General features: G+C 38.3%; 1 long non-coding RNA gene across 1 annotated transcript; it reads right to left on the bottom strand.

Annotated features, from left to right (window-relative positions):
- Positions 1-27,033: 27,033 nt before the first annotated feature.
- On the bottom strand, positions 27,034-49,023 carry LOC135414712 (uncharacterized). The gene is made up of 3 exons (XR_010430792.1): positions 47,046-49,023; positions 33,850-35,613; positions 27,034-28,863 (listed from the first exon to the last, which is right to left on the bottom strand). It is a non-coding gene; the product is annotated as an uncharacterized LOC135414712 (long non-coding RNA).
- Positions 49,024-72,089: the final 23,066 nt, after the last annotated feature.

Raw genomic sequence — 72,089 nt, 5'->3', positions numbered from 1 at the left:
TGCTCTGCACAGAATTCTAGCAGAAGTCGACCATTATCATTGCAGTTTCCAACACCATGCTTGCCTAATACACCTTTCCAAGCTTCAAAATTCTTGCCTACTCTGGCGTTGAAATCACCAAGGATAATGATCTTATCGTCTGCAGGGACCTTTTGGGTAAGGAGGCGCAGGTCAGTGTAAAATTTATCTTTTTCAGCAGGGTCAGCTTGGAGAGTTGGGGCGTATATACTAAAGATGACAACATGTTGCTTGTTGTTTAGTGGAAGGCGTAGGGAGATAATGCGGTCAGAGTGACCTGTCGGCAGATTTTCGAGTTTAGGAACAATAGAGTTTTTGATCATGAAGCCGACTCCTGAGATACGCTTATCAGTTCTGGGCTTGCCTGACCAAAAGAGTGTGTAACCGGCACCATGCTAGCAGGCAAACATAGGCTCTTCACATTATTGCTTGTTAGAGCTTTCTCGTCCTCTATTTCATTCTTTTTTTTGGGCTTGCCCCGTTAAGAAATCCCTCCCACAATGCCAAATCCCTTCCCTTTTAAGCCCTCCTTTATTCTTGAGAGCTCAACCTCATAAGCTCCAAACCTCAGTCTGACTCTTCACAAGCCTTGCCCAAAGCTCCATGCCCAAATCTTTCTGATTTGACTTGCCCAGCCACACAAGAGTTCCAAGTTCTCCACATTTCTGCAGTCCTTCAGTTCCCACCCTCATTCCTCCCACTGTGGCCCTTCTTTGACACAGTTCCTATAGGCTGTTCTTGTTCATTCTCTCCAAAAATCCCTGCTGCCAACCTCCTCCATTCTCCCAGGTTTACTACATCTCCTTTGTTTGGCTGCTGCAGCCCACTGACACTCTCCATCACTCTAATTTCCCATAGGCTCTAACAATGGATCTGAGTGCTATTTTAAAACCTAAATATAGGAAGGCACCATATAATCCAAGTCTATCCACATCTACTCTATTGTCTGGAAAAGATGACTTTGCCAAAGGAGAGGAAATAAAAACCAAAAAATCGCAAAGGGAAAAGTAAGTCAAACAACATACACAGTAGGCCTATATTTTCACAGCAGCAATTGAAGTATTGCTTTGTCTTCTGGCTTTAGAAGAAACACAGTGCTTAAAAAATTACTATGGTATGCCTGTTCTGGAGGAAAAGAGGACAAGAAAAAGGCTGTGGCCTCCACGAAACTGTGGCCAGTAGAAATAAAGTTTGCATTTTAATAGATAGCACTGAGGAATAGTATGAGTTCCTTTTTGTTCCCTGTGAATGATTCAAGTTTAAGGTTGCAGTTCATATGTGCTCAAACAGGGGTAAGAAAAATCACTAACAGAGTTTCTCTGGGCTCCTTTCCCTCAAAGAACAAAGGGGAAAAAAGTGAATTGTATGAAAAGCTGGTCTTTGAAAGAGCTGTGTTGCTTTCAGAAGAACTAGAAACTTTTGACCTGCATGTTACCCTGAACTATTAGTGATAGGTGCTCAGGAACAGGGATAATTGATTTTTTAACTCAAAGTCTTTTTAAACAGGGGACTTGAAAACCGGGAATGGTAATTAAGTCCCTATAGAACTGCTTTTATTAACTATAACTAATAATTTTGATTGAGACTTTGGCAGGAAATGCCTGCTTTAAGAATGAATATCACTTACTCAATAACACTCAGAAGTACAAGTAGATTTGTCAAAGAAGTATTTTATTCCAGGACAATTGAGTCATCCACCACATAGCCAATATATTTTCTAAGAGTTACGCAAGTGGCCTTGAAAAAAATGGAATATCTAGGTCTTATGTATCTCAATGAAGGAAGCAGATTGTCATAACAACTTTGAAAATGCCATTCTTTTAGTCACAATTAATTTTAGCCCAGCCCAGGCACTTCTCAGAACTGAAAATCAGAAATTCAACAATAAAACTGAAGGTGATTGCTGAAAGGTGCAGGTTATGAACTCTTCCTACCTCTAGCTTATGAACGCATGCTGCAGCAGTCCTCACTCAGCTCATGAAAGAACAAAAGCCAGAGAAGACAGAAAAGTGAAGCCCATGAAAAAATCTTATTCTTTGTACATTGTGTGGAATTTGAATAGTGCGTCTTCAAAGGTAATCTATTAGTTTTACAAGGAGGGCCTCAACTAGTTAACAACAATAATTAGATTGAAAGCACATACTCAAGTGTGTTGCTGAACTGAAGCCTAAATAATGGTAATAAAATAATCCTGTGTATGAAATCTTTTTGAGTGAGCAATTTCTTCTGTATCACTCAGAGACTTAATTTTCATCACAGCTAGTGCTTGGGATGCATGTGGCTCTCCCTAAGCATCTAGGGCAGAGAGACCAGTCTGCAGCCTAAAGACCTGACACACTAACACTTCCTCCACTTTTAAAAATGGACAACCACAGGGAAGACCTTTTCTGATGAAGTGCAGATCAGTATTGATTTCTTTACATGGAAAGTTTATTTAATGTACATGTGTTATGTACAAAGCAGGCAACTTGCATGATTACAAACATATCAGTAATACTGAAATGCCACTGGATTTTTTTATTTTTGTTTCTCCTTTTCCCTCTTTATCATCTACTCTTTGATTGTCTTTCTCTCACCCATATTATCTTAGCCTAGAGCTAAGGGGAAATAGGAGATTGTGCCAAGAATTTCTTAATGTAAAATCCTCTTTCCATATTGGCAAGACTCTAAGCAAATCAGTTTTTCTCAGTTGGAGTGTTATCTGCTTTGGCTGAAAAGTGAGTTTTGAAAAAAAATCACGGTGTGAAAAAATGCCACTCTTTGTTTCATCCAGGCTGGTATCATATGTCATATGTATTGCTAGTATATATTTAGCTGGACTGAACAGCAGTTTGTTTCTATTTGATCTCTTTGACTTTTCGCTTTGCTTCTCCGGGAGTCCTTTTTTCTCTCCTCTTCATCATGCTTCATCCTGTGTGAAAGGCCTTTGAGCATTTGTGGTTATCATGATCTACCCTGTTTTTGTTTTGGTTCTTACAGGCTCAAAAAGGCAAGATGAAACATGGGAAAGGAGAAATACTCTTTGTACCTGACTTGCAGGAAAGCACATCCTGAATGTTTTTTTTTAATTTTCAAGAATATCGCTAGATTGAAAGTATATTATTCTTTCTGAGTAATAAACTCTATGCTTATTACAGAATAGATTTCATCAGAAGATCACAAAATACTTTTCAAACCAAATTAACATCATTACCTTATTTTCATGAAACGCTGATTTTTGAAGGGATTTATCTGCAGTGACTCAGCAGGTCTGAAGAACTGAGACCAAGATATTTTTGAAAGAGGAGTCTGACCATTATAGCTAAGAATATTAATTCTTTAAAAGATGTTTCAGATGTTTTTCTTTTTGGAAAATTACTCTCAGTTTCCTATCATCACTGAAAGATCTTCACAGTTCAAGTGAAATATAAGGCAGACTTATTTTAACATGGTCAAGCCCACCACAGATTAGAGTAAATACAAATTCTGCAGAAAGATGATGAGGGCTATAGTAAAGGGAGTGTGGAGAAGATTCCTATTGCTAAATACGCTCTAGTCATGCTTATCTTCAAGCAGATATTCTGTCTCTGTGAGGTTCTCTAACAATGATGCTTAATTCTTCCATTTGGCTGTATCACAAATGGACCTCAAGTAGTGTTTGCCACCACTCTTCAGTGTGTTTTGTGCACTTATATCACATCTGCAGTTCTAGTTGAATTGTTCCTTCAAGATAAAAGTTAACATTTATGTTAAAGTACATGTTCTATTACAAAAATACATTATTTTGTAGCAACTCATTGCTCATAATTACTGCTCAAGTAGTAATGTAATGTAATTTATGTGTTTTAGGATAGTTATAGAACCAACTGTTGAGTAAGAGAAGAGAAAATAAGTAACAAACAAGGATAGCCGATCAGGTAATAATTTGCTGTCATTTGTAGATATATTGAGTAATTCAATGTATTAACTATTGATTTCACAGGTAAACAGTGTCTTTCATAGGTAAACAGTAATGTCCGTCACATCATCTTCCTGCAGCAGGGCAATTAATAGTTGTACAAGGCAGGTATTTTTGCATTGATGGGTATTAATATCTTTACATCTGCAACAAGAAATGTAGAAGCTTACGTCCTGATTTAGGAAGTGGACCTTAAAAGACTTAGACCCGTTGATCATGAAACCCTGTGACATAGGGCAAGCGAAAGATGACAGACCTTCACACAGTTTTATTCACTTAAAACACATGCTTAATTCAATGTATAAATATGGGATTTTCTGTTAATAAGCAGTTGAAGACAATCAGGTTACAGACTGTGTTGAGGATGCCCTAGACTCCTAAGGTTTTTCCTTGAAACTGAAATATAAAGTACCTCTCCAAGGAATGACTTTGCAATACAACACTTTATTCCATATGCCAAATAAAATTATTTTATTTTAATGCTGAATGTCTATGGAAACTATTCTTCCAGCTGTGACACATTGAAATGTCTATGTCTTAGAGACCTCTGTCAGCAACATTTTGTGCAAATACATGCGTTCAGGAAAATAGGACAAAATATTGGAATGAATCTACTAGACTGTCTTTGATAACAATCAGCTGATTGTTATAGTCACACAAGTTTTCAAATAGCAGCCTATCGGTGCATGCACTATACATACATATGTGTGTAAATTCAATTGCATATGTATACATATATACTAAAAAATACAGCCTGCAGTTTCTGGAGACTTGTCTCCTGGCTTGTAGATAATAATAAACATGATTGACTCCTGCAAAATGTAACTCTAAACAAATTGGATTGAAGTCTCCTGTCTATTTATACTTAATATCAGAGTTTTGGGGGTTGGTTTTCTTGAAATAAAGCCCTTCAAACCTTTAGGGTATAAAAAATCAGAACAATACATGGTTGCTATATAACTTATGTTCCCTAAAGATAATCACAATGGGATTATTAAAAATGTATTTAATATTGGTTCCTTCCTAGTAGTTTAAAAAGCATTTTAAGCATAAAATATGCAGAGAAAGTATTACTGAATTTCAAGTACATCTTTATGTATGGAGTAGAAGTACAGCAGTCTGTCTTTCTTAACTAGGATTTGTCAAATCTAATGAAATATTTCTTTGTCATTCTGTCTATTCTAAAATGACAAGAAAACAGTGATCCATTCAAACTGCACAGGTAAAACATGAGGAAAATTCTAGAAATCTTAATGCAGAAAGTGTGCTCCCATATGTCACTGGCTGTCTTACATTAGTGAAGTCAAGTAGAGGGAAAGACTGCACTTTCTTCCTAATTCCATAGCAACAGAAGACCAGACATGTTAAGATTTACCATCAACAATATATTCAATTTCGTGAGACACTTAAAAACTCTTAAGTTAACTTCTTTAAGAAACTTTTAAGCTAATTTCCTTGGGAAAGATTATGTTGGAAGGTCTCAAAGGCTTAAAAATTCTTTCCATGAAGAAGAAATTATTTCTGTTCCCTGTTGAAATTTGTGGCTATAAAATAAATGAGATTTCATCTCATAGCTATAACAGTCTGAAAAATGTTGCTGGAATGGCATGAGATCCAATCTCTTCTGGCTACATGTGGGTAACTGATATTGACAGGAAGGACTTTTTTGAATGCAGATGGAGGGGAAAATAAACACAGGACATGTAACCGGCATCACACTGCAAGCAAAATATGTATTGATACCAAGCTGGAAGTTCAAAGGGGGATTTCTATACAGATATAGGCAATTTACATTCCCATAGAGCTGAAATGAGAAATACCCCTTACCCGACTCTTATACACACCTTGGAAGGAGGAATAGATCTTTTCTTGCAGTAATGTAGTTGAAGTTCAAGGTTATTTCCCTATATTAAGAATGAATTCATGTATCTTAGCTGATATGCTTAGAAATACTTCAGAAATGCTTGGAACACATCAAACACATCAAAACATTTGTTACTGTGAGACTGTGTTTCTATACAGACCCATGAACAATTCTGCATTTTGTACTACTGTGCAAAGAAGAAATCACCAAGAGTCTCTTCTCTGAACAAAATTACACTGTGGTCACTCTGATTCCTTTTACTTTGATAAAAACTCTAGTGTGTGTGGATATGAAACACAATAACAAAAGCACACAGGGTTGAAAAGCTATTAGAAAGAGAGCATGAATTCAGTCAAGTGCCAACCTTGAAATGATGGGGTTATTATGAATCATGTCCTTGAAATACCGAGGAGAGGGGAGAAACCTCACTTGTCCTTACAACTGCACTCCCTTTACATCATTAGTCAGTATTATTCACATGCAGAAGAGGGCTAGTTGGGAACAGTTGTTCTCATCTACTATCCTATTCCGCAGAATTTGAATACACACACAGACATAGACACACACACACGTGAAAGAGCAAATGTAAAGAACGAGACTTTAGGAGTTAGTAGCATTAAAGCATTTCAGGGGCATGAGATAGCTTATGGAATCTCTGTGGCATCTCATCATCTGTAATGATATCCTAGAGTTTTAGATTTATTTCATACATGCTAGAGGCATGTTTGTCATATAAAATATGCAAGATTTTATTTTCCTATTGCCTTTTATTCCCACTCTTTTCCATATACAAATTTCTTTTTTGATTGCAAAGTCTTGAGACTTCTTAGGTTGTGCCCTTGATGGTCTAGACTGAAATTTTTTGGAGCTCAGAAATTACATTACTGTGTGGAATGGCAAAATTAGCCGATGATCCGTGCTGGTGCACCCTACAGAATGACGCTGCCACAAGAGCCTTTCCAAAACTCAGCATCAGTATTCACCACTTGCCTCTCATTTCTCTTTTTCTTAAATAAAAAAGTGATTACAGTATTATTCTGACCTTGGCCAAGACAAAAATTCTTTGGGGAGTGAGATAAGAAGGAGAATAAACAAATTAGTCTAATTCTATTATAACAAGATCAACTAATTTTTTCCTAAAAAAAAAATAAAATTAAAAAAACCCATTCTTACAGGGGTCTTTTTCTGTCTTCTCTTTAAGTTGTATGGTTGGAGGACCTTATACCCTCTTCCTATAAGACTTCCCAATATTCAAATGCATTAAAAAGTTCTCTGCTTTTGCACAAAATTTCTCATGTTGCAGTCTTTAGATCACAAAGATAGAGATAAAATATATTAGGTGTCTCTTTAAATCCTTTTTAAGGTTAGTTGAGCTCAGAACCTCTTATCTGAGGTATTCTCCTCAGGGTTTAGTACTGCACATACTTTCTTACAATCAGCATCTTGAATCATGGTAACAAATCTTATTTTAAGTCTGGTTTCTTCTAGACAGAGCCCAGATATGTTCCAAAATTTCTATTCATAAAAGTTGGTAATTTACAAAAAAGGTGAGTTTAACTGTTTAAAAGGATGTACATTTCAACAGATAGCTCTCCCATTGTCTTTCAGTTTAGATTTATATTGTTTTATCAAAATAGCGAGATTACAGAAATAGTTCAACTTCAAACCAGAATGGTGAGAAAAAAAAAGTAATTGATTAGAAAATTCACAGTTTTGGAGGAGAGGATTATCTCACAAGAAAGTACTATTCCTAAGAAAGAGACTGTAACTACAAACTGTCACGATAATGTGTTTTTTTAATTATAGCAGTAACGTTGATAGATTAACAGATAATGCAAAGAGATATCAAAGACATCAATACTGCTTGAAATGCAGCCTAATATTTAATGTATATGTTGAAAAATCAATGTAAAATTCCCTAAGATAAGCAAAGTCTGTTAAATAGATCTGAATGACGGAGATTGGTTAACTCCCGAACTGGAAGAACACACAAGTGAAACTAACCACATAAGTCACAGAATAAATGAAGGAGAGGCTGTTACAGAGATTAAAGGTTTATACAGCTGTTTCATCCATCTGGTGTTTAACCAAGCAAAGGCTGGTGGAGAGCATATGACTCGGATGCCTATATTGCAGGAGAACTGACTGATTGGATGAATTTGTACATCCGTTAAAGACCAGAAGACTTAAAATTAGACTTAAAACTAGACTTACCAAAAAAAGCCACACCAAACATTTTGAGTGCAGAGAGAGTTTGTAGAAGAGTAGTCACTGATTTTCAAAGCAGTTTTGGAAGATCATGGAACAAGATACCAGGACAGGTTTTGATGCTGCAGCAGGTTGTAAGTGCCTAATTGTTGGAAGCTATAAGCTCTAATACATTGCCCAAAATATTATGTGACTTTTCAAATGTAAAATTAAAGCATGCAGTGGTGAGTTATACTTACAAATATGAAGCCAAAGAGAAAATTTCCTATGAATTTTGTTAAACTGAAGAAAAAAATGAACTGATATTAATTACCGTTACTTGTGAAATCAGCTCTGCAATCTGCCATACTGTGCACCCTAAATCTCAAGAAAAGCTGTTGACTTAATTGAGATGCTTTTCATATGCCCAAAACATTGAGAAGAAAATAAGCTTTTCACTTCTAAACTTTTCACTGAAAGCCCTGGTGACATGTACGGCGTAGATCAGCAACTAATAGTTCTCCGTTTCAAAGTGGGAATTTTTACTTTAGGCCTGTCTCACCCCCAGCAGATCATAAAAAATACTGGAAACAGAAACATTCAGTCTAACTTTACACAGTAGTAAAAATGTTTTCATTTAGCTAAAACATCACACACATAAATGTACCTGAGATGTTTATTACTTGCATTTCTCTCCCATACCTTTACTAACAAGGAACTTTGCACACCAAAATATCATCATGACGCAGTGACCGAAACAATAGGCAGAACCATCTTGATGAGCATGGTGAGGGGCAGAGCCTTGGGAGGATCAAGTATGTTGGATATCCTCCTAACAGATCTGTCTAGATTTGTGTAGTGGTTTGGACCTTGATTTTCCCCAGAGGCTGAAAAGTGGTAGACCCCAAGGGGTGGAAACCTCTGGAAGTTTTGAAATTCTACCCAGTGGGCGCTCCTGCAGAAATGTCAACATCTCACGAACTGACTGGAAGAGATGAGTTGTAGTTTTTTGGTTGCTGGAGGAGAAGTGGCCATGTTGTGAGCCACGAGGTAGGGGCTCTAAGCCCCTTGGGCCCTCTGAGCCCTCCCAGCCCCTGGCTGGGTGGCTGCAGGGACCTGGAACAGCATAAAGCTGGGCTAGGTGCCTGTAGTTATGCCGGGAGAATGTTTTCTCCATGGGCACAGAGCAGCAGCCAGGTCTGACCAGAGAAACGGTGGCAGAGAGCCAAGAGATAAGGACCTGAACTGAAGGAGCAGCAGAAGCAACAGCAACATGCAGCACCGCAGAGAAAGGACTCCTGGAAAAAAAGCCAGCAGCCTGAGAGACAGACTTTGGGGTAAGACTGATACCAGATTCCCCAAAACTCCCTTGAGACCCCTCTTGGAGAAGAGGGACATGGACTCCTATTTTAGAGGAGCCTTGGAGTACAGCAGCACCGGAGAGAGGAGCTGAGAAGCCCAAGAGACGTCCCGGAGCTGGACCGGGATGGCCAGATGGAATGTGGGGGGAGTTGACCTTGGCTCCCCCCCCCTCGCACTGCTGCTACGGTGGCAGCCTGAGAGGCAGGGCACAGAGGCCCTGCAAGCAAGGAGCTGAGTCTCCTGAAGATACCAGACCGTCACGAAGACCCCCCTGTGTCTTCGTGATATGACGTGGTGATACGACCTTGTCTGGGGTTACGAAGCCCACGGAAGACCCCTCGGTTGAGGCGATGGGGCCGAGAGAGAGACTTGAATATCTCCCTCCTTGAGTGCTGGCAGAAAGCCAGCAATCCGCTGCTGCATGTGGAGAAGACAGACAGAACCTGCTGCCTTAGAAGATGCTGCTGCATAAAGACTGGAAGGGATCTGTCCTTCTTTCCCTCCTGGACTTTTATTTGGAGGGGAGAGGAGACCTGATCCACTGTAAATACTATATGTCATGGTAGAGATAGTTATGATCGTGTGTATAATGTGATATGGTATTTGTTTGTACAGTCATTGTAATATATTCCCTTTCCCCCACTTTGAGTCTGGTGTGTTTTGTCTGGAAAAACCCATCTCACATTAGGTTGAGATGTGGGAGGGGGGATGGAGCTAGGGAATTGGATTTTGGAGCTATCTCAAACCATGACAATTTGTCATGAGAGAAGATGCAGTAGAAGATTGTACTTAAGTATCAAAAAAAAGATATATAAATTACTTTGGTTTTCTGTCAAATATTTGTAAATGTTCCCCCTATCTGTCACCCACAGATATACTGCATCAAAGAACACTCCAAACAATATCCAAACAAGATATTTGATAGAACACCGTGACTTCGGTTTTTCCTAGGTGCTTTCTCTTTGCCTTTTCTTAATAACCATTTTGCTGGATTTGTCACAATTTTAACATTACAATTACAACTTTTAACATTTACAATACAATGAGGCACAAGATTTTAAATGTGTTACACATGATATGAAGTGCAGTGTTCACTAAATTAACCATGGACCTTGCTATGTTGGGCTATATAAAACACTGATTGTGTAAAGCATGTCACCCTGTAGAAGTTCTACAGCTCAGCTTATGCACAGGCCACTTGCAATAGTTGAATTATGCTTGCTTTTACAAGACTCCCAGAGTGCACATCCTGAAGAATTTAGGGCAAAAGCCCTCCTTTTACTGCAGGCAAGTTCACTTTGTAAAATATACAGGGCATATAGGTGCAGCTACCTCCAGGCTGTGTGAACTAGGGTCATCTTCCTTCACTTGGACACTGACAGATTGGCCATATAAGCCCATCAATCACATTATGGTCAATAAGAAGACACAGGGAACTCAACAAGGTGGCCTGTCTTGCAGGTACCCAGTCTAGTCTGAGATAAATAGTACTTTAGAAATAGTTATTTCTTTCTGGTGATGTGGAAAGAAGTGTTGGAAGGGTGGCTGGCTCTGACTTACATCTAAGACTTTTATATATCTCCTTTAGGTTCCTTTGCCTTTTCCATGGTTGTACTCACCTGCTGCCTCACACAAAAGATGTTGGACTGCTTCTTTTACCATCATTTCTTTGTGTACAGTCAGCACAAAGTCAGTATACCTTAAAATTGCACCTCAGTCCTCAAAAAGGTCTTGAAAGGAACTGGCTTTGGCTGGCCCCTGCCAAGAGGTATTTCACCTGTGGGACATGATGTACAGAGTATTCTCACTCAGGTTTCTGTCCACCTGACATTAAACTTTCACACAGGTCATTGCATGATGATGAAGAGCAGCAGAGAAAGCTGTGTACAGCCACTCACAAAACAGGTTCCTGGCTGTCAGACATGGTGAGTGTTGAAAATGCCCCATGGACTTCTGAAGAGTACGGCTGATAAGAAGGCAGTAAGTCACACTTCAAATGACCTGGATTTTAGAATTCCTGAAGTGGATGTGTTGACAAAATTACGGTAAAAATGATCACTTCGAGGAAAGTGCAAACTGTAGTTGGAGAGAATGTGGAGGATATTGCAGGCTTGGTTTTGAGCAGATATGTCTTTCTTTCCTGAAGAAACTTTGGGACACAACACTTTTTACAGTAGTCTTTACGTATTTTCAAGGATGTAGGAATATTAGCAAAACTCTCAGCAGGATCAAGAGCTATCAAGATAATGATTTCATGGCACTGATGATCAGTCCCACCAGAAACCAATATCTCACGCACAACACCTGCGTTTTGCATTCTAAAAAATTTGCCCAGCTGTTATCAGTGTATCTTTTCTCCCAGGGAAAGAGTGCAAAATAAGGACACCGGGGAAAACTGGCTCATTCTTTCTATCCATTAAAGTTAGAATTAATCAAGGATGGAAAGTTTCAAAGGTGTTCTTTCTCTTTCCCACTGGATTCAGACAGTCAGAGGAAAATTAAACAAAAGGAGGAAGATGACGAATCAGCCTCAGAATATGAATAATTTGGGGACCAAGGAGCTCTAGACAAAAGAAAACACAATTCTCATTTTCACAGTTCATCTTTCATTTTTGAATGCTCATCATCATCTACTGCCAAGATGCCAAGATTAAAATCTGTTTCTCCATTTGCCATCTCTTATTTCAAGTGAGTTCAAAGGGATCACTGGTCCCAGACTGAAACTATGTTACTCTCAGAGCATGCAAAACAACATGAGAGTTTGCAGAGAAGATCAGCATGAAGGCATTTATGAAATCATGTATTTCCGACAGTAAAGAGCAAGGAAGGAGAGAAAAAGGTATCCTTTTGTCATGGTCTTTTAAAGTGTCTTCTTGCTGTTTTATTTGTTCTGGAATCCTTTCTTTCTCAGTTTCATCTCTTTCTCCATCATAAATACAAAAATATATTTTGACTGCAAAGTGTAAGCTAGGAGTGTTGATCTGGCATCAGCCAGCCTGGGGTAGTCAGAATCTGGATCCTATTTCTATCACATTTCATATATGATTTTCAAGGTCCCACAGGCCATCTTTTCCTTGGCCACCCGCTCATTCTATGTTGTTACCAACAGATCCAGCCTCCCACAGCACCTCAGTTCTCTGGACATTCTGTATTCTGTGCTGTGGCAATCATAGAATCACAGAATCATAGAATCAACTGGGTTGGAAAAGACCTCCAAGATCATCAAGTCCAACCCTTGATCCAGCACAGCCGTGGTTACTAGACCATGGCACTAAATGCTACTTGCAGTGTCATCTTAAGAACTTCCAGGGACAGTGAATCCATCACCTCCCTGGGCAGCCCATTCCAATGGCTGATTACTCTCTCTGTGAAAAATTTCTCCCTAATATTCAAACTAAACCTCCCCTGGAAAAGTTAAAGACTATGCCCTGTTGTCCTACTGCTGGTTGCCTGGGGGAAGAGACCAACCCCCACCTGCCTACAACCTCCTTTCAGGGAGTTGTAGAGAGCAAAGAGGTCTCCTCTGAGCCTCCTCTTCTCCAGGCTAAACAACTTCACCTCCCTCAGCCTCTCCTCATAGGACTTGTGCTCAAGTCCCTTCACCAGCCTCGTTGCTCTTCTCTGGACCTGCTCCAGCACCTCAATATTCTTCCTGAACTGAGGGGCCCAGAACTGAACGCAGTACTCCAGGTGTGGCCTCACCTGGGCTGAGTACAGGAGAAGAATCACTTACTTCCCTGGTCCTGCTGGCCACACTGTTCCTGATCCAGGCCAGGATGCCATTATCCTTCTTGGCCACATGGGCACACTGCTGGCTCATGTTCAGTTTCCTGTCAATCCAAACTCCCAGGTCCCTTTCTGCCTGGCTGCTCTCCAGCCACTCTGTCCCCAGCCTGTAGCGCTGCAGGGGGTTGTTGTGATCAAAGTGCAGGACCCGGCACTTGGTCTTGTTGAACCTCATCCTATTGGAATCAGACCATCTCTCCAGCTTGTCCAGGTCCCTCTGAAGAGCCCTCCTGCCTTCCAGTAGATCCACATGCCCCCCCAACTTGGTGTCATCTGCAAATTTGGTAATGGTACACTCGATCCCCTCATCCAGATCATCAATAAAGATATTAAACAGGACTGGGCCCAACACTGATCTCTGGGGGACACCACTAGTGACCGGCTGCCAACTGGATGCAGCACAGTTCACCACCACTCTCTGGGCCTGGCCATCAGCCAGTTCCTAACCCAACACAGAGTGTTTCTGTCCAAGCTGTGGGCTGCCTACATATTTAATATCTACATAGAGAAACTTCTTATATGATGGGTTTGTTGACCTAAATATCAATTACTTGACAGCATGAGGAGCAGAACTTTTGCACCCAACTGGCATAGAAAAGCCCAGCACCAAAAACTGTTGCAATGGGTTTACCAATGGCATGGGAGGAGAAGGAGGAAGGTGAATAGAGCACTGATGCCTGGCAGCATTCGTTCAATCCCAGTGTGAGTAAACAGAGGAATCAGGAAAATAAAATAAGAGGTATCCCCAGTTTCTTTGGCCAGCTCTACTACCTCAACTCCATTGTCTCTTTCCTAAGTGGCTAGCTGGTTCTAAAACCCCTCAGTCCTTGTGGTAAACCATTTTGGACAGATGAATTCAGGTTCCGTAATTGGAGCTCCAGCAGGTCCCTGGAGTTTGTCCATCTGGTTGTAAACTACGAGATCTCCTCATTCAGATCCCCCTTACCCTGGAACTGGCATGGCACTGAAGGCATGGATCTGAGAGCATGATGCCCCATAAACACAACTAGGACTGTCAGCGTGAAGTCACATTTAACACTACCAAAACATTGCTGTCAATGTACACACTTTCACAGAATCACAGAATCATAGAATGGGTTGGGTTGGAGGGGACCTTAAAGATCATCTCATTTCAACCCCCTCTCCAAGGGCAGGGACACCTTCCACTAGACCAGATTGCTCACAACCCCATCTAACCTGACCTTGAACACTTTCAAGGATGAGGCATCCACGGCTTCTCTGGACAACCTGTTCCAGTGTCTCATCACCCTCACAGTAAGTAATTTCATTCTAATATCTAATCTAAACCCACTCTTTTTCAGCTTAAAGCCATTCCCCATTGTCCTATCACTACATGTCCTTTTTAAATGTCCCTCTCCAGCTCCCCTGTAGGCCCCCATTTTGTACTGAAAATCTCCTTGAAGCTGTCTCTCCTCAAAGCTGAACGACCCCAACTCTCTCATTCTGTCTCCATAGAAGAGGAGCTCCATCCCTTTCATCTTCATCATACCAGAGTCTGTTTAATATTGAATTTGTGTCCTGAAATTCTTCCTGAGCACTGAGGCTTTATAGGAAAGGGTATGTGTGTCTTAAATGATATTAATAGCTACATCTTCCTTATTGTCTTTTTCATCATCATTAAAGAAAAATATGGCTTTTTGGTTTTGCATCTTGGTTGGAAGTATAATCACATAAGCATACCCATGTATTCAGGGCAGATTCTGAGTATAAATATATATTCTAAATGTGTAAGTATAAATGTAGGAGGGCACATATACTAATATTATCTTAAACATGGTAGATGTATACAAGTGTTCACATACTCATATTTATATGCACAATACAAAGTAGACTAATGCTTCCTATCTACTCAAAGGATATCTATTGATATATATAATCACAACAGAAATACTTACAACAAAGTAAAAATCTTTCAGATTAATGGAATTGTTGCTAGAAATGTTTATAGTTTTGTAACAATATTTTTGACTTATTGTACTCCTGTACCTGTAAAAACAAAAGGAAAAGAGTAAATTTTATTATATGTAATGAATTCCAGCCTATATACCAAGTTATACTGCAACTTTACTGTAATTCTCTGTGGCTGAAAAAAGCCACAATTTTATTTTTATTTCAAAAGATGCCGACAAATATTATGTAAAATGCATTAAAAAAAAGAGCAACCATTTCCCCTTATTTATTTTGTTTTTCTTTAAAAAGATGCTTTCCAGACTAGAAAGTATTCTAACAATAAAAATATGAATAAAATACAAGTAATTTCAAAATGGGCTGGGACTCTGGGGAACAGAAAAAAAATGTTTATAATTAAAGACTACACCATAATGCCTCTGAAAAGAACTGATTGAAATATTTTTCATGTGATCTTACTGTGCTGAGGCCAAAAGAGTTACAGAAGTAAAAGAGTTGAAACCTTATGTTTTTAGCAGGAAAATTTTTTGGTCCAGCTTCTCAACTCAGAAATAACCAGAGCAAGAGACTAGCTCACATTTTTAGTGCCGCAGTCATTATAAGTTGAGGCTTTAGCTTCACTATGTTCATTTCAGAGAGAACTACAAGGAGATGCTTAGCCCTAAAGGAAGGAGGAAAGGGCTCCCAGGCAGGATCATTAAGAATTTACTTGACACCCTAATCACTTTGAAAACTCACAAGACAAAAGGGTTTCAAGGTTCATGAGTATTTTCCAATGTTTTTAAAGTACAGGGTTGGATTTTGGGATAGTCCAGCAAAGTCCTGCCTCCATAAAAGTGCTAAAGAAGTTCAACACTGCAATGAAAAGAGGACTTGGAAAACCAAGTGTTGTCATGGAACTGAACTATTACCTTCTTTCAGCTTTGAAGCTAGACTGAAGTTGTTTTCATCTCTTAACTTTTTAAGATAATTTGAAATCTCAACTTTCTTGTAATGAAGCATATTCTTTCACTCCCTCCATATGTTTACTTATAAATAAGTGTTATGCTGATCTCTGTATCTTTGTTCTTGAGTTTCAACAGGATTGCTGACTTTCTGTGAAATTCAATGTCCTTATTTTTTAGAATTTTTTCTGGATTTTTTATATGGAAGGAACAAATCAGGAATTCCTGATTCAGATAAGGAATAAGTGCTTAATTATCGTTGTCTAGGAAATACTGCAACACTGCTCTTTGAAACTGTCACAGGTACATTCTTAATAAGAGGATCAAACCTATCCGCCCACGCTTGAGGACCTTCCTGAATCCCTCCTGGTAGGCCAGCCTGGCTAACTCTGTGGTGTAGCACCGTGCTGAGTTGCTACTGGAAACCCATGCAGTGTCTACCCTTGGTTATGTGGCAATGGTGTCTGTGGATTACTGGGTCTTAGTAGAAATTGGGCTAAGTGCTGCAGTGACAGAGTTCTTTTGCCTTCTGAACTAGAGGTATAAGTACACTAGAAATAGGTATACATATGGTCAGTGTTCATTCATTGCCTCGTAGTATCTCATGGAAGAGCAGCAGCTCCAAATGTGCATGGTTGGATTGTTCATATTAGAATGCAGTCAAGAAAAAAAAGCACTTGACTCATAGCCCAGAATCCCAGCGGGATTCCTCAAGGCAGGCAGGGCATCTCAAAGCAATGTGGAGACCTCTAAGTGCAAATATCCGGGACAGCTACTGTACCATGATATAAGAATTTCTTATACTTGTGAGCAATCTCAGCTAGAGACAGAGACTGCTAAAAAAATAAATGAATAAATGGCTTACAAAAGTGACAATATAAATTAATAGCGGGAGGAAAAACCTTTCTTTTTGTTATCTGTTCATAGGTAACAAACAAAATAAAAGAACTAAATACAAAAGACTAGCTTCAAGCTCCTGACATAGACCTAAGAACAAAATACATCTCCTATTTATCTCAGTCAAGAACTCTAAAGACAGTAACAGCTGTTGTGGAGAAATTCTCCCACATTTAAAAAATTGTATTTACATGAGGAAAACATACATTTTCTCTTTGGGTTATAACCAGCTGTTCCATACAGGGCTTTGTGACAAAAGAGAAGACCATCCCACACAGTGAAGAGGTAGGAACACATTTTGTGGTCTCATTTACCAAAGCATTTCAGACAGCATCTTTACCTACAGGAGAAATTTTGTAAATGCATATACCCAGGGAAAGACAACTAAATCACAGGATGACAGGAAGAATACCTAGCAACGTACCGAGGGCAAGGGACTTTTTCTGCACAGTATGAGAGTGGCACACCATGGACTCATTGGAAAGACTAAGAACAAGTTATTGAAGGTAGGATTGCCTGTGTGCCCATGTTCCACAGCTTCAATCCAGCATGCAGTTTAGGAAGCAAGTCAGTAATAACACCTCCCTTGAACAACTTGTTGCTGCTTTGTGTTCAGCGGAAGCATTAGAAAAAGATGGAATATCTTGAGCACAGCAAGTGGACAAGCTAATGCCCCTAGAGATCACAAAGTCAAATCACATTTCAGCTGATATTGATCTGGGGGAGATGACCTTGTTAGAAGAGGACCATCAGTGGAAATTAAAGAAATTGGTTTGCAGAAAAACTTGACAGGTAGCCCAATTTTTAGGATTAAATGTTGGGTTATTACTAGTGATTCATCAAAGACTGTTCCAAGATAGAAGCACTACTTTTCGTATTAACTGTCATAATATTGAAGAAAGAGGAGGTAGAGGTCAGAAGTGCATGCATCAGACATTTTTCTGCATGTGGAATACCAAGAAGCTTCCAGAGAGCTAAAGCAAAACAGATGAGATATGGAAGTCAGACTGAGACATGCATGAAGACGAAAGCAAAGTCAGCAAGCAGGAAAGCAAAAATGTAATTACCTATACTTTCCAAAGCTCTCAAGTGGGAAAAGTGGATCCTATTTGGGACTGCTGGCTTTTAATGGCAGAAGCAGAGACAGAAGGGAGAATGCTTTGCCTTTACACCATACTATGTTCAAAGAAGACGTTGGCTCCAAATCAAGCAGTATCAGTGCAGGGGTGAAGGCAGGCCAGGTGCAGAATCAAATCTGGTTATTTAGAAGAGCACAGTTGAACAGGACATCAACCAATTTGTTTGTCAGGAGACAGAATAGCAAGTCTTCACGTCCAGAGCTCCTTTGTGCTTTGCACTTCTCTGGACGTTGCCTAGCACAATTAAATAGCGGTAAATATGTGCTGTTTTGTGGCTCAGACAGACTTTTATCTCTTCTTGTCTAATGTATTTAGGAATGTCTGAACACCTTGGTAGGGAATTTATGCTTGGTAGGGAATTTATGCTTGGTAGGGAATTTACACTAAGGGTAGTATAATACTGTACAAAGAGACTCCACACTCCCTCATTTATTTCTCTCTCTGTCTCCTCTCTTTCTCTCTCTCTCTTTTCCTCTGCTGTCATCTTCCACCTTCTTTCTTCAGTTCTCATTCATTAAAGTGCCATTTTATTGCTGCAAAGGCATTTTAAGACACTAAATAGTGACCTGAAAACAGCAATATTAGAAAAGTCCTGCACGAGCAGGGGAACCTTCAGTCACAAAAGGGTGCTCTCTCTGGGTTTTGGCTTGGTCTCCCAAGACCTCTCCTCTTGGCTCTGTCATGTCATTATCTCTTCAGAGCAGTTTCTCTCTGACAGATCTTTTAGGCAAGAGCCAGGATTTTAATTGCATTCTGAAATGAAGGATGCAGACCCATAATGTTATCTGTCTCTTTGTTCAATAGGAAGGCAGCTATAATCTAGATTTTCTGTTCAGCTTTCATGCCCTTGCAGACCTTCCTTGCATAAAAACTTAACAGCAGACTTTGCTTGATCATGAGGGCTCATAGGCACTGCTGTTGCAGATTTTATACTATTTGTAGTTGCCTTATTTGGCTGGGAAAGTATGTATTAAATGCCTATACTAATTACTGTAAGACAGTTGCAGCAGCTGATTTGTCAAACCTATGCAAATACTGTAGCCTGATAAAAATTAAATGTGTCTGAAAGTCATTTAATTTTGGGAAACAAAGTAATATAAAATTTTAATTTTTTACCTTTTAACCGTTAATGTCAATCATAATGGTAATAGATTCTTCCAAATCACTTTTTAGAGGAGTTGAAGGGTATTTTTAATGTATTTCTTTAGCTTCCTGACAAATTGAAAGGCTTCCTGCAAGATTTTGCCACACAGTATGCTGGTTGCACTACTAATTAAAAGCTTGTAGTTTTTAAATTAACTTGTGAGTACCTACAGTGATGGAAATTGCCTCCTTAACAGTATTATTTACTGACAACACAGGTGACGACCTGCTTGTATCTCCAGAACAAGTTCATTAGCTTGTCCTAATGGCTACTGCACATAAACACTCTGATATTTCATTATCATACTGCCTACAGAAGAATAAGCTGCTAAAACAAAAATAAGGAAAAAAAATAAAGAAAAGAAGAAAAAAAGGCCAGAGATTTCCAGCTAACCAGGCTTTTAGTACGGCCAGTGTGACTCATTCTTGGTCAATAGATGCCTACCTGACAGCTGCCATTAATAACTATTAAAGTGCTGTTTGAGCTCCAGGGCAAGACATGCTTCAATGTTCTAAAAATAAGTTATTATCATTCTGCAAGAGTAATAGTTTAGGCAGCAGTGGTTTCAACCCTCTTGGTCTGACTCTTCAAACTGACATCATTTAATCTAAATGTTCTGTCCTGCCAGGTCTCCTTTTGGGTACGCAGTATGATGAAAGAGCTCAATAATACAAATGTCTCTATAGAAAGTATTGGTCAGGTCCATCTACAAGTGACTGTCTCATACATTACCTGCTGAGAAGACAAACATAAATCCTAGGCCAGCAAACTCATCAACACATCTCATGCTACCAAAAGACTGGATGACAACACTGGTACACTGGAAAACTAAGCTTCACCACTAAATTGAAAGGCCATGAATTTGCCTTTTTCTGAATGCTGCTGCATCCTCTGGTAAACAGAAATTATTTTAGAGAAATTTCAAAACAATGTTTGAGAATCTTCTTCAAGTTTGCTTTTGATTTCACTGGAATTTACAAATATAGATAATGACTAAAACTCTAAAAGACCTTCCCACATTGTGTTCTTCATTTGGTTTATGGATACTATTTCTTTATACCTGATTTAATTTTAGGGACAGCCAAACTTCCACTCTCCAATCAACTTCAATGGTCATTTCTATGTACAGAGAATTTGGCTTGGGATCTTTTTGGATGCATTTAGGACACATTTATTTGCCAAATGATATTGACTCTTTCCATGACTCTGTTTAAAGTAAGATTTTGTATTAGATGGGAAGAAGATTAGAAGTTTTCACAATGTTCTTTTCTGTCTTTAATATGAACATCTTTCTCAGACATTGAGGTCTATTTCTAGAGAGGGATTTTTTTTTGTGTCAATCCCCATGTTAAAATATTCGAACAATGAGCAGTGGATAGTGCAGGAAATTAACCCAGTTCACATAGCTTCTAGTCATGATCAAAGCATTTCTTCCTGAGTTGAAAACAAAGGGAGATATTGGGAAGTATTTTGTATAAACTTTCTTCATCAGCAACCACTCTGGTGAGATTTTGAAGGCTTGACTAGCAGAACTATTTTCAAAACAATTAACTTAAGTAACATAATTTGCTACTGATTATGTAACTGGAAGAATCTTATGACTTCTTGGCATAATGCTACCTCAGACACCAAATTATCCCTCTTTATTTAGCTTGCTTCCTCATTCTGTTATCTGTTTTGGTGCTTAAGATTTGCCTACACAGCACTCTGTAATGCTGTGTCATCACACCTGAAGGAGGTCAGCTCTGCAAGCACAAGATTCTCCAGATCTTGTGAATTGCTTCTAAACCACTGGAAAGAGGATCTGTTTGTGGAATTTTAACAACCCCTCATTGCTTCTGCTCAGTGTCTTGCATTTGTTGAATTATCACGGTCTTTCTGTGAGTCTCCAGATCACAGCTTAAGAAATTCTGGGGCTTCAAGTCTTAGGATACATCTGAAACAAAATACAGGTAGCTGTACTTTGAGGTGCTGCATAGAGGTTCAGCCACACAGCTGTCTAGATCAGAGAATCAGAGTGTTGAAGCTTCTTCCTAAATTGTTTGCTGGGCTCTTATTCTCATGACAGAGAAAAGACAGGAAGGGTGCATGCCATTAACTGGGATCTGATTTCAGCCTAGTCACACCTGATGCATGTATCTGAATTTAGGGGGTTAAAATAACTCTTCAGACAGCTCACTAATGTCCAGAGGTGTCCTGTTGTCTCTTATGGTGGTACCTCCATGTAGTAAGATGAAGAAAAAAGTTTACGTACACACTGTGCAGTAAATGACCACAGTGAAAATGTCAGAGTGCCAGTCTGCCACTTGTTCATCCAAGGTTCAGAAATCTATGTCTTTAACAATTTTCAGCAAATTGGGTTGGATTTTTTTGTTATTTTGTTTATTTGGATTTTGCTTGTTTGTTTTGTCTGTTTCCTGGGTTTTATTGTTGTCGGGTTGGATTTGGTTTGGATTTTTAATTTTTTTTTTTTAGTTTTAGCCCTGCATTATTTCTTCTTTCTGAAATATGCATGACTTCTTTTCAAGACAAGCTATTTCAAATTGCTGATCAGAGATCTCTGTTTTGCTGCTGAGGTCAGCTTTTCAGCTGGGTCTGTGCCACTCTCTGTAGTAAAGCATTCGCCCTCCATAGCAAGAGAGTCCTGTGGAGAAGCCATGGGGAATGAGAATCATCAGCATATCTCTATATACAGTACTGCTCACAAGGGAAGTTTCTAAGTTATGGTTTTATTATTTTCTGTGGTCTAACATGACATGAGAACAAAGGTGGACTGTTCTTCTTGTCTCATGTGTGCAGGATGATATTGCCGTCTTTATTACTTTGGAACTTCAGGGAATAAAGCTATTTGGAATATAAGAAGAAGCAACAAGTGATCTTTAATTAATCCCTGGTTATCACAACAGCTGATAGAAATGGAAGGAACATTATGTTCTCACACATAGGAAGAAAACAAAAAAATCTTTTAGCTCCTGCATACCTTGGAGACTAAGGAAGAGTTAAAACCATTGTGAAATGACTGCAATGAAAGAAAGCTCTGATTGTCTCCAGTGCTGATTTACAGCCTTTGCAAGACTCTAATCGAGAATGAAATTAACAGTGCAACAATAAGACAATGTTCTTTGTATTTTTTGAACACATGTGCTCACTAGGGTGTATGTTATCTGCAAGCAAAAAATGGACAGAAAACACTGCTCAGCTATTTAGGCCCCACATGCGGCAAACAGCAGTTCAACTAGCTCTCATTAGAGATACTCTTGCCATTTCCACCTTTGCCTTTTCAAGATCAGAACTACTAAGAAAGTACACTGGAGAAATAGCTTTGATTCTGGATATGGGTTTATAAAGCATCATGTTAAAATTTTGAGATAAAATGAGTTACTTACATGTTTGAGGTTAAAGTATGTATGGTCTGAATTAGTGTGGGTGTATTCCTTTGAATTTTATTTATTTCTAATTAGGTTGCTCATTTGTACGCTTTTTCTTATACATATGAGTCCACCTAAGGCTTACGTTTAATGAGAAGAAACATCAACCTCATTGTATGGAAGGAAATGAAGCAAGGACTGTAAAACACAGTTCTCATTGTATCCTCGTTTGGCCCTCTGTCTCACTAAATAACTCACCAACAGCAAAATGTATTATACCACACTTCCAAGAGCTGTTTGTGAGAGAAGGTGACAGTGACAATGGCAGAGCACAGAGGGTTGGCAAGGAGCAGAAGGAAAGAAGAATTTCTTTGCAGGATAGTGCTCTAGGGTTGTGCACATAAGGAGACAAGAGAATCCTAAGCTTTTGAAATTTTAACAGGCTCAGCTTTCAGTTTTGTCCAGGAGAAGCATATGCAAGGATTTTTCTCCAGGTAAAAACCAAAGGTGGCATTCTGAAATGAGAAACATTGTATTGGGAAATATTAATACAAAAATTACTTTTTTTTGAGTCTCAGTCCTGTTACATTAATGATGCAATGATTGTTAGCTTCTCCATTAAAAAAAAAAAAAGAAAAAAGAAAAAGAAAAGAAACCTCTGTTCCTACAGAGTTGAAGAGAAAATTTTAAAGTTAAAATGATCGGAAATACAGTGGATCTGTCGATGGGCAACTATTAAGAATAGATAAATAAAGTGGGGTATAACAGTATTTCCATTGATGCCAACTTTATGAGCTTCATTTAATAATAGAAACCTTAGAGAGGCTTGAAGAGAAATATTTAGAGTACCAGCTGTAATTGACTATATCATGTTCTATTGCAGGACAGTGTTGGGTAAGTAGTATAAAGAAAACAGAAGCCATTTAAAATTGATTTTTTTAATTGACTGAAAACCCAGGCTTGTGAGGACACTATCTCTAATTCTATCATCAGTAAAGGTAGTTTAGCAGATCATTGCTTCCAGAACAAGACAGTGTCCCACCAGGGAACAGAGTAGTGATAAGCAGTTCCTTTCTTGTATTTTTTAAAGTGTCCATTTTGATATATCTGGAAATTTGGATCTCTTCTAAGCATATTCCGCATGAAATCCTATAATTTCACTACACAGGGTACAGAATAAAATTAACCAAAATTCAGATGTGAAAAAATTTCATGGAGAAATATTCAAATAAAAAAAAAATCTTCTTAATTTGAAAATATTTACTTTATGAAGTTAAAACCCCTTTCAACTTAAAAATTATATCACTGCAAAATGAATAAACACTCCATTTTATGAAAAGTACTTTCACAGTATTTTTAAATAAATCACATTTCACCACAACCTAACTTTTCCCCTTTCAAACAGACAAAGAATTAGTTAGGGTTTTATGCTGCCTTAGCCCACTTCTACTTACATTGCTCTGTTTTTACTTCAATAATTTTATAAATTGTCTCTTATAGATACATGCCTTCTAAAAAAAAGTTATTTCTGTGTAACCATGTCAGTCTGTCTCACTCTTGACTCTGCCCTGTCTGTTTCCAGCCCTTTGGTTGCCTTCAGCCACACTTGGCAGGATGAAAGAAGTAAAGAAGACAGTCACCTCTCTGGAAGCAAGCTGAGGCCTTGGTGAGGACTCTCCCAGGCAGAAAGTTCACTTTGTTAGGCATCAACAGTTCAAAAGTATTTATAGAAGTTCTGCATACTGAAAAAGGGTTTATGTCAGGCTTGGGAACTTCCCAGTAAGGCTGTGAAGACAGGCTTGTCTCTACACTGTAGGATAAGGCGTACAGGTGACTTACAAGGTTCTGAGCTATATCCTGGCTGCCTGATGGTGTGAGAAATGGAAGGTATGCCAATGTCAGCTGGAGATGATTAGAGATGAGGCACAGATTTTTAATTGCTCTGCCTAAGAAAGATTTGTATCTCCAAGACTTGTGGGCAGTGTAAACTGCTTCTTGAGGCACATCTTTTGCATTTTCCTTTTCAATATTTTAATACAGTATCTTCTCTGTAGACCAAAATGGAGTGAATAGCTTCCAGAGACAACAGTAATATCCTTCTCTTTAATTAACTGCTTAGAAGGTACATCATGCTCAACAAAGATCAAGTAATATTTGAGTCACATTTATATTAACCCTTCATCATAATAGGAATTAGATTGCTTATTGCCTTGATGTCCATATATTCATGGTTCTTCAGTCCTGGTGTCTTATGGAAGTCAGGCAGGTCTGCACACTTAGTAGAATATTGACCACTTTTCCTAGCAGGAAAGGGCACGGCTTTTCAGCCTCTATACAGTCCACCCAGCCAAACCACTCAGGTCCTGTTAATGAAGTGGGAAATAACTTACTTGAACAGTGACAGAGGGATGCCCCAAGTGCGTTCAACAGCAGCAGCAGTGACTGGTTTGGCACTTGTTTGTTTTGTGCTAACTCAAAAATAAAGGAAGTATTGTTGCATATAAAGGATATGCAGCCTTTTCTGAAGAGCAGTCTTAATATTGAACTTTCCAAATTAAGTAGAAAGGCTTCAAGTTGGCATGAAGACTGAGTCATACTGCATGCATACAGAAAACAACAGGATGCTGGTCCCTAAGAAATTGTCTCAAAATATCAGTTCAAATAAACAGACAGACTAGGCAGTAGTGTCTAAAATTTCATTATGTAATCTTATTTTTTAACAATTTTAAGCAACAAACATATGGACTAAGCAGTAGGTCATTACCTTAGTGAAAATTTAACTTCTGATATTTGCAAAATCCACAGTCTGAAAAATGTTCGCTTTTCTTTTCTGGTCCCAGAATGTTCTAGAAAAGTTCTAAAGATAACTTGACATTTACTTTTGTATTTAAATCTGACAGGGTTTGGATTTTGAAATCAATTGCAGTAAGAACTATATAAAGAAGTAAACTATCTATCAAAAAAATCTTGCTTCCTCTCTCCCCCCCAGATCCTGTATAGATGACAATACAATATAAAAAAAAAACCAAACAGGAAGATTTTATTTTCAGCTATGTAACTAAAAACTAGTTACATTAATATATTTCAGCCAGGTGAACTCTGGCAGGAATATCATTAACTGAGTGCCATTCCAAGACAAAGAAGTACTTGCTCATAGTACTCATTCATAAAATACCTCCTTTCACTTCTCACTAAGGAAGAGGCATACTCCATCAGAGAGTACCTAACGTTGGAATAAAGTCATAATGGAGACCACACAACACCTAGAAAATGTATGCTAGAGTACACAGAACATTTCTCTGATACAAAAATAAAGTGCATGAAAATCTGCAAGTGAACAATTAAGGAAGAGATTAGTTTCATTCATGTCATATTTTTCTTCTCCCATGGCAAGAAAATTACCATGAGATTATTGGCAAAGTATCCTTTGAATAAGAAATTGATTTTATAGCTTTGTAATTTGTTAGCTTGACCTTTACATGTATTTTTGCAATTTTTATTGGAGGCAGCATTAAGTTTTGGCAGTTTATGTAAATCATATTGGGGTTAATGATGCATGAAGGATTATATGGCAGGGAAGAGTTGGCTGGATCCTTTAATGGTTCATCTCTAGGCTTTCTATTTTTTGCAGTAACAAAATGGCACATTTCAGGGGAGGCTGAAAGAAATTTCATCAGGTTTCTGTTATGTTAACTGCATATCTTTTAACACATGTTCAGTGGTTTTTGAAAATATATCCTTTAAATGAAGAGTAAATGATATTTGTAATAAGGATAAGATAATCAGTTGATGTAAATAAGTATTTCTTAGTTGATCTGAGATCAGAGAGGGTTTTTTTCTCTCTGAAATCCTGTCTTCAATATGTTATGAATTTTCTGTACTACTAATTAAGTTACCAAATTCTTACATGAATGCAGTGGTTCAAGTCATAGCACTATGTTAACCCAGTCTTCTGTCCCCAGTATGTGGCCATATGTGCTCCTGTTTCAATTGTTCTGTAATTTTCATTTATTTCCCCTTTTCCAAGCTGTCTTTCTCCAACCTCACCTCACCTCCCCTCTGGAAAAAAAAAAAAAAAAAGCTTTCTGAGATCCAATGCTAAATCTAAGATCACCTGGATTTTGAAGAAAATTAATGTATAATTAATGTAAAATTAATGTATAAGAGTAAAGATTTTTCTGGGCCAGACACTAGACTAAGTTCTTCACTGGGAGCTAGGCTGAACTATCCCAGCGACTGAGTCATTCTTATTTTGAATCTCCTAACCCCCCAAGAAAATTTCAACACTGGCAGGAGCTGAGACAGACATTCTGGAAAATTGTCTCCCTATGAGTGTGAGAATCAGACATTCAATGACAGGCAAACTTCATTCTTAACCATAAATTAATTATCACAACCACATAAGAAAAACAGAAAACCAGATAATTAAGAAATTAAACCAGTTTTTATTATGCCAACTTCAATACAACATCAAAGTAACTAAGAACAATAAATACATGTGCTGTTTCATTAAAAACAAATGCAAAAAGAAGCCTCTACTTTTGATGCAATAATTTGTCTTTTTTGAATTAGCCATCGCTACATTGCTATATGGTTTATTATTGTTACACATGCTTTATTTTCACTGTGAAAGCTGGCTTTTGCCAAAACCAGACATGAGCCTGTACTCAAGACCATCTTCTCCTAATATCTCCATCATTTGCACCCCATCGCATGTGCAGATGCAACCTGCTGCTGAGCTCTCTGAAGCATCCTCCTAGGAAAAGGATAAACATGCCTGGCAAATCAGCACAGGACTAAGACCTTTCTGCCATCCAGGCAGAGATCTGGGCCCATACTTCAACTAGCACAAAAGACTTTGACATTGGGATGAGCACAGGTGTTTTGCCATAATGACCATACAAGTGTTCACTAGTAACAAATTTAATGCACTGAGAAACTTGGGGGAAGAATTAGAGCAGTTGGCTTAATACAATGAGTTCCATTCAAAAGGCACTACTTAAACTGACCACCAAGATTCACTGCTATTGTTAACACAGATCAAATCAAACTATTCTTTTAAAGAATGTTAGGTCACAACTTTGAAAGTGTATGTGATCCCTGCGTAAAAAAGTGAGTATAGCAAGTTAAGACAGATGAAAGTTAGTTGAAAAAGAATGCCTGGACTTTACTGCAGTTTTGATGATGTGGCTCACTAGGGGCTATTGGGGAAATGAAGTACTCATGTGGTGGCAGGCAAAGTTCTGTCCAAAGAGGAAACTGGGAAGATGGTAAGTAAGCAAAGATACCTTGCTTTCCTGTATCAGTGAGTGACCCTGAGACGGTGTTAGTCAAAAGGATGTGGCATTGACTAGGAAAAACTGCTAGCTTTCTTGGTGAAGAAAAGTTATTTCCAGCCAAAATCATTAGGACATTGAAGAAGCATGAAGTGATACAACAAAGCTAGAGAATCTGGCAAACATGACAGCAGATTACATTGACAATGGTAAAAGCATGGTAACGGACACGAGGACTAGTAATTCACAGTACTCGTATTTGTTCGTGGTGTAGAGTAACTGGTGACTACACAGGACAAACACTTAGGCATGACTATGGACAGCTTAGTGAATCATCTTCTACAAATTAAAGGACTTCTTGGTTTCCATCAGGGAAAGGCACAAGATTGCAGGAGCTGTTTATGAAATGGTTACTTAGGTCTACTTTGTGCATTGGGGCATTGCTGGTTTAATCACCTCAGAGTCTCATCTGACATATGGTGTAGGCATGTGAGGAAACGTGTGGAGGGAGAAGGTGCTCAGGGTATAGCTGTCTGCAGTAAGATTTACAGTCAGTCGGAGCTTTTACCAGTTTGTTTCTTCCCACCGGCAGTTCCAGATCCCACAGCTCGACTGAGTCTTTCACAGTGTCATTGTGGTGCTAACGTCTGTGAGAATTTGTGACTGTATTGAAACAATCATGCTAGCTTCCCATCACAGTAGATCTTGACATCAGGAGGAAATATTGGTAGCTAAAGTCAGAAGCAAAGCTACATCAACATCTGTAACAAACAATGAGTCACAGTTCTCTTGTAATATTTCTAGCATAACATGAAATAATACAAAAAAATAGTGTTCATGCTGTCACTCAAAAGTACCTTCTGGATACTTTTCCAGTACGAAGAGATATTTGTATGAAGGCCTAAGAAGCAGAGGTGCAGATCTGTTGTTCACTGACACCCTCTTTCTCAAATTGCCTCTTCACACCACAAATCTGTTATAATTCTGGGAACTCACTGTCTGTCATGCATTCCTAAGAAAGGAAGACAAGGATACATTTTTCAGAAGGTTTGCTTGGACACAGCAGACAAAGACCTAACAGCAGTCCCTGATTCTACTCTGATCTGGGCAAGTAAAAATCCATTGTGGTAGCCTTTAACTATGTTAAGAATAGGGCTGTAAGAACAGCCTCACTCCCTGGCAAATCAAATTTGGTGTCTTTTATCAGCACCTTCACAACCAGTGACTCTTTCAGAGAGGGTGAGAACAGAGGAGGCACAACCCCTCTTCTACCAACTTTATGCTGAGCTTCTGTCTTTATGGGAGCAATTCTCTGTGTGTGCACAAAAGTTTGATCAAAGTTCAATAATTCAGAAAAAACACTTGCTTTGACTATGGAATCTGGCTCTGAAAAGTCCCAGCGGTGTAAAGCAAAGCACAACATTTCAGTAACTGCTATGTTTCTTCCTACCTTCATAACTCTTAGTTATTCCACACAGGTAACCTTTTACTTAGAATAGCTATAAATTTTTGTAATTACAAGGATGTGGTTGAATTACTTCTAATTTCTGAAAACTGGAAAACAAGAAGATCCAAATATAATAGCAACTTAGTAAAATAATTATATTTTATCATGTTGCAGTAACTTACCAAATTACATGTGTTTGTACATTTGTTAAAGTATGAATAAAATCAAACCTGACTCAGGTATTCCCTATAGATTGTTCATTGGGAGACTATAAGAAAGAAAAATTCCCAAGCAATTCATACAAGTGGAATGGAAATAAATAGCTTTGCAATCTCTCTCTCCTTCTTCCACTTCTCTGGTTTTGCAAAAGGGGATACTGAAATGTTCTAAATTATCTAACCTCATTTAAATTGACCTTCCAGATAGCTAAAATATTTGGATTTTTTAAATAAAAATATATCTACCACCACAAAGGTTAATTTTATTTAATGAAATTTCAGTTGTGTGTTAGATAATTTACAATATAGATAATATTAGAATTCCTAGAACTTGAATTTGAGAGACGTTGATGTGGCTTGGACCTTGTCAGAAACAAGTGTGGGAGATTACCTGCAAAGGTGTGCACAGGTTCACCATCTGTTTTGTCAGGTGGCCGAGTTGCAGGAAACAGTTGAAAGACCACGTGGTATTAGAGGGGTTGAGATGGAGACAGATAAGTGGTATCAAAACTATGCTTATGTGGCAGAAATCAGAGAAACGGAGGCACCTTAGACCCTAGTGACTTACAAGAGCAGGGCAGTGTCAGGGTGTGCAGAGATGTAGTTAGAAAAGCAAAAGCTCAGTTTGAACTGAAATTGGTCAGAGGGGTCAAAAACCACGAGAAATGGTTCTTCAAGTACATAAACATCAGATAGAAACTGAAGGAAAATATTGGCCCACTTCTAAACAGGAGAGGTGAATTAGTCACCAATAATGCTGAAATGACAGAGGTTCTCAACATTTTCCTTGCCTTTATCTTTACCAACACTGTTGGGTCTCCAACCTTGGGAAAAAAATCCAGGTGGATACAAACACTGACCCACTATTCATGAAGGAAGAGTTGGTGTGGGAGCAGCTACAGAAGCTTGACCACCACAAATCAGTGGGCCCTGACAATGTCCACCTGAGGGTGTTTGGAGAGCTGGCTGATATTTCTGCAAGGTCACACTCCATAATCTTTGAGAAGTTGCAGAGATTGCTGGACATCCCAGAAGATTAGAAAAAAGGCTGATGTCACCTCCATCTGCTAGAAGGGCTTAAATGACGATCCAGGCAATTACAGACCCATCAGTCTTCACTTCCTGGGAAAGGTGTGGAACAAAGTCAGATAAAGTACATGAGTGTGAAAAACCAGCACGGATTCACCAAGGGCAAATTGCGCTTGACAAACCTGATTGTCTTCTATGACAAAGCAACCTGCTCGGCTGATGTGGGGCACACAGTGGATATTGTCTACTTGCCTTTCTCCAAGGCTTTTGATACACTTTCCCACAGCTTCCTCCTGGAGTAACTGATGTGTAGTGGTCCAGACATGGTGGGGACCTGGCTGACAGATGGCACTCAGAGGGGAGTGGTAAACAGCTCCTTATAAAACTTGTCGCAAGTGTGGTCCCCCAAGGATTGATATTGGGCCTAATTCTGTTTAATATCTTCATAATTAATCTTGGTGATGGGTGCTGGGCCATCTTGTCTAGATTGTACTTTTGCCTGGAAAGGTTGGAGCAGATGATCCTTGAGGTCCCTTTTCAACATGGTACTTAATTTTTCCTTCCCACAACTATCAGTTCTCTGGTACTAGCCAAAGGAAAGGTCCCTGTTTGCTTGTGTGACATTGACTATTCCCTCCGAAGCCCAAGTGCCAAAGTACCAGAAAATTCTAATTTTCCTTCCTATTGTGGGGAAAAAAAAAGGGGGGGAATAAAGACAATGTAGTAGATCAGAATGGTTGTGTCAGAGTGGTTTTCTTCCATTCACTTGTTTAGAATTTCACATAATGCCTAAGATTTTTGAAAGGTATCCAGAAGGATGGGGAAGGCAAGAATCATTCTGTAGATTTTTTTTAAGTTATAAAAATGTTCCTTCTCAAAATAAAGATGAAGCATACTATTCTGAAGAAAATTATATAAACCAGGAAGATATAACAGGGTTCTTTTACATTGGGGAATATTTCAACATTTTCAAAACAAGTTATTTTATCTGATGTAAAATGTTGTTAAAATATCTTTACATAACTTATAAATAAAAAATAGTCCTAACACAGAAAAAGAATAAAGCTGCTATTTAAAAATGTAATTGAACAGGATGAATAGCAACTGCAAAAGATATTTCAAAATGGAGTAGTCATACAGGAGCCACCTGTATCACTTACAGAAAGCTTTTATAGGGTTCCTGTGCATTCTGAGGTTAAAACAAGTACTTGCTAGAATTTCTCAAATAATTGTAGAAAGAAGATGCTGGCAAGTTGTAGCTTCAGGCATTCAAGTTTACAAGATCACATAAAACCCGAGATCCTCTGCTCAAAAGATGATGTTCTCAACTTCATCTTTCACTAGCCAGCTCCAGAAATATTATCTCTTTCCCTTGACCCGAATGTTCAGCCATATTCCTTGTGATGGTCCCATGAGCACAGTGCTGAGTGCTGGAGATTTTGGTGGTGAAAATATTTCAGGGATCCGTAATGACTTCCCTGTTGGATGAGGTTAACAGGCAAGAGTAGATAGCCTCTGGAAGCGTGCATTTGGGTTTGCTGGATGAGCAGAGAGTAGGGGATCAGACTTGTGAGTTTTGAAGCATTAAAGCCTTAGCTCAAACCTATGCAAGACTTGTTTCAGTCATCACACACCAGTAACTATGCTAAGGGAAGGTCTGATACATCACATCACTGCCAACCCCACAAGAAAGGTCTCCCCTTCTTAACCAGGCTGGATGAAATACAAGCATCCTTACCATGGAGATGTGCACAGAATACGTTCATTTACTTCAACCTGAGAAAATGAAATATTATTAAATCTAATAAATATTGGGTGTAGGCTACATATGAAAATACAGATTGTTCTGGATGTTGTTCCGACTCATAACTCTTGGGCAGCTAAATAGAGATTGTTTCCCTTGATAATAATGCTACACTGATCTGCTGCTATATATATGCTAAATGTCTGAGACACTTTTCCATCACTGTGCTGATGCCAGATTTTTTTGGTTTTAATTAGTGGCACATTCAGAAAACAGGAAGATCTAAAAAAAGAGAAACTCATGGAACTCTGCCAAAGTTATGTTACTGGATTTGATTCCTCCTGATTATGATTAAGAATTGAAATTAATATTCATACTGTATTTGCTTCTCCAACTTTTCACATCTAATGCATTTTAAATCACCCATGCTGGCATCCTCTGTGTGATATAGTTGCATAAATGGCCAGGATTCTCCAGCTGCCTTAGTCATGCAAAGCATAGTCTCTTTGGAGAGACAATGTTTTTCTCTTCCATTGGCAGAGCAAAGTTGTCCATCTCTTCTGGGATACAGATGTGACTGGTAATGGAAAGTGGTAGTTAATTTTAAACCCTCATTCAGAAAGCCCAAGATGTTAAGAGATCCTCAGATTTTTTGCTTTGCTCAGGTGGCTTACAAGCACCACATTCTAAATGAGACAACTTGTTGGAACTTTTAATGCAAGTTCAAAGTAAGACATAAATTAATGTAAAACATTTTCTGATATCACAGGATCATTATTATTGGAAGGAAAATCTTGAGATCATCTGGTGCAACCTTCTGCTCAAGCAGAGTTAGACTAGGTTGCCCAGGACCGTGTCCAGGCAGCTTTAGAGTATCTCCAAATTGGAAACTCCACAACATGTCTGGGCTAACTCTTCTAGTGTTTGACCACTTCAACAATAAAAAAAGTGCCTTCTTGTGTTCAGATGCAATTTTTCTTTCTAAATTATTATTTTTTCATACTTTGTACCAGTTTTGGTTTTATCAACAATGTGTGCCAGGAGGCAGAACCTCCAATGCAAATAGAAACCCCTCCCTCTAAATTACAAAATTTTGAAATTACGAGGTATTCAACTGAAGTATGAAAATGAATAACAGTTTTACTAAAGACAGAGAACAAAACAGAACAAACCAACAACCAAAAAATAACAGAGAAAATGTCACCTAAGACTGCTCCTTCAGTTCTGTGTCGCTGAGATGGCATGGGTCCAGCTGGTGCCTCAGGGCAGTGAGATGGCAGTGGTCAAAAAACTGGGGGGGGGGGGGGGGAGAGGGTGCAGCAACTGGCAAGCCCCTCTCAGCTGCAGTCCCAGGAACCAAAAAAAAAGTGTTCCAATCCCACCAGCCATTTTTTATTCCCCCTAAATTCTCATGGCATCTCCCATGAGAACCTCCACATTCCCTCCCTGCTCCCCACCCAGCCCTTCGCGAGGGGAAAGAAGGAAGGTGTCCTCTGTGATCTCCAGGCCCATGTGATGACATGGAAAAATTTAACAAGAAAATCTAAACCACAACAGTACCCATTGCCTCTTGTCCTGTCACTGGGCACAAGTGAGAAAAGCTTGGTTCCCTCAACTTCATTCCCTCCCATCAGGTATTTAGATATGTTGATGAGATGGTTGAGACTTCTCCAGGCTGAATAGTCCCAGCTCCCTCAGCGTCATAAAAAAGATGTTCCAGTCCCTTAAATACCTTCCTAGAAAACAGAAACATCTTCACAGGACAAGAGGAAATACCCTTAAGCTGCAGCAGGAACAGTTTAGATTAGATATTAGGAACAATTTCTTCACAAAAAGGCTTGTAAAGTATTGGAACAGACTGCCCAGGGAAGTGGTGAAGTCACCATCCTTGGAAGCATTCAAAAAACATGTGGCTATGGCACTTGAGGACATGGTTTAACAGTAAACATGGTGAGGCAAATAGGTTGATGGTCAGACTTGATCTTAAAGGTCTTTTCCAAACTTAACGATTCTATGATTCTGTCAAATGTGAAGCTAAACACAAACCCAACTCATTAGAACTTTTCCACATGTATATACTTGAAGGTTAGTCTGGTATCAACGTGAGACCGGGAAAAATGCTCAAATGTCATAGTTGCAAACCTTCAAAAACAAATATTTCCGGTCAGTCATATTTTCCTCTGCTTCTGAGGTTTTGATAGTAAGGGTCCAAAAAGTAACATGAATTCCTTTCTTTTCATGAACCACCATCAAAATAAGACAATTCTTTTTCTCTGTTCAGTGTTCACCTCCCTATCTTTGTCTGTGTGTAGCTGAATGAAAGAATCTAGGCTTTCAATTTATACACAGGACATACTTCCTTGAGAGAAAGAAAAGGAAGTGAAAAGAATAGAAGAAGAGAGAAAGAAATTATAAATAAAGACCTTTTGGGGCCCAATCTAGATTTTAGTGAAGGAGAGAGTACATTGGCTGCACGTTATCTGAAGTACTCTCTGACACCTTAATGTAACAGATGCTACAGGTGCTTCAGCCATGGAGTAAACCTACCAGTCCTATCTACTAATCCACTTTAGAAAAATTCTCTACTGGCTGGGAAACATTAGCATAAGTTGATTACTTTCACATGGTGTCTTATTGAAGTTCACTGGTCAGTTTGCTTCCAATTCAGCAATGAGGTTTCTTGAGGAGGGACTATGAAAACATATACAATATTCCCCAAAGTGGCTTTGCTCAGATGTCAGGAGTCTTCAATATGAATCAGAAAAATGCAATCAAGTCTCCATAGCCATAAGACGTAAACCTGAAGACACTAAAATACTTTGTACTGTGATATCTGACTCCAGCATCAACAGATTAATTGTTCCCAGAGTACTCTCTCATTCCCTAGTTAGTAAGTAATTGAGAACATTCAGCAGACAGTATTTCTTGTTATGATGTCTCCCACTAAATATTCTATTATGACAGCAGACTTTTTCAGAAAACAAATCAACGAAGCAAATAAATTTCATGACACTGAAAAGGAAAAAAGTCCTTTTTTACCTGTGTTCTTTGACTTCCTAGTGACAATTGTATAAAATTATGTATAAAGGTGATCAGGCATAGGACTAATCTTACATATAACTACAGATTCACAGTGAACATCTTGATTTAGTATGTATTTTCATCTTATTTTCTTTCTTCTTTTGTTCCTTCCATTCCTTGTTCTGATTCCTGCAGAACTGTGTCCTGTCACATGAAGTCCTAGATCCTCTCATTTGGATTGACTCATCTGTAGAATCTTCAGTTTAGTAAAACCTAGGATCTTGACTTCCCTCCTCTCTGCCTCTGTGGAGAGACAAAGATAGATAAAATCAGAAGACACCTTTCCATGACTCAGTTCATGGGTTTTGATTCATTGCTTAGTTTTCATCATCACTCATGAGAAGGGGTGATGGTCCCTGACTCCTTTCCTTCTGTTAGCAGAAAAACAGGCTCCAGCATTTATTTCTTCCAGATTGGACTGAGATAGCACAGGAGACCAACAACAGCCATTGCAATGGATAACCATTCCCTTCAGCATTCAGCCACAGGTATAACCCATGTTCATAGATTCCTAGGTTCGGTAAACTGAAACTTTTGATGCTGTAGGATTCAGTGTCTTTCTTGCTGGGCTGGAGGATGGTGATACTCTGAGTGGTTAGTGCATTGAGCAGGCTATAATCCAGAAAGCATGGAGGAGTAGGGTGTGAAGCTTGTACTAATGTATAGTAAAGTTTGAAAAGCTGATGCAAAGAATGGCTTTTAATTTGCTACAAAGAAACTTGCATCAAGAGCAAGGACATTATTCTTTTTTAAATAAACCAGTTCACAGCAAATGGTCCTGCCAGAAGTGCCTACCATAGTGTGACAGGAATCCCTAAACTAGCTCTGAACAAACTGGTGAAGCCCCAAGAACAAAGTAGAGCTGAACAGATATATTAGTTTGGAGCTAAAGTAGAAGAATTGCAGTAGTGTGGCATAGACTCCAGGTGTAGAAACAGTCCTGTTTCTACATCTCTCTCACCTAATGTTAGCTTAGGCATTTCGGTACACAATGTGTGTTTATCCTTCATGGAATTTCTGCCCTGCTGGGGGTATGTATATGAGTCATTCTTTTCTATTCAGCACAACTGGGCTGGCAAGAAGCTGAACTACAAGTACGAGTTTTGTTAGCTGGTTCAATGATATTATTTTCAAATCATTTTCCCTAAGGCACATATTTCTGTATTGCCTGCTGAAGCCTTATCCTTGGTACCTGAGTAGTCTCCTGAAGTGCCATGGGTTCAGCCTAATGTCATCTTGCAAGACAAGCATTAATAAGACTATAATGAGCACTTGGAGATGCCCTTAGATCAAAGCCCTACTAATGAAAGGGGGAGTTTTTCTTTTCAAGCCTTTAGCATTGTCAAAAGCTTTGAGACATTTCACTTGAAAAAATGTTTTGAAAATATGTTAGACATCATCAATAAACATACAGATAATGTAATAAATCAAAATTGGTTGTTGTAAACCAACACTGGGATTCAAACAGCTAAATTTTATGAAAACAGTATAATGGTGAATAAATCTTCACTGACAAGTGTAATTTGAGGCAATAAAAATGCTTGTAGCTTTTCTTTCATCTCAAGGGAATGGCTGTTACCAGAGTTCTCCATTAAAGCTACTATATTTTATTCAATAAATTACCTTTAAATTGTTATAGTATCATATAGATCATATCTTAAAAATTCTGAAAGTCAACAGATTATTCATAAAATAAGATATCATTCCCTGGGAATATATGTGGTAGAAGCTGTCTGTCCTGAGTTCTTACTTGTGCTATCTCTTTATCAGCTGAATAATTAATTTGTTTCCTATCATAGGAAGAAATAATTATATTGAAAAAAAAAGAAAAAGCCTCAAAAACACTTGTGACAAAAAAAGAGCCAAAGATTGCCATATATTTCTGGCTGCTATTACACTGAGCATATATTATCTGTGGACTGTGACTTGGACAGAGTGTGCATTCACAATGCTAAAGGGAATCAGAAAATCTCACACCTCCTTTGTGACCATCTGGATATGAACAGGGTGCTAAAGGGGAAGCAGATTTTATGGATCTTTGAAATACATCTCCTACATCCCAAAATCCACAAACCAGAAGCTGGAGGGATGCTGGTGGAGAGTGGATGAGGAGACTGGGGTAGTCATGGGCTTTGCCCCTCACAAATGCACTGTTGTCTAAGACAGCTAGGCTAGTTGAAGGGTTTTATAATTTACTTTTGGGATAGACTAGTCAAACAGTTACATGCTTCTTACATACAAGGAAAGACATCTGCTGCAAAGGTTTCTGGCTGAAGTACGTTGCACTTCATCCCATGATCAGGACTAAGCCTGTATAAACACCTACATAAAAATTATTAGAGTTACTATCACCTAATTTGTATCACCGTGACACCATTGATTTTCACTAGAAGTATACTGGCTATACATCAACTGAAGAACTGGCTTGAAAATCAAATTTCTTTGCTGAGGCAGTAACTATTTAGGGACAGACTTAAGTGAACAAATGTGCAGAAGTATGTGGAAGTTGATAAAGGCTTCATCAGCTCCTGAGACTGAAAGACGTCACTGTAGGACAATGCTGTGTGCGAGGTGTACTGTTCTTATGAACACCAGGTAATAAATTCTTTCTTTTTCTTTTTTAAATCTGAAAACTGGTAACTCCTTAGAAATGGTGTGATTCTTATGAAGGACATGTTTAGCTTTTAAAATAGTACAAAGCTTTGGGGAAAAAAAGCTTCATACCTCAGGCTGCCCCATATGATTCTGTTTGACTATAGTAATTACTTTGCTTAATACATTTTCTCAGAGAAGTTGCATGTCCTTACAGGGGCATCTAGGAACTACTTTTGCTCTACAATAAAACAACTGCCACCAAAAAATCCCTCTATTAAAACACATTCCTATTTTTTTTTTATTGCTACTTGCACTGGGACATAGTCAAATTTTATCAAGATAAAAGGGAAGGATCCCACTGATCTTCATGCCCTTTGAATCAGATCTATTAGGACTGGCTCCATTCCACTTGACAATTTTTTCTCCATTATCCTTGTGAAGTTCTACTCCAGCAAACCTAGTCTATCCTTGAGCACTTTGGTCCTTGCCTTCTGACTATTCTGTTCACCCTCTCCAGCAGCGTGTGTTTTTAATACGAGCTTTTTTCAGGTTCAGTTTTCTCTTGAGTATTGCAGATGGAACAGGGTACCACAGCTTGATGACGTATGGAGTCCCTGTTGATTCCAGATTGCTTACAGATTTCTGCTAGGTCCTGCAGTTTGCTTCATGAATCATGCCAGTCTCATCTTCAGTACTATGAAAGATCTCTGTGCCCTGGTGGTGGCTTATGAATAAAAGCAAAACCAAGACCTAGAGAACGGGTTGGATATGGCAGAAGGATATGGCCTGCAGAAAAGATAAAATTTAGATGTAATCCAGAATCAATTCACTGTAAGAAAGGATTTTCATTTGTTTTAATGAATGCTGAATCATATCCCTATGTAATTTTAAGATACTCTAGCTTCTTGTAGGCATGCTGAAACCTATTTTAAAAGTGAACTTTTTTCAAAGATCTATGAAACTTCAGCTGGAACTGACAAAGCAACAGACAGGTCAAGAATATAATTCTTGGGTTTTCTCCTCACAGCAGTATGTTGTGGGGTGACATCATCCTGGTTTGCTAAGGTGGATTTTTCTGAAGCAAAGGCAAAATAGAAAAAGATAGAGAAGTAACAGGAAAGCATGCCTAAATGTAAGAGTGGCTATCTTAGGTCAGCCTTAGACTAGTGTAGACTAGAGATTCGTAGGGGTGGAATACCAGAATACCCAACATATTCTTTCTATAACCCTTTCAGCTTCAGGTATTTACTGGGTGAGTCGCTTCCTGATCCAGAGTTTGGTTTTATACCTTTGCAATCAACTGAAAAGAAAAAAAAGAAGAAAGGTGACAGGGAGAGTGACATAATAGCAAAGGAATGCCAGAATAATAGTCTGACAATTCAGATGATGCTCAGGAAACAAAGCTATGATGACCTTATTTCCCTATTCTCACTTGACCAAATCAGAACACTTTTAGGGCTAAAAAATTAAAGTCACAGAAGTGATGCTGGTAAGTCCTTGCAGACTAGTCTTGTTGAAGAGGCATGATGCTTTGAATATGCAGAAACCTCTTCTTATGTTATAACTGATGTCCCTCTCTACTTCAGTGTTGATTTTGGCTGGGGTATAGTTAATTTTCTTTACAGTGGCTAGTATGGTGGCAAAGTTTTGGATTTGTGATGAGCAGTGTTGACAATATAGAGATATTTTTGTTAATTCCAAGCAGAGCTTTCACAGCATCTAAGCTTTTTCTGCTTCTTGTACCGCCCCACAGTGAGGATGCTGTGGGTGACAAGAAGTTGGGAGAGGGCTACAGCCAGGACAGTTCACCCCACTCGACCACAGGGATATTACATATTCCTGGAAGCATCACCAGCCTGGCTTAGTGGCTCAGCTGTGTCCTTCACTTGCAGACCTCACCTCTGCAGTCCTTTGCTGCCAACACCTTGTTGTGTGATGTCCAGTCCTCCATGTGACATCCCAATACTATTAAATAATATTGTTTATAGTTTTGGTTTAACGTATGTCTAAATATAACACTCTTGTGAAGAGAAGTTGAAGGCAAACAGCAAGGAAGTCTTCATAGTTATGCTGTCTTAGCTTCTCCTAAACTTACATCTCCACCACAGAGGGATGCAGGAGGACCTCCGCTGTGGGAATTCACATTGCTTCTCCAGCAGTTGGTGGTAGTTCTTCTCTGGGGGGTGCTCTGACTAGACAGTGCACCTCCAGGAAGTGAAACATAGTGCAATATGCAAACCTTATAGCTGGATATGGGGAAATAACAACCCTACAGTCTGCACTATGGCATAGCTTGGGCCAGAATTTTTCCCCCTTTGGGGTTCTTGAAGCTAATTCATATCATAACTTAGCCTTAGCATATAGTGTGGATTTGTGACAGCTGCCAGCACAAGCAGAAATGATGGCTTGCATGTGCCCAGGTGCAGCATAGAGGAGGTGCACAGAGGGACTGAATGCATGAGTGTGGCTACAAGCTTTTGCAAGGGGGTGGTTTTTAACTTGTGTGTCTATTACATCATTGTCTTGGTTTAATGACAATAGGTTCAGCAGGTGAGACCTCTAATGAGATGAACTCTCCCTTTTCTTTTATTTCCCTTCTCCCAGTATAGACATCGTAAAAAATTATGAGGAGTCTGAATGAAGAAGGAAAAATAACATTTTTACTAAAACCAGAAAGAAACAAAAAAACCCCAACAATAGCAGAAAATATTACCTAGCAACCCCCCCTGGTTATAACAAAACTTGGAAGGATATTTTGTCCAGGGGAGAGTCCTATGCCTCTGAGATGGTAACATGGGTTCTGGTGTAGCAAACCATGTGGAGTGATAATGGTGGGGCCAGGATGACGGGGTTCAGTGCTGGGACCAGGCCGTCACAGACCATGCAGTGGCAACATTTTATGTAGCTCTAGAAAAGAGGAATGTCCAGTCTGTTGGTGGTGGCTGGTCATGGTGGGATGGCTTATTTGGGGCTGGGGCGCTTTGTCTAGTGTGAAAAAACAGCTGCAGCTAAGATGGAAAATGCTGCAGGTGAGGCAGGGCGATCTCTAGGAAGACGGTCCAAGAGTCCATGGTGCTCCAGCGAGCAAAAACCTGGTACCAAAGAGAGTTCTAGAGCATGCCTGTTTTATCTCCTGTCTCCTGAGTTTCCGGGATGCTTCACTTTAGGGACCCAGCTTTTCGGCAGGTCCTGAGATGCTGGGGATCAGTCTTCCCCTGATCCGGCTCAGACGGGGTTGGGGGGCGGTCCCCTTGCTCCAAATTAGATGGTGGTATGAAAAAAGTCACTAAAAATCTTTACCATTTTACTAAAACTACAGCAAGCATAAAGTCTTTTCACTTATGTTCTAAATAAAGACTGAATTTTATCTTGATTGTGCTAAAATTATACTTTACTTATGAAGCTGCATACTGTAAAGTTTCATAAAAATGCATGAATATATACATTCACTAGATGAATGGTACAGTTTTCTCTGAAACATTAAGTAGGATTTCCCCTTAGTCAGATTTACACAAAGAAACTGATTTTTTTCTGCCATCTTTTTTTCTCCTTAAAAATTTTCCTTTTGCTAAGAAAAGTACTTGTGAAACCCTCATTCCTGTCAAAAAGATAGTCAATTCTCTTATTTCCAGGAAACCAACACTATCTGTGAAACATCAGGTAATTAGCAGCTTACTTTGGAATTTAACACAAATGAGAAAATCCCAAAATTTAAAAAAAAAAAAAAAGACAGAAAAAATAGCTCTTTATAACTGCATATTATTAGGAACAGAACTTTAGTTTTCTTCTATGGCATTTGTATATTAACAAAAAACCACAACAGAAAAAACAGTGAATTTTTGTGTATTTATATGATACTTTTGCAGGAAGCAGATCAAGCTATGAAAGCCGTGATATCAGTGTGGATTGAAAGGAAGTAGCACAGAAGGGTGACATTCATTAATTTACAGATGGTATTACTGTAGCTGCCTGAAACCATAGTGATCTGGTAACAGACATGGAACTCCAAATGCCTGAAGCAACCCCAGATGTCACAGCATACACTCCAGGGAATATAATTTAATAATAATTTATACGGCAAGTATAACACTTGTGAAATATGTCATTCAGCACCATCACTGTGCACATTCCCTGGTGAGTAATTTAAGAACATATAATATTTCAGAACTTTGAATCAGGAGAGAGATGATAATTAGATTCGTACTTTAAATCAGGTATATGAAGGGGAAAGTTAATCAACTCAAAAAGATAATTTAGCAGATTTGGATTCTCCAATGACACTTCTAATTAGAATTAGGGCATAATTTGGGACACATATAAAGTTGCTAATTATTATGAAAATATTTCCAAACATGGTGCAGGCTCAAAGGCGAAAAAAGTTTATGCAAATCTTGACAATAAAACCTGTCAGATGCTCCGTGGCTTGGTATAAATATCTTTTCTGAGCAGCTATGGGCTTCCTGTTAAAAATTATGATTGGAAAATTTTCATGTGGGGCACCTGGCTCCTAAACTGAGTGATTATGTTTACTGAAGAAGTTTATGGGATTTTCTGAGAAGGGATCCATTATCTTGTTAATTGTGGGGTCCTGGTTGTGATGCCTATAGTTTGTTAATCATCAGGATTCACAGGTCTTTTCTTAGCAATAAGGGGGAGGCAGAAATGTCTTCTATTCCCAATGCCATTTGGTGTACTCCAAGTTAGTGGAGTAACACTCAGACTCCACAGGAAAGAACTGTATGACTCCAGCATTTAAGTATTATCTTTATACATTTAAGACAACTCTTAAAAGGAGGCAAATATTTTCAAAGTGAATATTCTAACCACTAGATTAAAGCATGCACCCTATAGTGCATGTCTCAACTTCTCCAGAGGAAGTAGGTTTGTTTGGTGAGTTAAATAATAAACTGAGGAAAACACCTCAAAAAATGCTGAAAAAAGGGCTTGATCTAGACTTGTGACAAAGAAGGCTGTGCTGTGCCCATGTCAATCTCAAATGCTGCCTCACACTGTACTAACAGGAGTGGTTTTGCATTGTGCTTCTGTCTCTCAAGGGCTTTCAGACTCCCAGACCTTCATTTAGACAGTATAGCATTAAAAACTCATGTACTTGTTCAAGCACGTGAAGGATCTGCTGCTTCAGACTTTAAAATGCTTTGGATGTCCCTCTCCTCAGATCTATCCCACTTTACTTTAGTCATCTAAAAGCTAGATTAACTAAGCCATCTCCTAGGCTTCCTCTGAAGTCAATGGAGAGAGCTGAGGATCTTCAGGGGACAATTTATCCTTCTGTTGTAGACACCAAGAACAACATGAGTCAATATTAAAGGTGCTTGCCTTTCACCATTGACTACAGAGAAAGTCAAGATGTTTAACTTTTCATCAGTTAGTGAGATTACTTCCACCCACAGTGTCCGCATTAGGCATTTTGATTTGAAGAAAACTTATACAATGTGTGACATTGCTTAAGTTAGAGAGAATGAAAGGTTTTTACTGTACATCATTAAATCTCATCTGTAGATTCTTCTTTTGTATCTAAGAAAAAAAGGAAGGTATTTAACAAAACAGTAAGCCAAAATGTGCATTTTTGCCAAACGCACAGCAATAGTTTTTCAAGGGCATTGTTATGAAATTGAATGTTTGCACCATTATTCAGTGATGTACTGGTGGAAAAGCTCAATACCATTCCTTGTGCCGTGAGTTTTATATTCATGAATCAGTGTTCAAGCTGAGGGTCAAGGTAGTGTCCTTGGTTTTTGAAAAGTTACATTACTGACAAGTACCAGAAGAGTGTCCCATTGTATAGAAGGTGAATTACAGAGAGAAGCTAGGATTGTATTCATTCCAATGTTATTTGAACAGACTCTCTTGAAAAATCTCCAGTACACATCAAATGCCACTGGACTGAATAACAATCAGTAACCATAAACTTCCAGAAAAACAGAAAATCCAGCTAGACAAAAGACTAAGTCCAGATCTAAAGAAACATGAAACTGTCTCATGAACTAAAAATCTGTTGTCTTAACCTTGATCATGTAGAAATACCAGCGCACCATCCTCATGCTTATGCAAAGTTTCAAAATCATTTCTTGCAGAATGAGAGTTTTATAGTTTGCTTCAAATACACTTGGCCTTCAGACTAGGTATGTCCTTTAATAAACACACTGTTTTCCAAGCTCTTATTCCTTGTGCTACTTTAACTCAGCTTTGCTCTTTTACCCAGCTTGTAGATCCAGGGGCAGTTCCTTCCACACCAAAAGCTGTTTTTGAGAAACAGGAAAACTTCTGGTACAGTATTTCAAAAGACTGACCCTCACATACAAAATTGCTGTTATAAAATAAAGGCACGGCCATGGCTCTTGCTATCCCAATGTGCCCTTCTGCAGACAAAAGAAATGGACAAATAACTCAGGGATATTCTGTACACCGGGAAAATCTCTACCAGACATGTAAACTAATTTGGTGTCTGCTAAGTAAAATATTGTTCATCTGAGCAGTGAATGAAAAACTAAACCTAAAATTTTGTCATGCCATTGTTTTAATGATTAGATTAGGCAGGGGAGATGCGAGCAGTAAAACATAGCTTGCATCAGTGTCATTAGGGAAATAGATTGATGCATAGGGAAAGAGAACTATCTCTGTGAGGTTTTTGAGATAGATCCCTTACAGAGGAGTAGAGCAGTCTAGACTGAGAAATTTAGTCTTTTAATTTGGATATTGAAAGAACATTTTATGCTTATTGTGATTTGCCTTATAATGGATAAACCACTTTGCCATTAGGGTTATGTTTTCTGTAAGAAAAACTCTTTGATACTCTCCTAACTACTAAAGACGGAAGCCCATTTGTTATTGTCATAATGTAGTTCTGTTCTTTCTTTCCAAGTGCTGAAGATAATGATGGTTTGTCTGGTGGGAGAAACCACAAGGTTAATTACATAAGAGTGGAAAATATTCAAAATAAAAGTATTTAGAGTTTAATTTGACAATTTTAGACTTTTAGAACTATTTACTTCTAATTTCAAGGTAATGACAATTTAGTAGAACAATCTATATTGTTAGAATAATTTGCTTCCTTCACATCTTTTTAAACTTTTTTGTGCTAAGTTTAAAATCCTAGTAGGATATGTAGATTTTATCAGAGTAAGTTAACTACTCAATAGCAGAAAGCTTTAGAGATAATTTCTTCAAGATTATTTATAGGCTCATTATAAAAATGAACATAAAGCTGGTTTCAAATGTCAATTTTGTAAATAAAAGTCATAAAGAAGAATTTTTTTGAGACGAAAAATACCTAATATCTCCTTTTATGAAATCTAATCACCATTAGACTCCTCGAGATTACTTGCTCATGTTTCCTTACAATATCAAGTCTCTGTTATAAAAAATAATTTGTTTCTCAAATGCCTGATGTTTTTAGCTGAAATGCATGCTTGTTTTGTTTTCATGCATAAGCATTTATTTTGAAGAATCAAACTCAGAACCACATTAACATAATAACTCACAATATGTATCTAGTATATATTCACACATACAGTGTGCTATTAAACGATGCCTTCCAGGAAACTGCACTATCTAAAGCATCAATTTTTATCATGGCTTTAAATCAAGTCTAACTCAAAAGCCAATTTTCCCCATGAACAAGATCTAAAACCAAGCTGTTATTCTGGAGTCTTCAATCAAAACTCCCAACTTTGGTTGTTTCCTGTACAAGACAATGGTTCAACTACAGCATTTCTGGAAGTTATTTCAAACCAGCTCCATTTGATCCTATTAAATGTACTCCCAATGCATGTTTAGTTTACTTGCATCCAAAAGGTATTCCATGTGTATGCTACAAGAATGCTCAGCAATCTGAAGAAAAACCATTGATGGAACAGAGATTTATTCCTAGAATTGCACTTCTGACTGAACGCAGGTCCCAGCTGCAGATGGCAATGTGGGTAGCCTCTACATGCCTAATACAAACTCCTTCAGCTTCAACATATGTTTGATTTTAGGCTGGAATTTAAAGGTTTGAGGAAACCAAGGGCACTCTTCAGTCTCATTTAATTTATCCCTCTTCCCTTCTTCCCAGGCAGAGCATTGGTACCTTTAATATTTAAGGACAAATGCAAAGCTACAGCCTTTCTCCCATTCTTCTGCTACAGATACTAGCATCTGGGACTGGTACTGGACTGGGAAAACCACTAGGATTTCAGCATTGGACTAGAAAATGATTTAAATATCCTTTGCAGAAGGTCTCCACTCTGCACTTCTGACATATTTTATTTATCTCAGTCACAAGATTTATCTGAACAAAAAATTAAAACAAAGCTAGTTCTTTGTTTAGCTCTTACTGTAATATGTGTCTTTTAATCCACAGATCTTGTTTACATTTTATTGTCTGGATGTTATTTAATTAAATTATACATAACATTATTGTCTCCTGACTCTTTTATAGATGGTTGATTTACTTTGTGTGACAAAGAGATTTGCCTCAGTACTGATTTCTCATCTTTTCTCTACTGAAGAATCTCTTTATAGTCTAAAAGGGAGAATCATAAATCCCTGAGATATGAGTGCAGTTAGTCTTGTTAACTGCTGTTTTAGCCAGTGATCTTTATTAGGAGCATATCTCCTGCTGGATACTTCCTGAACTCAAGAACTCTGATAGCTGAACACTGATCTGCTGCTTTCATTACAAAGATTTTGTGCTCAGTTTGTACGTCCTGTTTTGTTTGGTTTATGTCTAAATGGTCACCCTCAGGGGGAGCATAAAAATCCCCCAAACACTCAAGAATAAGCCTGCAAAATGTTCTCACGAATTGCACTCACAAATTCTCAGTTTGCAAGATAAAAAGTTTTCATTCATCCAACAATATTTACTTCCAGAAAATGTTCAGTGTAGGTGGATTTTCTTAAACTCTGGACAGCCACAATCTGCAGTACAAGTTTCATGCTTTTGATCTTTCTGAAATATAAATACAATTTATCATTATTTATTCCTGTACTCAAGGAAAAATTCTGCATCATATATCTACAATGAAAAATACACTAGTAAAGAGGACTAAATACACTCCCAATGTTTAGAAAAATCATACCTTAGGTACAATGACATTCCAGGGAGGTGAAGTCACAAAGAAACGAGCAATAAATATTAGATGAGAAGACACTGGTTTGTTTCCTACTGTTAAGTCAGTTTGGTTCCAGCATTTAGTTCCCAGTAAGCTTTCACTGGCTGTTTTCTTCTTTCACCTGTGAGAAAAGATAACACTAAGGTAATTGTGCAGAGGGATTGAAAAAAAAATTTGGAATGGCTTTCTAATTTTCCCTAAAGGCATTTGCATTGCTTTGCCTTCACAAAACTAAGATCAGTGGCAAAATTAAGAGAAGGAAAGACATATACAATTTTTCTGTATGTTCCTTGCTTAGGCTTTGAACCAGATCTATAAATGAAAACTGAAACTGAATTTCCACCAAAAATAGACTAATAAAAGAGGAAATTGCAGGTTCTTCAGTAACCAGTTGTTACCAAAGCTGTAAATCTGACTGGTGAGTACCATTAACTGCAAGTCTACTTTCTAAAACAGGCAATAGAGTCCGTAGCAGCAGAAAAAGCAACCTTAGAAAGAAGTCCTTACACATGTATAGGTCATCCTCTAATGCTGAACTCCAAGGCATGTTGCAGCACACTTATTTGTAAAGTAGGAGGTTGCCAAGTTCGAAGCTAACCTTCCAAAACTTTGCTCATTTAAATGTGTGTAAAAATAGAATCCTATTACGGTGGTATTAAATGTTTACAGAAACTTTCAAAGATTCAGAATTTTTAGTTGAGGCGAACACACAACTCACCCCTTTGCCTGAGTTTTCTTTAATATTTTTCTGCTGCTTTGGAATTATCACATAGTACAGCATTTTACACAAAATCTCTGTGCACTCCTGGGAAAAAATATACATAATATTCACAGGAAGCATTCATAATATGAAAATATTTGTGTCTTGATCTAGTTTACTTCAGTTCATTGAAAGATGTTGCTGATGTTTCTGGAAAATGTTAGCAACATTTCCCTCTTTGCATCTTTATGACAACAGCTGAGTCAATGGTCATACACTTTGATAAGACACAAATTAAGCATTATGATTTCTGCATGACATTTATTTTAGCTTTAAAACAACATTTCTTCAAAAAGTTAAAGTTGCCCCTCCTGACTTGGCAGTATAGCCAAAAAGGCTTCTACACAGAGCTAAGAAATCTAAGTATTTCTGAAATACTGAGGGAGTCTTGCCAGTTTTTACCCTCTGACTCGTTCATAGACAGATTCAACTTCCACTTAACATAAATCCATTGCTTGTAATACTGAAAAAAACCCAAACCAAAACAAAACAAAAACCAAAACCAGAAACTTTTCCTTTCTTGTTGGAATCATTCATTCATGTCTAGTTTAACAGTTCACAGTGCAAAAAATTTTGGGCAAAACAGAGTAACACACACATATACATATATATATATATAAAAATATAAAATTCTGACTGGCTATGTATGGCTTTTAAATATACATTTAATCGTTTTTCATAAAAATATACAGTCAGCGACAAGAAGCATCCTTCTAAAATAGTGAAGAGTGAATTGTAATGCTTCAGATACAGTAAAATTCATCCAGAGGGACTATCTACTATCTAACAAATAGCTGGTACAGAAAATCCCTCCTATATGGAACACTTGCCTAAATTTGTTCCAGGCCTTAACTGTCATTTAAATTAGAATGTATCTTTTACATAAGCCCCTTGCTTCTTTTCTATTCCCCATGGATAATGAAGAATGGGTTGTTTCCCTTCTTGCAGCAGCCTTTTATAGATATGAAGACTACTGTATGTTCTACCTTAGTCTTATTCTGAACTGTATTAGATTTTTGAGTCTTTTGCTTTAGAAACTCATAATATTTTAGCTCATTCTCTTTTGGAGTATCTACACAACATCATGATTATCTTGAATGACAGTGCTGAAAATCAGACAAGGATAAAATTGAACCATGATGTTTATGTAAGGATTCAAATATCCAATATGTCTCACTTCCGTTTACACATATATTGTATTTATGATTTTATTTCAATCATCCTTTGGGTTCCCTTTCTCCTATTCTGCTACTCTCCTTTCCCTGAGGTTCTGGCTAAGGTCCCTGGAGCTGCTCCAGACTGTTGCAGTAGACCCAGAATGGGAGTTATGAGAAAGTAGAAACTGCCCAAACAAACTGCCTGGCTATCTTTTTTGCTTCTTACCCGGCAACTAGTATCTGGGGAAGAGGCCTTGAAGGTCATTGCTACACACTAACAATAAAGTTTCTCCTTCCAGGGGTGCAATCATTAAATATTTAACTGAGCTTTTTTTTCAATCTTGGTTTGTGTTACCAAGCTGAATTAAACTGAAAAATTAAACCACCCTTCTCTATCTACTAACACATACTTATCCATGAATATGAATGAAATGTCATCCTAAAAAATTGTTCATATATCATGAAGAAAATAATTCTATTAACTCGTTTGCATTTCTCAGAAAATAGTCAAAACCAACATCATTGTGAGTATCCAGTTTTTGGAATGTCTCTTAACTTTTCTTCTTGAGTCTCTGAGTCACTTTCTTTGTTAAGCACCTGCAGATATTTCATCATGTGTTAAACTACAAACTATTTTCTGCAGTTCAACAGGGAGCTTCTTTAGTTTCTTCATTTGCTTCTATAATTAGGCTAAATTTGGATGATTCATGATGCTAAATAATCCTCAAGGCCATGCTTCCAAATTCTTCAATAGTACCTCATTAAGTGAAAACCAAAAAAATGCAACAGCTATTATGCCTAAACTATCTCAAGGTCTTCTGATGCTTCCTGCACATCTCAGCTCAACACTGGCCTGGCAAGACAGCTCAATCCTCTCAGTTTATATGTGACACACCAAAAGAGACTTTTTACCTACAAACAAAAACTTAAGAGCACACAGGAGACAGCAGAGGAGTCAAAAAGGAATTACAGAAAGCTAGTTTTGCATCCTCCACTTTTGGATAAGCTGCTGGGTTGGGATCCTGTTTATATTACCTGTCTTTGTGTAAGATCCTATCAAAAATAAAAGTAATACTGAAAATCTTTGATGAAGTGCAACATATCAGAAGACACAATGGCCAGCTGTGCTGTTGCAGAGGAGTCCAAACTGCCTTTAAGGGTATGTGACCAGAGGGACCAAAAAAGTTTCCAGAATGCCCCTGTAGTATTGCTACCTCCTCTGTTTTTGTTGAGGTGGTTGAGGGCTCAGTTTAACACAGGTGAAAAACTCTAGAAAGAGTCTGCAGCATTTCTTCCCCCAGGATCTCTTCATCTGGCAGTGACAAGCCAAAGTGGGAGAGGGAGCAGAGACTCTTTGACCACATCTCTGCAAACCAACCTCCCACTGCTGCACGTACCCATATCACTCTTCTTCTTTTCACAGCTTGAAAGAAAAAATGTTGTCAACCCTCATGGCCATGCCCCACTTTCCTGCAAACTTAGCTTTATCTCCCTTCAAAATGTGGTCTGCATACTTTCCAGGGCTTGTTATTGTGTTTGTAATATAATGGTAGTGATTATAAACATACATTTTTTACTCACCATTTCAGAACTGGAGCAATGTTGATTTCTCCTGAGGGATGGACTTATTTTAAAACAGCCCATTAATATATACATTAATACCTATACAGCCACCTATCTGTGCTCTCTCCTGAGAATGAAGAAGAATCATGAACCCAACAGCCTGTAAATTTTTTTTTTCCTTCCCAATGACTTGCTTCCAAAGATGTTGAATTGCTGTAGGGAAGTCCCTGTACTTGTGAAGACTTTCAGGACACTGTTACAGAGACTCACCAAAAGAATACCATTACTCTCCATGTTGTCCCACAGACACAAACTATGTCCATTGGAACACAAAAAAACTTTTTCATTTATTTATGTGTTACAGGACTTGAAAGGAAAAAATGAAAACGTTTTTCTTCAAGATACTCAGTAGTTCTTTCACTTACCTTTTAATTTGTTAAGCAGGTGGTTTGAAATAAAGATGCAGTAGAATCCTCCCTCTTGGTATTGCAAAAGGAAAGAAATTTGGAAAGTACCAGTAGCAGAATGTCATCCTAATTTTAAATTTGCTCTCTTAGCCCAATATGAAGACCCAAATTTTCCTCTCATGGTAGTTGAGTACAATTGCAATGTGTCATATAAAGCAAATAAAAGTAAATACTTGGTGAGTCCACACGTACTGATCACTGTGCTGACATGGGAGGCTGTCACTTGCATTTCATTGTACTTTCCAATAAACCAAATTACACTGCCCTACTAGTGTCCTCAAATGCACTTTTTTCTAACTATCCACACAACTGAAATTTGTGTGCACTCTGCCAGCTTACTTTTCAATTACGGAAATGTACTTTTCTTGCCTTGACAAATGTAAACTGATCTTGTTGTTATCCATTCAGAACATGACTGGAAATGGCACCTTCACAACCCACTCCACTGGCCGTGCTTTCTCCTACTTTTTTCCATTCTCCTACTTGTCAGAGATATTTCCTTCTGGTCCTGCTGCCATGTGGAGTTTGTCACCTAAAAGCACCTGATGCAGAAAAGGAAATATAGGGTCTTTTAAGTCAGTTAGCAACAGATGCTTGTCAGCATTCTTCTTGCTTTTTTAACATCTCATTACAACTGCTTTGCAAGTAGGACCTTCTTGCTCTGTGTTTGCACAGATACCAAATCTGTGATGGGTCTCCTATATGTTCTGGGGCGCTCTGCTCCCCACATGACAGCTGTCACTACCAGCTAACAGTGAAGTGGAAGGAAGCAAAGGCCACACCAGAGAATTGTAGCTCCACTCACCTAGATTTTGTGTACTTGATTCACTAGGGATGTATGAGCATTTCCATGATTACTTTTAAAAGGTTATAAAATTAACTCAGAAACTTTTTAATGGGGACAGGTGGTTCTAGCCGGGAAACAATTTTTTTCCCCCAATGAAATTATTCTTTTAGTGTATATTTTAAATTACATAAAAGCAAGATCAATTACTATGTTATATTGGCTTTGGACACATTTTTCAGTTTTCTAATGGCTTTAATTTAAAAATCATTTGTCTTTGGTGAGTAATTAATCAATTATATTTGAAAATTAAATCTGTCAAGATAATGAAGTTCAAAATTTAGTGCTGAATATAAAGAATTCTACTGTATTCAATTTTCATAATTTTAAAAAGTCTGAATAGTAGTATAATTACAGAGTTCAATCTATGTTCCAAGGGAGCTATTTTCCTTAAATAAAAGAGAAATATTTAGAAATTTTGTACACAGTCAAACCACAGTCCAAAATGGTCTGATTAATAACACTGTTGTGGGTTAATTTTTGGAAGGCAGATAGGTCACACACACCAGTTAATTCACTTGTCTGCAGTGAGATGGGCGAGAGAATCTGAAGGGTAAAAGTGAGAAAATTCATGGGTTGAGATAAGGACAGCTTAGTAGGTAAAGCAAAAGCCATGCGCAAGCAAAGCAAAACAAGGAATTCCTTCACTGCTCCCCATGGGCAACCAGATATTCAGTCCTTTTCAGGAAAACCAGTCACTATCTCACATTAACAGTGCCTTGGGAAGACAAACATCATCAATCTGAATTTCCCCCTTTCCTCCCTCTTTCTCCCAACTTCTATTGCTGAGTAGGGCGTCATATGGCGCAGTATACCCTTCTGGTCTGTCAGAGTCAGCTGTCCCAGCTGTGTCCTCTCACGATCTCTCGTGCACCAGCCTGCTCATGGTGGCATGGAGTGAGAAAGAGAGAAAACCTTGATCTGTTTAGGCACTGCTCAGCAACACCTGAAACATCAACACTGTTTTGGTCACAAATCCAAACCATAACACCATACCTGAGCTACTATAAATAAAATTGTCCTAACCAAAAGTAGTAATAACACTAAAAAGTTTTGGTAAAAACTGAATAAAAATAAAAGGAGAATGTGGGAAAAGGAAGTCCGATGACTAAGAAGTTTCCTTTCTTCTTCTTGTTAGGGATATTTCCTAGTGTACTCCACTGCTATGTGGAGTCAATCACCTAAAAGCACTTGGATGTATGAAAGTCTCTTTCATGTCTAGCGATAGAAAGCAAATCAGTCATGATTTGAATGTGCATATCTCTCCCCTCAGAGTAAAGCAGAGTAAGGGAGGTAATTAACAAAAAACTTCTAGAAAACTTGCTAAGGCTGTCTTACACCTAAGACTGTGGTGAATGACTAGTCTAACCGAATCACAGAATCACAGAATCAACTAGGTTGGAAAGACCTCTGAGATGATTGAGACAAACCTTTGACCTAATACCTAATACCACCTCATCTACTAGACCATGGCACTGAGTGCCACATCCAGTCTCTACTTGAATACTTCCAGGGACAGTGACTCTACCACCTCCCTGGGCAGCCCGTTCCAATGCCCAATCACTCTCTCTGTAAAGAACTTCTTCTTAATGTCTAACCTAAACCTCCCCTAAACCTCCCATGTCCTACTGCTGGTTGCCTGGGAGAAGAGACCGATACCCACCTCACTATAATCTCCTTTCAGGTAGTTGTAGAGAGTGATGAGGTCTCCTCTGAGCCTCCTCTTCTCCAGACCAAACAACCCCCGCTCTCTCAGCCTCTCCTCACAGGACTTGTGCTCCAGTCCCTTCACCAGCCTCTTCGCTTTGCCCTTCTTTGGACACGCCCTAGCATCTCAATTTCCTTCCGAAACTGAGGGGGCCACAGTTGGACACAGTACTCAAGGTGTGGCCTCACCAGTGCCGAGTAAAGGGGAAGAATCACTGCTCTGGTCTTGCTGGTCACTCTATTTTTTGATACAGGCCAGGATGCCATTGGCCTTCTTGGCCACCTGGGCACACTGCTGGCTCATGTTCAGTTTGCTGTCAATCAGAACTCCCAGGTCCCTTTCTGCCTGGCTGCTCTCCAGCCACTCTGTCCCCAGCCTGTAGTGCTGCATGGGGTTGTTGTGCAGGACCTGGTAGTATTTTTATGAAAGTGCTTTAGTTCTTGGATTAATTTCAACTTGTTATCTTTTTTATATAACTTAAAAAATAGAAATACATATTTCCTAGTGTATTTTTCTGTCTCTGTTTAATGTGCCAGAGTTTTATTGATTTGCTGCCTGATCTTTGCTATTATCAGTCTTACCCAATCTTACCCAAAGCGACAGAACCCAGTGAAGAGTAGTACTGTTGGATGTCTATGTGTATTAAAAGAAGATAGATCTAGAGCTAACAGCTCTCATTTCCCCATTATTTACTAAGTTGAGATGAACATCTCAGATACAGACACCTCCATTTCAGAGATTAAAACTGGGTCAGGAGCATTAGCAGATTTTAATAAAGCCCAGTGTGTTTCTGATTTGAATCTTTCCCATCCAGACAGAAAGAGAAACCAAGGGACAATTATCTCAGAATGTCTTTAAAGTTACTGGTTTGATGTGGAACAAGAGAATCTGGCAATCTTTTTCTTACATTCAGCCTTAGGAAACCACAAACAGAGGAACATATTTACTTACCTTGTTTTGAGTGAAAAGGGGAAGCCATTTATTTCTAAACAGTTGCTATGGAAATCAAGGGTAGACTCATTAACTTTAGCTTAATCTACAAATCACACTGACAGTCAGTATCCCACAGACAAACACTTCCCCACTACAGTGGCAAATTGGTAAATGATCACCTCTCCACACTCCTTTTGTGCGCTGCTCTCTTCTGTATTTTGGGTAGGGATAAAGATAAATTGGCTACTTTCCAGCAGAAAAGGGTTATGTCAGTCAGAACTAATCAGAAGGACCACAGTTTTTGATACTTAAGGAAGAAATTTGAAGAGAGACGACTTGTTTGTCTGGATAGTTACTGCGACTCAGGATGTAATAAACACTATCAGCATAAGGGTGACTAACTGGTGATGGTTTTCAATGTAAGTTACAGAACAATGCAGTATTGCTTCTGTAATTTTAAAATGAAATCCTTCTCTTGTTGAAGTCAGCGGAAGTCATACACTTATCATTTTGCTCAGAAATCTTGTTCCTCTGAGTCATCCAGTAGATTGCTAAGCATTTCATATCATGAATTCTTTTTTCAAAGGCAAAACATATACTTCACAAGTATATATTTCAATATATTTCATTGATAAATATTTATAGATATTTATAAAAATTGTACTTTATCTGCCATATTTTTCAACATATTCAAGAATATGTATCTCACTATCTTACAAATACATTACCATATGTTTTATTTCTGCAAGTATCCAGATGCTCTTCCTGCAGAATAACAAGTAGATTCATCAGAGAATTATTCTTTTTAATAACTCTGATAGATTTTCTTTCAGTTATCTAATTATATATGTCATCCTCCCCTATTACCTGTTGACTTGATAAGGCAATTAAAGCTTTGGAAAATGCTTAAACTTGGAAGTGCATGCATTTTTTCGAATATAAAAATATATTTATCTTTGTGGAACTTAGGTGCCTAACACCCTATATGACCCAAATATATAGTGAAATATGAAACAGGGCCATTATTATGATAGTAGATATGTCTGCAATAACTGATGCAGAAAAAATTACAAACCAGTTTCCATTTTAAATTTCAGGCTTTCACTCACTCAGAACTATCTGAAAAATATTTTTATTTGGATGGAGAGCAAAGGTTACTTATTCATAAAACTTTGTTTTAACAAGATTTTATTCAAGAGGATTCTAGATAGGTCTTTGGCACTCAAGATACATCCTAATGAACTATTCTCCTCTCACTGGACTAGAAGTTACAAAGATTATGTCAAACATCCTTTGGCAACTGTCAGAAAAATCCAAGGAGAGTTTCAGTTTTGTAGTACTCCAAGTACTCCCTGTAATACTTTGTATTATATGAAGTTTATGTGATCATCTAGTAGCCAAGGTAGTACAGGTATTCAGAGTAGTCTGGACACAATACAATTGTCATTTTATCTGTGCACCCCAGAGTTTCAGAAGACCCCATCATGTTTGTCCTAAATCAAAATAACTTTTGGTCCACAATATTTCAAGAAGAATTTGGTTATATTCTGAAGTATTTCTTTTTCTTCCAGTTAGTTTTCCATGCTCAGTCACTTCAGAACAGAATATTATTAATGTAGCCTATATTCTGAAGACTTGTCTGTAGTACAGAATCGAGGATGGTAACATGTAGGAAAACAAGAAAAAGATTACAGAAATCCATTCCAAAAGGTGGATCGTGACTTTTATTGGTGTGAATGTTATGAAGAGAAATCTCCCTGAAATATTTAATTTTCCTACTCAGGCATCTAATTGAATTTTTGCTGTATAATGAACCCCCTGAAAGTCAACATATGAATCAGCCTGGTAATGAATCCAAATCTCCTTGCTATGAGAGGAATGAGGGGACAGATGAAAATGTGCAGTGAACGTTGAAATCCTTGAGATGTTTTGGGCAGTTCCTCTAATGTGTCGTGCTACGGTTTACCCAGCCCCTGCCGCTGAAGAACTTGTGGAGCCCATGGGCTCCCTCATACCTCATCTTCACCTCTAATGGCCAAAGTAAATGAAGCCTATGATTATCATTTACCCCCTCAAACTCACACGTGTCCTAATGAAAGGGATGAAAAGGATGTGGAATCCAGGGACATGCTCCTCCCCTCTTCAGACCTAAACTGTGTTGTGTGCTTGTTCCTTTATTGGTTCAATCACTGTCTTCACACTCCTTTGATTAAGGATCTAATCTACTCTGTTTCTAAAGTGAGTTTCTTAGTCTTCCCCAGTCAGTGGGCTATTGAGACAGACTACTCCAAGAACCTGTGTTTGTTCATTAAATGTAGAAAGTTCATTTAATGTAGAAGAAACATTTTCTTCTGGTTGTAATAAGGATCTGTTAAAAAGGTGGGTGGTTATGCTTTTGTTATTAGCTTTCAGTTAATCATGGACCAAATAATGAGATTTAAAGATGTAATATCTAAAGTGTCTGGAGAAAACAGGTGCCTTGTCTCACAGTTACCAGGAGAGGGAAAAATTCATCAGTTCCAATTAGACCACAAGAAGCATCTGTGGTATAAAGCACAGACTGATGCATTGAATTCTTCAGGGATGTGCAAATAATTTGATGTTCAGTTAAAAAAGAAGTGACATTAAACAGATTGTTGTCTTCTGTTTTTTAGTAGGCACAGGCATTTCAGGCTGAAATACCTCTCACCTGTGTCTCAACATGACAGTTATTAAATAGGGACAACGCAAAATTAACTTTTACTTGTTTTGATTGATAGGCACAGAAAGCCAGAAAGAATTCCCATTTCTTGTCCTAGGTGTCTTTTGACTAATTCCAAGAATGCAAGCATACGGCAGATCAGTCCTTTCAGACTTTCAGTAAGTAGTTTTCTGATACTCAGAAGAAGATGCGATAACTCGGCAGGAAAAATATGTTCTCCCATCAAAATGCTCTCCATCATTGTTAGGGAAGGAAAAAAAAAGAGTGCTTGCAAAAAATCTTCATGTCTACTACTTTCAGTGAGGATATTTAGAGTATAATGTTAGGTGCTTCTTTTTCTACATCTGATAGGATATAGTTCAGTCTACTTCTAGCTGTGTGTAGGTCTAGGATATGTTTACAGTTACTGTTGAAATAGGATAACAGCAATTACCAATACTCAAAATAACTATCTGTAAAACAGTCTATAGCAGTAGTGCACACCTTTTTTGTGCACTACCTTCATATTCTACTGTGTGCAATTTTGTCAGATTTCTTTTCAAACTGCTTCACCCTGAGGATAATTGCAAAGGAATAAATTCATCAGGAATGTTTTCTCGTGATCTATCAATATTATATATTATATTGACACATACATAGCTACATATATTCATGCATGTATTAATACATAATCATCATGGCTGGGCTTCACGAACGAAGATTTGGGAAGGGCTCTACCCACGTTTGTTACAAGTATGCTGGTGGCTAAAAAGGTCAATATGAGATAGACATGTCTGGTTGCAAAAGGCACAGCAGAAAGACTCCTTAGGTGGTATATTCAGCAAGGCACAATTCTTTCTGCGTTGTCTTTTCTCCTTGAGAGTGATCCTGCATGCGTTCTCAAAGGAAGCAGCAGAGTTATAGATGGTGTGTCTCCAGATCTCCTGATGGAGGCCAGAGTAGACCAGTTATGTTGATCAATATGGTCGAGGCTGAGATGTTGTTTCAGGGAGTCCTTGTATCTTCTGTTCGGGGCTCCTCTCTTGCGGCAGCTGGTGGCAAGTTCACCATAAAGCAGGATCTTAGGGAGGTGGTGGTCCTTCATCCTTGAGATGTGTCCTGCCCAACACAACTGTGTTCTCAGCAACATGGCCTCAATACTTGTGATTTCTACTTGTTCTGGAACAGACGTGTTAGTCACATAATCTGACCAGTGGATGTTAAGGATTGTATGGAGACAGCATTGATGGAAGCATTCTAAGAGACGCAGGTGGTGGCGGTAAATGACCCATGATCCAGATCCGTATAAAAGAGTAGACAGCACTATGGCTCTGTAAACATTGATCTTTGTACTTTTCTTCAAATGTTTATTTCACCAAACTCTTTTATGGAGTTTTCTGAAAGCACTCTATGCCTTTGCTAACCTACTGTCTATCTCTCTGTCAATCTTACCATCCAAGGAGATGAGGCTACCTAGGTAGTTAAACTGTTGGACTGATTTGAGCTCTGACTGGCCAATGGTGATATGGGGATGATGGAAGACGTCCTGAGGTGCCGGTTGATGGAGACCTTCTGTCTTCTTTAAGCTGACTTCCAGCCCAAAGAGCTCAGCAGCATCTGCAAAGCAGGATGTTAAACGCTGCAGAGCTCCTTCTGTGTGGGCAACAAGGGCAGCGTCATCAGCATAAAGCAGCTCCCGGACAAGATGGTTTAAGGTCTTAGTGTGGGCCTTCAGTTTCCTTAGGTTGAATAGGCTTCCATCACTATGATATCAAATGCAGATTCCATCTTCATCGTTGAGGTCTGCCGTGGCCCTTTGGAGCATCATGCTGAAAAAGATTGTGAATAGGGTTAGTGCAAGAATTCACACCATTCTTTATTAGAAAGGGCTCAGAAAGTGCATTGCCATATCTGACTTGGCCGTGCTGATCCTCATGGAGTGAGATGATCATTTTAAGGAACTTGGGGGGACATCCTAAACGTTCCAAAATCTGCCATAGACCTTTTCTGCTCACAGTATCGAAAGCCCTGGTGAGATCAACAAAGGTTGCATAGAGACCTTTATTGTGTTCCCTACACTTCTCTTGCAGTTGTCTGAGAACAAATATCATGTCTCTGGTACTCATGCTGGCTCTGAAACCACATTAGCTTTTAGGCAGAATTCCTTCTGCCGTAGCAGGTATTAATCTCTTCAAAAGTATTCTTGCCAGGATTTTGCCAGCAATGGAGAGCAGAGTAATACCATGGTAATTTGAACAATCTGATTTAACTCCTTTCTTCTTATACAAAGAGATGATGCCTGCGTCACGAAGGTCTGATGATAGTTCACCTAGTTCCCAACAGCGCACCACAAACTCATGAATGTGCGGGCAGCCCCGCGGGCCCCAGGCGTGGGAAAAGAGAGGGGGAGCTTCACTGGCGGGGATTGCACCTTCGTGGGAGAGGAGAGGGAGAGCTTCGGAGCACACAGAGGTTTGCTGGTCCAGTTTGGGGGAGGGGAGGAGTGTTGGGTGGGCCGTGGGGGTCCTCGGACTGGCGGGAGGGTGAGCGGGGCAGTCCTGTATGGAGTGCATGGAGTGTCGTAGGTGAGTAGTGCGTGGGGAGATCTGTGGTAACACGGTGGGGGGACGATAAGATCTGGGTAGATAATGGGTTCTTCTGGGGGGTTGGGGGGTCTCGGCCGGGCTGGAGCCTTGTGAAGTACCCAAGCCATGGGTGGGTGCAGGGGCTGGAACGGCTTGTTCTTGGCTCACCTGTGGCTACTGCCCAGGTTCGGTGTGTTCTGGATATATTTATTGCGTCCTGAAAGGGTGGTCGGACAAAGGGATGTTCCTGGGTATTTCCCTGGGATTGAGTATAGATGGGTGGCAGAAAACTAGGGAGTGAAAGGCTTGCCCTAACGGTAATACATAATAATACAATATATTATCCAGTACCTTGATAGTTTGGAAGTTATAGAATAATCTTCTGTGCTCACATTATGTGGACCAAGAGCTGGACACACTATATGGTGCCATGCTCTCCAGCTGTGGAACAGGAACCTCTTCTAAAAGCTTATTTCTATCAACACTCATTTCTAGATTGATATGAGATTCAAAAAAACTTAACAGAGTTGCTATGCTGTTCAGGATTATAGATTGAAGATGTGGCAACAGAAAGCAGGGGTTCTCTTGTTTTTGAATACTACACACCAAAGAAGACCAGAGGTATACATTAAATGTATTAGTACTAAAGGAGTGGAATGATAATTGAAACATCTTTCTGCTAAACTCTTTTGATATCATCACCTCATACTTCTCTTTTATTCCCATTATACTTGTTCTCTTCACCTTTTATGCCATCTGGCAGAATGAGTAGCAAGCACCTTGAGGAAGGAACAGGGATTTTTTTGTTATGTTTCTCAAAAACTGCTTATGTATTTCAGTTCTGACTTGATATTCTTAGGCTCTATCATAACACTTTATAGTGACAACATTTATCAATGAATTGATGCAAAGGTCACCTATTTTAAAATAAATATTTCTCTAGCACGTATTCACTCTGGGAATTCATCCCTTTGTATCTTTTTGCTGTTTCCCTAGCCTGAATTCCATATTCTATGGGTTATCTTTTGACTATTGAAGCATTTAAGATTAAGGAAAAAAAATGCACTACATTACTTGTCTTTTCCCTACAAAATTTATGTTTATAGAAATCCACATAAGAGATTCCAATGTTTATTTAGCTAGGAATAGAGATGGGCACATAAGTATTTTTCCTGTACTATGTAACTAACTTTCAAGAAGCCTGTTATGCATATTCTCATACTTATTTCATTTTATTCAAAATGTTCATATTATTTTATCAATGATGTAATTAGCATTTCCAAGATTTTTTAGAATCCAACTTGCAGTGGACTTGGAACTGTTAGGATTACAGTTGGACTTCATGATCTTGAAGGTGTTTTTCAAAATAAATGATTTTGTGATTCTATCACATCTTGAAATTATTAAAACTTTTCCAATTTTTTGTTCTAATGACATCCTGGTAGCCTAACTTAGCACATTACTTCCAGAGATACCTGTGTAGTTAACTGAACTTTTCTAAGCTTCTATTAAGTCTCTCAAACATACGCTTAGTTTAAAAACAACTAACTGGTGTGAAGAGAAATGATTGGACTTTGAGTCAAACCCAGTTTGTTCTTGATTCAAGTCCATCCAATAATACATTTTATTAATTCTCAGAAATTTTCAAAGTCAATAGGCTGTTAAGTGTTCGACTTTTTACTGGGAATCAAACTGTTTCTTTAAAAGTCTAAACCTCATGCTTGGAAAAATGTGTTCATGGCATTATGTTGGGCAGAGCTAGACTAAAATGAAATATCTTCTGATCAGTTTACAGTGCCTCTAACTAACATCGATCAAAGGATGGAAGCAGGATTCCTTAACTGTCCTTGTCAACTTAAGAATTGAACTAATTAGAAAATACTTTCTACAACAACAATATTAATTTAAACAATAGATAAGGGAAATAAAAAAATCTATTATCTTCTGATTTGATGTATAAATTAAAGATTTAAGTTTGTGGTTTCGGTAAAGATTTTCCTATATAAACACTACATGTGAGAGTTACCTTTCTATAGGACACTGTGAGCACCAGTGTCAAGAATCTGAGAACTTGGACGGTGGAACACCTGTGTTTTTTTCAATTTTGTTGTTCACAAAAGCTCTAGTTTTAGAGAAACACAGAATTTTAAAACTACATGCTGTAGGACACAGACAGAGAAAATCCTTTGCCTTGGGGATGTTAAAATGGGGAAGCCAGAAATTAGCCTTCACATCCTTTCTTGTATATCTTCTTTCCCTTCCACCCCACTCTCCTCTCTCTTCATCTGCTCCCTCTGAACTTGCTTCCTGGTCTCAGGGATAACTTTCTAATATTCACTAGCAAGGGGGATGTTTTTAAATTAACATCCTTCCACACAGACAATGTGCACCTCATATAATCCATTCTACTTCAAAAAGTACCGTTCCCTGAAAACAAATTAAGCTGCAAAGAACCAACACAACACTGGGGGCAGAAATAGGGAACGTTAGAGGTAGGGGCCTAACACAGGAGCAGAATACATGAGCAGGGTAATTATTATAATACTGGTGATGTTATAGTAAAATGCTTGTGCTTGCTCATACTGGGCTAGAGTTTCATGCTCAGGTGTCTAATCCACTCTACTGTTGAACTCCCTTTTTTACTTGTAAAAGATAACAAGAAATTATAATGTTCAATAATCTGTATTTTACTGCTTTTATTAAAATGATTGCATAGAAACAGAATATGAGGGTCTATGAATGACTAAGGGGAGCTTGTCCTATGTATTTTACACTTCAGGAGTCAAGCAAGGGGAACAATAAAAAGATTGGTAAATAAAAATTCCTTCATAGCACTGAAAGTTTCCATGAAAACACAGGATGATATATCTCTGAGGCAATCACCTGAGACACTGACATAAGAACTAGATCACTATGATACAGATCTTGGTAGGTCTTGTTTATGATACCTTCCTTTCTGTTGGAATTCACTGTATGAATTATCCTCTTTTCAGAAGGAAGACAGAAAACATAGAAGGCTTGTGCCAGGTTGCTATTGCACTCTCAAATTTAGCAGGTGCTCACCTATTCTTCACTATCAGCAAAAGGAATAACTGTGACCAACAAATTAGCATGAAAAAAATTCTGGAAATAAAACTAAAAAAAAAAATCTGTGGTCAGTATTAGTAATCTACTTTTCTTTTTCTTAATTAATTTGCATATTCATGATGGAAATGTGATGCTGCTAACCAGTCTGCTTGAACATAACATTCCCTCAATACTTTTATTTATTTTTCTCTTTTTAATCTTGATGCTCTCGATAACTGTGTAACATCCAACTCATTAAATTGGCTGAGATATGAGGAGTCCCTGTAGCCTCAGCTTCTGAAACTGGGAAATAGGTCAAGTATTACAATAAATGTTGTGTCTAGGTGGAATAATAAACATGAAAAAATTAATGTACATCCAACCTATGTTGATATAAGGTTTCTGATAACCTCTAATTAACCAGACCACTCGTACACATGTTCTTGAAATAGTCTTCTCAAGGTGCTAATTAATAAGCACAAACCTCCTCTGACATATGGCAGAAGCTTTTAAAAAAATATGTTTCTAGCCTCCCATGAGACTTGAGCATTATACAGATATGTGGCCAACTGATCTTACCCAAAAAAGATAATTCATTGTAGATGTGAAAGAAGTGTTTTTCTATTTCATTATCAACAGATAGTTAGCAAAATCTGGGTTAGATTCTGATATCCTTACTTGTGTAGAGTAACATCATACATATTTTATGCTATACGCAAAAGAAACCATTCTGAATTCAGGCAAAACCACTGGTGGATAAAGGTATCTCTTGTAACAATTAGAACATCATATTCTGACTGATATTTACTAAGTTTGAGATAAAGATGTCTTGCTTTTGCTACTCTGAACATGTTTATAAACACAGGCTCACAGTTAGCTGATGTGCTAAATGAACAGACTCCACTTCAAAACATCAGACTCCATTCCGATGCCTGTTTCATCAGCTGATGGTCAGAGGGAAGGTGAGTGGGATTTTGCACTATTCACACAGAGCCTTCATTTGAGGACATAACCTGCAATGCCTGGGCTGAGAAGGATGCAAACCTTGCATCATGTACCACCTCAGCAGCTTCAGGTGGAGCCTGCCGGAACAGCACCAAATAATTTCCCACATCAAAAATGAGATACCAGAGGGGTCTCTTCAACAACTCACTGGTAGTCTAAAGGGTGAGGATGCCACAAGCACAGCTCCTGTGATGCATGTGTGCAGGGGAGAGCTTTGCTGTACTTACTAAGAGCAGTCCCAGTGCTGCCAAGATACCTCATCCCCTGGCAGAAGCTGATCCGTGGGGTAGAAAGTGTGCCTAGGCTTTGTCTACCTTGGCTTTTGCTTAAATAATAACAACAAAAATAATAATAATCCACCATTAATAACAATATAATAACAATAGAAAATAGTAAAAATCACCATTCACATAAAATTGTCCGCACTGAATTAGACCAAAGGTCCATTTTACCCTCATGCTGTCTTCTGACACTCCTCTGTGCATATACTTGGAACTGTATAATCACAAGGACACATGCAGTAGATGTAAAGTTCACTAGGAGCTACTCCAGCTTATTCCAGCTGGGAACTGCCCCACTATTGCTAAGCCACCCACTGGAGTCCTCCATGCTCCCTACGTGAAATCTCACTGCCTACTGAGTGTGCTATTTACATCTGGATGTAAACATGCAATTTAATATTGCATACAAAATTCAGCAAAAGACAACATCCAGAATTTAAAACATTTCTGACAAGTTGGCAGGCTTTTAATTTTTTTTTTCCTATGAAACTTTAAACTTTGCTCTGCCTAGTTAGAGGATATGATGCCTGTGTAACAGACATTGCCTTTAAAGCAAGGAAGAGATTTGTCTTATACTCAGTTTACATGCAAGTGTGAGATGTTGAATATCAAATAAGTTTTTTACAGAGCTCAAATATCAAATCCCTACTCACCAGCAAGCATTACCATTGGTTTTCCAGAAGTTAATGACGGGATCCAGTGAACATCAAGAATCATAGTTTCAGCCAAGAGGATTTTTGCTTTAGGAAAGTGCAGGGCAGTACCACACAAAGCTCTCTAACACATTACTACAGACAGAAACATCACTTAAGGATGCACAAGGAAATACTTGTTCAAAAAATTGAAGTAATGTCTTAGCTATCATAGGAACCTGTCATGGTACTGACATTCATTCTTACATACGACCATGAATATTTCATGACCAAGCAGATTAAAAACTGTTTTAAGTAATTGTTCTGAGCTGTTTACTACTAAAATCTTTGTTGCATCAAGGCTGTGTTTTCCATATTCTTTTGGTACATAATATACTAAATATTTTCAAATCAACCAAATCAATCCAAATATAGCATGTGTTCAAATAAACTATTTGGCATTGCTGAGAAAAAGTAGTAATTGTGTGGTGTTAATATAATGAATTGATGTTGCTAACTACTAAAGCAGTTGCAAACAAATTTTCCAGCAATTCTTTCATGATTAGGGAAAAAAGCCAAGTTTGAAAACAAGAAAAAAGTTAATTATTCATGAAATCTTCATAAAAGTTAACTTGAGCACCACCCCCACCCCCTAATTCAAACATACATTTGTCCTCATCTCACCTCTGAATCATCTATTCAATCTGCCCTTTCTCCATCATGCTGTGCTGAACTCATTGCTTCAGTCATATGAAAGAGGGAGCTGGGATGCAGAAATGTCTTTGCGCAATACCCCAGCCTGCTCCCATTCAGAAACAGTAAAAACAAAAATGATATAAAAGGATGTCAGCCTCTCGATTATACATAGAGTTGATTTCTTTTCTGTGAGCTTGGCTTACAAATAAGAATCCAAGACTCAGTATTTGGAATGAAAACCATATTTTTTAGTATTAGCACCCTAATAGTGCAGGGTCTTAATTCAGCTAACAGCCTAATATTCTGTATGTTCTTCCTATTATGCTTGCTTTTGAATAACAGGTGAACTGGAGTCTCTGCACACACAGTTATCTAACGAGGTAGTCCTTTTATGCACCTCTAGAATTTTCACAGCCCTTTATAAACAGCTCCTTTACATTGTTGCAAGCTCCCAACCAGTACCAGTAGAATACCGTGGGTGGCAGACAGCACCTGGGTCAAAGGCGTGGAGAGTATCTCCCAGCATGGATGTTTCTCAGGCCATTCAGCAGCTATCCTATAATTAAAACAGATTAAAAAAACACTATCATGCCAACTATGAATATATCCCAAACCCAAATATTTCAGGGAGTATACAGTTTGCATTTCTCCTTCATAACTATGGACATGACAAAGGTCTAGTTATTCATTTCAAGTAACTCCCAGGAAATGGAAGAGAGTGGTTTGTCCTCCCAGTTAGGGTTCTAATGATTTTGACATTAACTTGGATTCATTCCTTTTCTTCTAATATTTTACATTCTTTAGTTCTAGATAATTGTTCCTCAGGACAACTACAGAAAACAACACAGCCTGGACCCCCAAAGTAGTGAAAACTCAACATTTTAAATTAAATCCACACCAGCTGCGAGGCCTCAGCTCCTTGAAAATTAAAATCACAGTTTCTTCTTTCATGTTGTTTTTATCAAATCAGAATTTAGGGATTGAAACAATATTTAGCATATTTTGTATAACTATATTTGATTTTGAGGATGGAATTACCAACAGCTGAAGCAACCTGCTGAAGCTGGGCAATTTCTCTTAAAAGTACAATTTTTAAAAATTTTATTTTAGTTGATTAATTCCTATTCATGACACATGTTGGCATTTCGCGATGCTCAGGAAACCTCTAGAGCACAAAAGCAAGTGAGAGGGATGGGCTTATGGAATCTGTATTATGGCTATTGATGAATGTTAGTGGAAAAATCAGAAGTATAATTATAAATGTTTTTCCTTTTTACTATCACAGTCTATAAAGAACAAGTCCTTTCATATAGCAAATTTCTGTCTGAATGGAGAATTTTATGTTCATAACAATTCATGAGGCAGAAAGATTTAAGAATTCACTATGAAGATTAAATGATAGTACTAAGAAGCAATTGTTTATGTTTGTTTTTATGGCTTTGCACATACTTAAATACAGGTAATTTCAGTGTACTATGTCAAAAAACCAAAACAATGATGAACCTTTATATTTTCTATGGCACATGGTGTGATTCCTGGGGCCGTCCAGGGCCAGGAGTTGGATTTTGATTAGCCTTGTGGGTCCCTTCTAATCCAGTATGTTCTTTGATTCTATGAATCTATAATTTCCAAGACACAGTATTAGAATCTCAGTGTTATCAAACTTATTAGACTGTAAAAAATTCTTTTTTTTTCTTCATCACTATAAGCAGAAATAAAGTACCTGTGGCAAGTATGTCTGGTGTGGTGCGTTTTTATTTTTCTGAGCTTAACATCTTGCTGCAAGATATATATTATCACAGAAACACATCATTGCATCCATTCCGCTAACCAAAACTTCTGAGTGCATATTACCAGGAACATGGGACATAGTTTCTATTCATAGTTTAGTTATGTGGAGAATTGTTTGATGAAAACAGGTAACAGTTTCTGATAAAGATCGTATTATGGGCCCATAAAGAAAAACCCACCACCACCAAAATCAACAGAAAAATATGGAATTCAGAATTGATGCCCAATTTAAAAGAGTTCCATATGTTTTAGAGAAAATACATTTACATACAAACTCCCTGTAATGGTTTAATTTAAGACACTGGTGCAAGCAGATCTTATGGAGTCTATGGACAAAGAAGAAAGAAAAGAAAAAACAGATTTTTTTCTTAAGTATATTTCAAAATATTTGTTCCAAAGCACTCCAGAATGCTTTGATATGGTGTTTAAGAGTAGGTGTGCATAAAAATTTCAGTGCATCATTAGATCTTTGATTATCACACTGTTTACTGCATTCCTACATGACAATGCCGCTTTGCTAAACCAGAGTTATTTTTACGTCCCCTGTGGGATAGCTGGCCCACCTTGTAAAACTTAAAAATTATCATTGAAAATGGTTTAATAATGAGAAAAAAGGAATGCTGTGTGCCAGTCCACTTGAAAGAGGGAGCAACGCAGACTTGCAGGGCCTAACTGGCCCTACTGTGGATTGTCCTGTGAAGGAAGAAGCCTGGGGTCAGAGGACATATGTGTTGGGCACAGTGGGGAAAGCAGCTAATATTGCTTGAATGTGAAAAGTGCTGTAAGTTACTCGTCAATATTTGTTGATAGCAATGCTGTAAATGTGGACTTCCAGTTGCCATGGTTACAAGCAGACTTTAATACAGACTGGTAACAAAAAAGTGCCCTCCAGTTATTTGTTGCCTGTCTCACATGTTCCCCACTTTTCATAATGATTTATTCCAATTGCTTAGCACTTCTCATAGAAATATTCATCACCTTCTGGGGCTCAGTTTTTCATTCTTCTTTAGCTTCCACTAATAATTCAGGACATTGAAAGACTGGAACCAACAGTAATGTTTTAACTTTTTTTTTTCCTACAGCAATTGCCTGGGTGTGAACAGGTTAACTATGCATAAAATCTACAGTTCATTAAGACGCAGTTTCAGCCATAACAAGACATACAACAATATTTTTGTGACTTTTTTTCCTTTTTTCCCCTATATATATTTTAATTAATCATTAGCAAATTAAGCTCCTTGTCTATTTTTTCAGAATTGTTTTTCAGCCTCAGTGCCTACTGCAGAGCACAAAGCCAAGACTATAAATTAGAGTGAGAGCTGTCTTAATTATTTCCAATTCACAAAATTTAAAAAGTGCAAAAACATAAGCTAGGAGAAGTAATTGATACTTTGATTATTCCCAGAGCCATTGTAATAATCTATCTATCATATATACTATCATTAAGGAAAGTACCACAAGGTCTGTATCATAACATTAAGCACATAGAAAGGATATAAGCTTTTCCACTATAACAGAGACGTGGATTTTGAGCCTTGACTTGGTCCCTGGACAGAACATGTCCCCTGAGCTGCAGAAATCCTGTGGCTCTAGGGTTGTTCTCTGTGCACTGGCAGAGTTTGGAAAAGAAAAGTATAGTCCGATGGTCAAGATTCAGATTTTTAGTGAACCTTTTACTGTACTGAGTGACTAAAGCTACAGAAACCATCCAGGCAATATCAAGTCAACTTCAAGCCACGGGCACCTCAAATGAACAAACTGTCTTCATGTGAATGTACCATGTCCCAGGAGAGATTGACTGGTAAGGTACTTCCTCACTGTTCCTCCAAATGCAATGCAGCTTTGTCAAAAAGAGGCTTCTGGCACTGAGAGAGTCAGGGAGAGTTATTTGATGTCCTCGACATGTTATCATGTGTATATTCACTGACAACCCTTCAGTATCACTCAGGATGCAATCTACTATCCTTGATTGTCTCTCAACTTCAGTAGTTGAACATCTGTCCGCTGGGGACAATAGCATTTTTAAAGTTAATCTCTATTTGCACAAGCTCTACAGAAGCTATTTATCAAAACTTATTAGATGCCAGAATTTCTTAGGCTGTCATATGGTTTTTATTTTTCTTTAGTTATAAGCAATATAGCAAGTAACTTCCTTAGCAGACAGAAGTCCCCTCTGTATTTTTATGCTTTTATGATAGATACAATAGTAAGTCTTGGTTTTTGATGGTGTCCTACATTTTTTAAACACCTTCACAGCAGGTTCTTGTTTTCATGAAACACTGGCTTTCCCACTCAGTTCTTTCATGTCACTATTTCAATCACAGATAATCCTTCCTTGTCTGGAAGAGCATGGTATGGTAAAGCTATCACACTCACTGGAAGAGATCACAGAAGAATTACTGTTCCCCATGGGCCTCTGGCAGAAGTTTGAGGGGAACTGGCATATCGCTTTTTGTTGGGAAATATGAGGAGCTCTGTTCATTGGAGCATGCGTTGCATGTGCCTGTAGTTAAACAGTGGCACCAGTCCAGAATGGGAAGAGGATTTTCACCCAGACTTCTGAGGAATAAATGATCACAATAGGGGGTAACATAAAGAAAAGTCCTTCCAGTCATACGTGAAAACACATCATCTAAGGGAAAACACTAGTTTTTCTGGTTTTGCTCATTTGTAAGCTTACACATCTGTAATTAGTCACTGGTGCCTTTTGCACAGATCTGGGTGGTCATGCAGGGTTCTGGATTCCTTTTTCATTTTTTTACCATCCTATTCTCCTCTTGACATAGTCTCAACTTCCTTGCCAAATAAATTTCCTTAATGTCATCAATTCTGCAAGGTTTTGTAACTGTTCTGGCAAGTTTTCTGTCATGATCTGAATTGCAAAGAAAATTATTATTATTACTTTACTATTATTATGATTATGATTATTACCCCTGAAAAGAGAATTGGCTTTAGTATTGCCGGGGCTGGCTGGGAATGTAAATTTCAGGAAGCTCACAGTACTCCTATCAAATGTCAGCCAGGTTTTAAAGCTACTATCTTAGTAGGGAACAATGTCAATATTTCTGACTGTCCTGTCCAAGGAATGAGTTTCACTACTGGAGCAGTTGGCAGCAGGCAGGCAGATGATTGACAATTTTGTGATGTCCTGTATTGCAAAAATCAAATCTCCTGTTTGCTATATAGCCTTTGAGGTAGCTCCAGAAAACTGGACAGGTTTTTCAGGGATCCTCTGTTTCTCATTCAGTACAACTACTGCCTCAAACACCTTTCTTAGTCTATTTTTCGAAGTCTGTACTTAGCACCTTCCAAAAATCTTTTGAAATCTTGACCAAAGAAGTCTTTGACCAAATCAATTAAGCAGTATGCTACTAATGCATGAAGACGTGCATTCTCAGTTTTTTAGACCAGGTCCTGAAACAGAAAGAACATGAAAGTAAGTAATTCATAGTTCCTTTTGCTGTGTGATTTAGGAGGCTCTACTCACTTTTGTCCGAACTTTGACAAAATGCCAGTGTCTACCCAATCCTGTCTTAGCAGAGGGTAGGAATTATTGAGACATTTTTAGAACACAGGTAGAATAACAAATCATCTGGAGCAAAGCTGAGAAATTGCTGTCTCAATTCTCCAGTACATACTGGTAAACCAAAGGCTGCTGTCCCTCAATGAAGGATGTGCCATACCTTGCGTTTACCACAATTGTGTGAAATTATCATAGGATACATATGAATTCACCAGGGAGTATCTTACAAACTTGCAAGTTCACTTTCCATTCAACTTTTTGATTATTGTAGCTGGACCCACACAACCATTTAATAGTGCTTTCCCAAGGAAAATGATTCTGAATGTGATGTTGTCCCTGTACTTCATATGAGTTAATGCTGTTATCTTCTGATAGCTAAATGATTAACTCCTGTCATTGGTATGCTGCTTGTGTGTGCCAGCTGACCTTTGAAATAACAACTAAAAATTAAAACCCACTCCTTATAAATACAACTCACACTTCAAGTAGGAAATGAGCTGAAGCAATTTATACTTATGGCAGAAGGTGACATACGTGTTCCTGCTACAGAATTTCAAAAATATTTCAGATAAATCTGAGTGGCCTTTTTGTATCATTTCCCTGCACATTTTTCCCGTCTGGGTGCTAATCAGCACAATTTTTCCTGAACAAGGAACAGCAGAGAGCAAAGGTACAGGCATGGGAACAGCAAAAAAAAAAAAAAAAAAAAAAAGAGCAATGTTTAGTAACATAAACAATGAAGAAATCGCAGCTGTAGCCACACAGAGAAACATCAGATTTTACAAGAATTTGCAGTGTTTCTTTGTTTGGCTGCTGTATATTTGAAAAGCTGGGAAAAAGAGAACAGTTCAAATGAGGGAAGACTGAAAGACAATGTCAGGAATAGTGAATAAAATAAAATTATTTAGCCTAAGTTTTGTACAACTTGAACACTTACCTTCGCAATTTTCATTTTCAGTCAATCTTAAATTTTAAATAAAAAACCTAGAATGTTAATGCAATGATTTTCTATTCATCATGAATAATAAACAGAATAGTTTAAGATTCAGATATCTCAAGTTTGCAAATTAGTTCTCATGGTGAGTCAGAAGGCAGTGACCAAAGCAAATTTATCATGTGAACTGATGCAAGAATGTGGTAAATCCTTCACAATGCTCATAAATCACTGGGATTACAGCTGTGCCTATTTCGCTGAACTTTTGTTCTTTCAAGTCATTTGATTCATCTCAGTCACTCTGCAGCTATTCCACCAGTAAAAAGTACCTGAAACTTCAAGTTTTCTTCTTCTGTGTCTGTGCACAGGAGCTACATAAACACATA

The sequence above is a fragment of the Pseudopipra pipra genome, chromosome 1 (assembly GCF_036250125.1).
Source record: "Pseudopipra pipra isolate bDixPip1 chromosome 1, bDixPip1.hap1, whole genome shotgun sequence".
In the NCBI taxonomy this organism is placed as follows: domain Eukaryota; kingdom Metazoa; phylum Chordata; class Aves; order Passeriformes; family Pipridae; genus Pseudopipra; species Pseudopipra pipra.
This window is presented reverse-complemented; position numbering and strand designations above follow the sequence as displayed.